Here is a 58,515-nt window from a genome sequence, read left to right as displayed (position 1 = left end):
TGAAAATATGATATTGTATTATGTTATATTTTACCGCTTCATCGATAAATTAACAGCCAAGTGGAATATTATCGTCTAATTTCTGTAATTAAGTTTCTCTTTATCTACTTTTTAGGACTTCTGATGATGTTTTTTTTTGGTCGTATTTCACGCAGAAATATCGGAAACTTCTCAAGGATTCGCAAAACTTTCACGCTGCGTTCGAACGCTGCCAGTTAAAGGAAACGTTGCTCGTTCGTTTTAAACGGCCGACGTTTCGACCGCGTTCCCGTACGGGAGAGATACGTGTCCGACTCTTCCCTCCTTTCTGCCCGTCAGGTATCGAATGTACAGGAAAAGTCAGACGACGGGCTTCCCTTCTTTAATCACCATCTTCTCTGCTCCCAACTACCTGGACGTGTACAATAACAAAGGTAAGAGAAGGGAAGGCAAGGGTGGAAACCATGGCAACAGGTTGGAAGCCTTGAGTCCTTGGCAACAGGAGACAAAAAAAAAAGAAGCTCTTCACGAAGTACAGATGTTGATGTATGTGTGTGTGTGTGTGTGTGTGTGTGTGTGTGTGTGTGTGTCCGTCTCTCTCTCTCTCTCTCTCTCTCTCTCTCTCTCTCGTCCTCAGCCGCGGTGCTGAAATATGAGAATAACGTGATGAACATCCGGCAGTTTAACTGCTCCCCTCACCCCTACTGGCTGCCCAACTTCATGGACGTCTTCACCTGGTCGCTGCCCTTCGTTGGAGAGAAAGGTCAGACGTGTGTGTGTGTGTGTGTGTGTGCGCGTACAAACACGCCTCTACTGGAGCTTACAGCATGTAACTGTCAAAATAATGTAACTGCTGCACGACCAGAGCCGCCGGATCCGAGTTTACTGCTAAAGTCGCGTGTCTTGAGTTTGTGTCACATGACCCGATACCCGCTGCTCTGCACACGTGTTTCCATAGTGACGGAGATGCTGGTGAACGTGTTGAACATCTGCTCCGACGACGAGCTGATGTCCGAAGGGGACGACACGTGTGAGGGTAGGAGGGTCTCTCATTACTACCTCATTTTCTTTCGCGGGTGTGTTTGCAACTCTCACTCTAAATGTCAGACTGTTCCTGAACACATCGCTGAGAGTTTCAGAGACCGCCCCCCCCCCCTGCTGATAGTGATAATCCTTCTGTAATGAAATGAATGGAAATCAATCCTCCGGATAGACACGCCCCCTAACTACTGTCAGTCAAACACAGACGCGCACACCCCAAACTCCTGTCAAACAGGTAGACACGCCCCCAAACTACTATCAGTCAAACACAGATAGACACGCCCCCAAACTAATATCAGTCAAACACATAGACACGCCCCCAAACTAATATCAGTCAAACACAGATAGACACGCCCCCAAACTACTATCAGTCAAACAGATAGACACGCCCCCAAACTACTATCAGTTAAACACAGATAGACACGCCCCCAAACTACTATCAGTCAAACACAGATAGACACGCCCCCAAACTACTATCAGTCAAACACATAGACACGCCCCCAAACTACGATCAGTCAAACACAGGTAGACACGCCCCCAAACTACTGTCGATCAAACACAGGTAGGCACCCCCTCCCTCCCCTGCCCTCCTACCCTGCCCACTCGCTGTCAGACATGGATAGAAACGCCCTTCTAGCTGCTGTCAGTCAAACACAGACACACCCCCAAAACAACTGTCAGTCAAACACAGATAGACACGCCCCCTGGCTGCTGTCAAACAGATAGACACCCCCCCCCACACACACACACACTTGCTGTCAAACACAGATCGACACGCATTATGTCCTTTCAATAATACAAAAAAAAAATGTTTTAAACACATCATGTTGGCATAATCTTTGACTTTAAGAAGTGAAGACTACACTTTTAAAAGTTAAACCTGTGTCTCAGTTATGTCGTTTTATTCTGAATAAACCAGCCGCTCGCTGTAGTCTCCATCACACGTCCCAGAAAGATGTGTTTCTGGACAGATGTTCGTCCAAATACCTCCAACACTCAGTCAAAGAAAGAAAAAAAAAGGAAAAACCACAAACGAAGAATGACGTGTTGCCATGGTGACCTGCAGTGGGTGTTCAACACTGTGTGTGTGTGTGTGTGTGTGTGTTAGTAACAGCCTCACGAAAACGCCTTCTCACCCGCTGTTCGTTCTGGTCGTTAAATTGAAGCAGATGATCGGTTCAATGATTCGGAGGCAGTCGGGTGAAAACACCTCTGAAGCTCTCAGATCGGAGACTCAAACACACAACTGATTTGTTTTGAGCCGTCCAGCTCGTGATTCTGCCGAGCTAGCGGATTTAATTCGGACAATAATCTGCACTCGTGCGCCGACGGACCTTTTTAACGTCCGTTTTGAAAGCGCGTCAAAGACTGCCACAACATGTTTGTGATATTGGCCAAGAGGAGGGCAGGTACTGTAACCGTGGCGACGGCAAAGCTAAGCTACAGGACAAGACGACCCCCGGCTGTCCTCTCGGTGCGACCGCCGTCTCTTTGTGTTTTGACAGACGATATCAGACGAGGTTGTTTTGTTTAAGTTTTTGTTTCTGGAGGTCGACCTTGGCTCCTCCCACCTGATGACATCACACTGGGCGTAAAAGACCGCTATAACGTATCGGGGCCACATTAGGACAAAAATAAAAAAAACAATTTTTGCTCTCAAAAATGAAGTTTAAAATTATATTTCCAGATTAGAGTCGGAAATTGCATTTGTGTCCCAAATTACTAAAACACAAATTAATCACATCTGTCCTGTTAATTTTTTTTTATAATTTCATTCTTAGGCACAAATCACTGACATGTTGGCATTTATTGATGTTTTACTCCATTTGTTTGTGCAGATTTATTAATTTAGATCCACAATTTCTCTTTCTATTTGTCTGCTTGTTACTCATTTGTGCACATTATTGATTCGTGTCCCACAGTGAAGACATTTTTACACACAAAACATGAATTTGTTTGCAAAAGTTGATCATTTCCTGAGCTCCAATGTCCCATTTATACGTGGAAATTAGGATGAAATGTACCAGACGTGCTCATTTGTAATGCACGCGTAGCTAAATGGCATCCAGAGGTTATTTGTTTTGTAACTTCAGATGTGTGAAACGGAGCGAGAGCCTCCGCTGACGTCGATGAACCGAACAGCTGTTCTTCACTTCCCGTCTTTTTGTTTTTGCTCCTGAGGTGGAACTCCAGCTGTCAGAAAGGAGGTGATCCGGAATAAGATCCGAGCCATTGGAAAGATGGCGCGCGTCTTCTCCGTGCTCAGGTGGGTTTTCTTTTTTTTTTTATGTCTCCCGACGCTCTGGTTTTAAACCGTTTGGTTCCTTCAGGTTTGCGGAACGATTCATAATCGTACTAAAACACGCGTCGAATAAACGAGGTTATCGGCGTGTTTCAGACGCTTCCATCCTTCTTTTTTTTTCCAGCCTTTGCTCCACTTTGGTTTAAGGCTAATGACTTTTTTTTTTTTTTTTTTGTCTTGATTTACATGTCCTCCTTTTAATCGTGTGGAAGTGTGTCAGAAGAATTTGTCCCAAAATGCTGAATGTTCCCTTTCACAAAACCGTCTTTGAGTTACTTTTAAGGCCCAGAAAAGCATCACGTTAATCCGCAGTCATTTACACCTTCACAAACGCGTCGCTTCTTTTACCTTTATAGCTTTTATTTTGAAGGGCGATCCTAGCCTGAAACGGGGGGAAGCAGCAGCAGCGCACATCCAGGATGAAAGATGAAACAAAAAACACAGACGTGCGTTCAGGATCTAATTATCAGCCTGACGACACGCGCGCGTTTTCAGAATCGGCTTCAGTCAAACATCAGAAATGTTTTTTTTAAGAGATTTAAAAAAAAAAAAAAAAAAAAAAAGTTCTCCAACCGTGACGCTGCTTCTTTTTTAAAATTTTTTTTTAAGGAACACCAGCAGTGTTTTTTTTTTTTTCTTTTGTCCTCCGTTGTTGGGGGCGTCAACACCTGTAACCGGAGTACACCTGCTTATTACATCACCACAAGGGAAGCGGCGTTTTCTTTTCGTCGTTTCTTCTTCTTCCTGCAGATTTAGTTCTAGGAAACGATTAAACGCAGCACAGGTCCCACGCCGAGACAACATTTTTAGGTTTGAAACTGTCTCGAGGTCTTTTTCGAAAAGCTCTCTTTTAATTTGAATCCGGACTGACGGCTAAAAACCGAGAGAAAACGGTGTTGTTGTTTTTTTTACATACATAAACATGTTCTTTTTTTTCTTTTCTTTTTCCTGCAACTTATACAGTCAAATTCAAAAAAAAAATTTCCAACCGTTTTTTTCTTCTTTCTTTTTTCTTCAATTTTTACAGCTGTATAGATATATTCATAGACAATTCAACAAAATATAATTAAAGCAAACGGAAAACGAAATTTCTCTCCACCTTCAATATTGGTACTTGGAATAGAAAAAAGATCAAACTCAGAGAACGATTACAAACGAGAATCCAAATGTAAAACAAACAACAACAAAACAAAAGAGGGGAAATATGACCCCCCCCCCCCACCACCACTCCATCCCCTCCCGAGTGTGAGAGTTCAGAAGACAGTGATGCGGGTATAATTCACACATCTCCGTTGTGTTTGTATAAAAGTGGCAGGGCTCCATCTTTTATTAAATATTTCTTTTTGTTGGATTCTTCAGGAAAAGTGTTATTTGTTCCATCTGGTGAATTTCCAAACTTTTTTTTTTTTTTTTTTTTTTTTTTTTTTAAATCCCTCTGATTGGTTCGGGTGTGTGTGTGTGTGTGTGTGTGTGTGTGTGTGTGTGTGTGTGTGTGTGTGTGTGTGTGTGTGTGTGTGTTGACAGAGAGGAGAACGAGAGCGTGCTGCAGCTGAAGGGTCTGACCCCGACCGGGACGCTGCCCGTGGGAGTTTTGTCCGGAGGTCGGCGAACTCTGCAAAGCGGTGAGTGTGTAAAATCCCAACCCACCAGAGTCCAGCTAAAAAAAACGGGGGAAAAAACAACACACACACACACACTAACCGTTCCACTCAAATCTGGACCCGTTCCCGGGATCTTACCGTACGTGCTGAAATACTTTCTCCAGACCTCACCGACGCTGTCGCAACAGCTTTTATGTCCGCCGTTTACGGGACAGATTCTTATTGTTTTTTGGGTTTTTTTTTTGTTGGAAGTTGGAGGAAAGACTCGCAACGGAACGCATTTTTATTTATGGCGCTACGGTAAATTCCGAAACGGAAAACCGAATCGGAAAGCGAGTTTTGCAATAATTTCCAATCTCCTAATAAACACATCTGGATTTTTTTTTTTTTTTTTTTTTTTTTGTAAATTTGTGCCGCGAGCTATTTTCCTGCGAACAAAGTCCTTCCAGGTTTACAAGCGTGTTTGAGTAAAACCGGGTCGGGTCGTTAATAAGCGGGCGTTTTAAAACCGTTGGTTGGTGTATATTTTTCTGCTTCCAGTCTTTATGCTACACTTCCTGCGGGAGCCTTTGTGGCAGTTCCTGCGGGAGTTCCTCTTGGAGTACTCGCAGGAATTCCTACCAGACTTCTTTCAGGAGTTCCTGCAGGAGTTCACGTGGGAGTTCCTGCAGAGATTTCAAACGAGTCCTTGCGGGAATTTTTGCGGGAATTCCTGCGGTTGTTTTTACCGGAATTTTTGTGAGAGTTCCTGCAACGACAAAAAAAACAAAAACAAAAAAATCCTCCCAGAGTTCTTGCGGGAGTTCCCGTCGCCGCTCCTGTTTTGAGTTGCTCTCGACGGCCCCTCGTTATTCCCGATGACGATTATAGCTGTGACCTCGGACTCTGATGTCAGGGTGGAGGGTGGGAGGGGAATGTATGTGGGAGGGCGGGGTAGGGGGGGGGGGTGTTGTATGATGATTGCCTTCATGTTAACAGGACTGACTGATTGCAGAGATAACGTGACTGACTGAATGCGTTGATATATAACGTTCCCACTCTCTCTCCATTGGTTTTGGGCATGGCACTTCTACTCACGCTTACACAGCCACCGTAGAGGCAGAAGAGGCACGAGGTACGCAACCGTTCCTATCTCATCTCCGTCTGTCTGTCTGTCTGTCTGTCTGTCTGTCTGTCTGTCTGTCTGTCTGTCTCTGTGTGTGAGTATGCGTGTGCGTGCGCGTGTGTGTGTGTGTGTCTGGAAGCTTCTCTGTGCACGTTGAAACTGAGGCCGTGATGGTTAAAGGACAGTTTCAGGTCCTCCAGAGTCTGAATAATTATTATTTTTTATATTTTTTTCATATCAATATTTCCATCATTCCCATGTTATGTTTTGTATTTCTAGTCTGGGGTGCAACAGTTACGGTCGGTTCGTCTTCAGTGCAGCACAGTCGGCTAAAGATGTGCATTAAACATTTGTTTTGGTCTTTTATTTTGAAAAAAAAAAAAAAAAAAAAAATTAATGTTTAGAATTCTGCTTCCTGTCGGTTAAAAACTCTCGGACATGGTAAAGTCCAGCAGAGCGGTTAAGAGCTGCACAGAGTACCGCTGCCCGTCTGTCTGCATCGCTTTTTATGTTTGTAATATTTAAAAAAAAAAAAAAAATGTTTGACAGTGATAACAGTGAAATGCCCCTTTAATGAAAGTCTGTTTCCTTGTCTTCATGCCGTCCTTGTCCTGTTTGCAAGTAAGTTTTCTCTCCCAAGTTCTCCTCCTGCTGATTTCTGTCTTTAACGGGATCAGAACTTTACTTTTTTTTTTTTTTTTTTTAAATGTTTGTGCCTTAAACTTTAAGGAATACATCAGAAATAAGATCAGACAGGAGTTTAAGGTTCAGGAGCAGTTCTTTAAGTCCGGTGTAAAATAGACACGGTTTGTTGTGACGGTGATTATTTCTGGATTAGGAACCAGAGCAGAGCAGGAAATATCAAAACCGCCTGATCCTGTAGATCAAAGTCCCGTCGAGAAGCACCTGTTCATAGAACTGTATCTGTCAGGTCTCTCAGGTGTTTCAGATGTTTCAGATGTTTCAGGTGTTTCAGATGTTTCAGGTGTTTCAGCTCTCTCAGGTGTTTCAGGTCTCTCAGGTGTTTCAGGTCTCTCAGGTGTTTCAGATGTTTCAGGTGTTTCAGCTCTCTCGGGTGTTTCAGGTCTCTCAGGTGTTTCAGGTCTCTCAGGTGTTTCAGGTCTCTCAGGTGTTTCAGATGTTTCAGGTGTTTCAGCTCTCTCGGGTGTTTCAGGTCTCTCAGGTGTTTCAGCTCTCTCAGGTGTTTCAGGTCTCTCAGGTGTTTCGGGTCTCAGGTGTTTCAGATGTTTCAGGTGTTTCAGCTCTCTCGGGTGTTTCAGGTCTCTCAGGTGTTTCAGGTCTCAGGTGTTTCAGATGTTTCAGGTGTTTCAGCTCTCTCGGGTGTTTCAGGTCTCAGGTGTTTCCGATGTTTCAGGTGTTTCAGCTCTCTCGGGTGTTTCAGGTCTCTCAGGTGTTTCAGGTCTCGGGTGTTTCAGGTCTCTCAGGTGTTTCAGGTGTTCTCTCGGGTGATCTTTTTTTGTTGTTGTTGTTGTTGTTGTTTTTTCTTCTGCTCTGTAACAATCTGTCTCCCCCCCCCCCTCCCCCTACGCCCCTCCCGCAGCCATTCAAGGCTTCAACCCGCAGCACAAGATCCAGAGCTTCGAGGAGGCGCGAGGTCTGGACCGCATCAACGAGAGGATGCCCCCCCGCCGCGACAGCAAGCAGCAGGAGGCCGCCCCCTCCCTCAACAACCTGCCAGCCAGCACCGGACCGCCCGACAAGAACGGCACCAACGCTCAGGCCTAGACAACCCCGCTCCCTTCCCTCTCCCTCCCCCCTTAGTCCTCCTTTTAAGAGCAGGAGGTCGAGGCAGTTCAGTCCGAGCGACTCTCACCGCGCTTAATTTATTTTATCATCTATTAAATATCATAGTTTCAGACTGAACGGGAGAAAATCTCACGCGACCCGCGACTCTGACTCGGCCGACGAGTCGAGTCAAGTCGGGTTTTTTTGTTTTTTTTCGTTTGTTTTTTTGTTTGTTTTTTTTTTTCCCAAGAGAGGAGGCTGCCGGTACTCGAGACCACACCGTTGTGTCAGCGTTATTTCTTTTTTGTTTGTTTGTTTTTTGTTTTTTTCTTGTTGTTTTGGTCGCGGGAGGAAGTGACGCTCATTCAAACGCTGTGTTCGTGCCCACACACACACACACGCACACTCGCACACACATGCCCCAACACACGCATACACACACACACACACACACACACACACACACACACACACACACACACACACACACACACACACACACACACACACACACAGAGAAATCAAGACATCCATCCTTTCTTATGCCAACGATAGTGTGAGTGAGCTCCGCGGAGCGAGTATTGACATTTATATTATATATGTATATTTTAATTGTTCCCTCTTTTCAATGTGATGTTTATTTTGGTTTTTGGTTTTTTTTTTTTCCCGTTTTTTTACAACACATAGACTTTAGGCTTAAGTATCTGGGTTGGGGGTGGTGGGTGGGGCGGTGGGGCTGCAGAGACAGGAACATTAAAGGGTTATTCTGCTTTATTCAGCTTCAAATCTTTGACGCGGAACATTATTATAGTTATCATTTAAAAATGAAAAAAAAAAAAAAAAAAAAAAAACATAACTCAAGGTCCACTTGCGTGTTTTCTTTTTCTCTCTACGTTCAGCAACTCGGTGGTTGAAAGCTCCTGAAAAGTCCCATTAAGTGGCGCTTTTAAATCAAGATTTTATTATGAATCTTCTTCTCACCAAATTGTTTTCTTTATCGGTTCAATAGGGCAAAAACGGCGAGTCGAGACTGGAAACAAACCGACAAACATCTGCACCCCGACGGTCACGCGACGGCGGCGGGTTTTTGTTCGCAGAGTTTCAGTTAAAGATTCTCGACGGCCGGCGTGTCGCAAAGTGTGAGTCTCTTCCCCCGAATATATTTAATAAATATAATACTATTCAGAGAAAGTCATAATATTAGTTTAATAAATCTTAATATTTGTTAGTAATTAGAAGTGGTGAATTAGTTCAGATGCGCCGTTTTTTTTTTTTTGTCAAATAAATGTTTATTACAACCCTGCAGCTCCAACCTGAAAATAAGATGAGCAGCAAAAGATATTAAAACGTGTAAATGAAGTGTCCAAAAATATGCCTGAAAAATATCTGAAGAAAATCCTAAATTAAATGTTCAAATAAAATTTTTTTAAAAATCGCTGGTAAATTTATCAAATAAATTATATTTACATAGTAGTTGATTGAAAGCTTAAGAAGGAAAATTCACTTTAAAAGTTAGAGGACGAGGCTGCGACAGTTTGAAGCTGCCGGAGAAAAAGTAGGAGCTCGTTTCAGCTTTAATTATTTCACGGGTAAAATCAGCGACCGCATTAAAATGATCACACGACCTCTCGCGGGGGGCCTCGACCTGCACGTTGGGAACCGGCAGTCGACGTCTTATTAGCGTCGCTGATTAAAAACCAACGGAACTGAAACCAAAGTTAAAATAAAGTGGAATAATCCTTTAAATATATATAAAAAATATGTGTGGCGGGAGAGCAGGTGTGTTTCGGGTGTGTTTCAGGTGTGATGAGGACCTGGGTGGGTTTGATTTGCTGGTCTGTTGATTTATTTCGGTGGGGGGGCGGGTGGAGTGCGCTTGGGCCTCATTTCTCAGAACATATCTCAGAATGTACAGAGAAGGTTTAAAAGAGAAAAAAATCGAAACCTTTTTTTTTTTTCTTTACAGCTGAATTTGAAAAAAAAAAAAAAAAAAAAAAAGAAATACAACTTTTGTGGAGTTCATGTATTGCGAGGCCTCTCATTTATGTAGATGTTTCACTCCATTCAAATAAAAAACAGAAAAGATCGGCTGCCTTGTGTGTCTGTTTGAATGCTGCTGCTTTTCAAGGACGCCGAGCGGCTGCCAATCAGAGGCCGGCGTGGGAGCCGCCGCTTTTGTGCGAGCGGCATTGAAACGTCGCTTTTCAATGCGGAGGCCCGCGGCGTCTCCTAGCAACGGAGCCCTCCGCATTATTACCTGCGGCTCACTCGGGATGAAGTAGCTCCGCGTCTCCACGCAGAAAAGGTCAACGATGATTAAAAAGAAATGTGGAGCTTGCGAGGGCGTTCGAACGCAAAGCGAGCGGAAAACAACCGGCACGGAGGCGACGAGACGAGCCGGAGCGACTCGCGGTGAGCCGAGAGTTCCACGTCTTCTTTCGACATCTGAAGAGTTTCTTCTGCAGAGCTCTTCAGGAAAAAAAAAAAAATAAATAAAAACCTAAGAAATCAAGCTCTCTGATTGGCTGAGAGTTGGGCAGTCTGTCGCTCAATCGATATCCTAATATCTCTTATCAGACGAGTTTGATCTCGAGGTTATATCAGATTTCAGAGGGAAGGGAAACTGAAAGCCGTTTTGAAAAATGTGTTTGTTTCGGTCAAAGACGACTGAAGAATAATGAGATTCAAAGAGAGATAACGAAGAGGATAAAGATGAGATGGAGCTATAAAGGGGTAGAAAAGGAGAAGCTGCGTCAGGATACAGCAGGAGAGAGACGAGAAAGAATGAAACGGATGAAGGCAACGATGGAGAGAAGTCGATAAGAGGCAGACAAACGGAAAGAGATGGAGGAGGATGGAGATGTAGCCATGGAGATGGAGAAAAGAAACGGGTGGCGGTAAAACACTGGAAAAAAATTAATAAACAAGGTAACGATATCATGATTGACTTAAGAAAAAAATAAAAAAATTTGGAGACTGGGAGTAAAAATGACAACAAAAGAGAGTAAAGAAGATCTTTACGGTTGTTTTGTGTTTTTGCAGTTGTTTGGTTTCATGTCTGCGCTTGTTTTGTTTTGTGTCTTTTTGTGCTTGTTTTGTTTTGTGTCTTTTTGCGCTTGTTTTGCTTTGTGTCTTTTTGCGCTTGTTTTGTTTTGTGTCTTTTTGCGCTTGTTTTGCTTTGTGTCTTTTTGCATTTATTTTGGTTTGTCTTTGTGCTTGTTTTGTTTTGTGTCTTTTTGCATTTGTTTTGCTGTGTCTTTTTGCGTTTGTTTTGCTTTGTGTCTTTTTGCGTTTGTTTTGTTTTGTGTCTTTTTGTGCTTGTTTTGTTTTGTGTCTTTTTGCGCTTGTTTTGCTTTGTGTCTTTTTGCGCTTGTTTTGTTTTGTGTCTTTTTGCGCTTGTTTTGCTTTGTGTCTTTTTGCATTTATTTTGGTTTGTCTTTGTGCTTGTTTTGTTTTGTGTCTTTTTGCATTTGTTTTGCTGTGTCTTTTTGCGTTTGTTTTGCTTTGTGTCTTTTTGCGTTTGTTTTGCTTTGTGTCTTTTTGCGCTTGTTTTGCTTTGTGTCCTTTTGCGCTTGTTTTGCTTTGTCTCTTTGCGCTTGTTTTGCTTTGTGTCCTTTTGCGCTTGTTTTGCTTTGTGTCCTTTTGCGCTTGTTTTGCTTTGTCTCTTTGCGCTTGTTTTGCTTTGTGTCCTTTTGCGCTTGTTTTGCTTTGTGTCCTTTTGCGCTTGTTTTGCTTTGTGTCCTTTTGCGCTTGTTTTGCTTTGTGTCCTTTTGCGCTTGTTTTGCTTTGTGTCCTTTTGCGCTTGTTTTGTTTTGTGTCTTTTTGCACTTGTTTTGCTTTGTGTCTTTTTGCATTTATTTTGGTTTGTCTTTGTGCTTGTTTTGTTTTGTGTCTTTTTGCATTTGTTTTGCTTTGTGTCTTTTTGCGTTTGTTTTGCTTTGTGTCTTTTTGCGCTTGTTTTGCTTTGTGTCCTTTTGCGCTTGTTTTGCTTTGTCTCTTTGCGCTTGTTTTGCTTTGTGTCCTTTTGCGCTTGTTTTGCTTTGTGTCCTTTTGCGCTTGTTTTGCTTTGTGTCTCTTTGCGCTTGTTTTGCTTTGTGTCTCTTTGCGCTTGTTTTGTTTTGTGTCCTTTTGCGCTTGTTTTGCTTTGAGTCCCTTTGTGTTGGTTTCATGTCTCCGATCGTCCTCTCTGGCTCCTCGGCCATCATGACCGTGAATGCTTCAGCTCTCCGTATGAAGTCTGACTCCGTGTCCTCTGCGCGATCCATACGTGTATTCGACGTGTTAAATGATGCAACAGACAACGGGGCGTTTTTCTGCCATTTATTTGCCTCCTTTACATCGTACAATAGAAACACTGGGAGGGTGAGACAGAGGACGGCATGAAGATGGGACAGACAGCGGAGACAGCTTCTACCCCCACGTCCAGTACAGGTGCTACCATGGTGATCAGTACGAGCTGCATCTATTGAAAACTTCAGGTATGTGGTCGAAACTCTGAGAGCGGTGACGGCGAGTTAAAGCGAGGAAGAATCGTCATGGGTGCTCGTAAATAAAAAAAAAATAAAAAATACAACAAATGATTTCCAAATGAAACATTTCACAGAAGCAAACGAGTGCAGTAAGAACACGATCATCCAATAAATATAAAGCTCCACTTAATAAATATTACAATCAGCTATGACTGACAGCCGTCATTCAAGTTAAGAGTCGAAACGCGTCGGAGAACCGAACCAGGAAGAGAAGAGTCCATCTTCATCCTGACGACTGGTGTTCAACTCTGTGAAACTAAAAGTCACACGTGGTGGTGACGACGATGATGATGATGATGATGATGATGAGTGGACACGTGACGCTGAATTGCAAGCAGTAGTGATTATAAGTGCAGCACAGGTTTTTAATGCATGAGTGTCGATGCATCTGTTAAGGTTAGTCAGAGTAAAAGGTTAACAGGACCAGCCGTCATTAAACTCTCTAGTCTGATCCACGGGGGGAGGTGGGTGGGTGGGTGGGTGGTGGGTGGCTGGGCGCCGCGTATCCTGCAACGTGATTGGTTAGTTAGGCGGACGGCACGTTCGACTACCGAGGTGAATCGCTCTTGAGTGTTTTCCTGATTGGATATCGGTTGTTATGGCCCGTTTTATTTCTCCTTTCCTTTCAAAGGAGGTGCTTCATCAAGTATTATTTGGGTGGGTCTGGGGGACGGAGAGGGGGAGGGGGAGGGCAGGATGAGGTCACTTCCTGTTAGAAAAGTGAGGCCTTCTTCTTCAGTTCATTTCGTCTCCACAGCGACATGCGGTCGAACTCGGCTATCGGCATACCGAAGATCTGCTCGAACACCTCCGGGGACAAATGCCTCTGTGAGGAAGAAGAGGAAGAAGACGAAGATCCAGATCAGTTATTTATCAAACGTGCTTATAGAGTTTAGCTGGGACTCAAACCGGTCCAACCTGGGACTGAAATGAGTCCAAACTGGGATTAAAACCAGTTCCACCTCAGAGAAAGATAAACTGGGACTAAAACTAGTCCAAACTGGGACTAAACCAGTCCGAAGGAGAAAGTTACACTGTGACTAACATAATTTAGGTTTAATTTAGGGCCAATACGGTAAATATCAATAAATGCCACCAGTGCCATTGATAAACATTTGATTGACATTAACGTAAGGTTTCTGTGACACGGGGTTCCTCCTTCCTGCAGATTGTCTCTCGGGTCTGGATTCCTCTGAAACATCAGCTCGGACTCACAGGAGTCATTTTCTCAAAATGTTCCGTCTCCCGCTTCACTTCACCGGCCCGTTTCGACGTGATCCGACACACGGCTTCACTTCCTGTGACACTCACCTCCAGCCGAGTGCGGTCGACTCCTGGAGGCAGCTTACTGCGCCCTCTGTGGGTCACAATCAGCGCTTCATACGGAAAGACCTGAGGACACAAACAGGACACGTCAGTAACTAACTCGGTTCACTGCAGTAAAAGTACTGAAACCGCACAGGACAAGTACTCGGATACAAGTGTCAGAAGTATCCGAGTATGCACATTAGTATATTTTTATTATTATTTAATTCATATTTCCGATGATGTCATGCATCAATCGGATTATTAATTTCTTGATCAAATGGCTGATTGTTGTCGTCACGGTTACACAAAGTGACGCAATGTTGTTGTTTTTTTTTTTTGTTTGTTTTTTTAAATCAAACTGAAACAATCGATTCATATAATTAAGAGGGAAAAGCAACAAATCCTCACATTTGAGGAGCTGGTGATGCAAAATATTCCGTATTTTTGCAACAACATAGTTTGTAAATGATTTTCTGTCAGTTCTTCTACGTCCTGTGGAGTTTAACTAAGATCATTAGTGTCAGTGTTAGACAGGAGTGATCAATAAGTTCTCCAATTCTGAGAACTTTGTATTTGTTTTTATGCAGAAAGTTTTGACGCGGTAACTAAAACCCGTGGATCTCAAACAGCTTTCAGTTTGGACCTAAAGTCTGAACCCACATGAAACTGATCTGAACCTCCTCCTCCTGCACGGAGAGGAAGAGTTCAAGCTGAAGTTCGAGTTGGTTGAACGAGTCTCACCTTCTGCTCCAGGATACTCGGCAGAGAGTTTCCTCGGTCCATGCGGTCCCTCCGAGCCTCTCCGTTCTACGCAAGCACATTGAAAACGAATTTTGTTCTGCTAAAACACATTTAAATACACACTTTGTTCCACGCAAACACATCGAAAACACGCCGAGCACGAAGCCGAGGCACCGAAGGTGATTTATGAAGCTGTGAAGATGCAGAATTACTGACTTCAGAGTCCTTAAAGGATCATTCCGCTTTTATTCCCTCCGGCTGCGTTTCCAACACAGAAATGAGACATTTTACTGACTGTTATCGATCTAAATCAGAGGATTGTTCATCCGCCGGTTTGGGGAATACACCAGAATGACCCTTTAACCTCTGCAGCCTGTGAATCTCTTATTGGAAATGATGACATGAACATGCACGCAAACACAGCGTGCTGCCTGCGGATTGGTCTCCCACCATTAACTCACGGTTTAAAGCGCTAAATGTGTTATTGACGAGATTAGAAGAATATACAGTTCAATCTTCAGGACTTTTGCGGAGTTATTTTTGTGTCTTTTTAATGCAAAAAAAACAAATAAAAGAAGAAACTCTTTCTGTTCAACTCGCAACCAAAGAGTTCTGATTGACAATTAAAAAGTTTCTGCGACGCGTTAAAGAGGCTTCGTGAGCAAAACTTTAAACCAACAAAACATTTAAGTAAAATTTTGTTTGTAATCCACGTTATTTTATTGTCAGTTCCAAATGTTTTTACTTACAAATTCGATTTTTGATTTCAGGGCCAGAAATTTACTCTTCAAACTGTTTCGTGTTTTTGCATTAAAAAGTCACGAATCTCCGTCTCTTGAACGAAGCATGTGGAAAAAAAGGTTTCGATAAGCGATTCACAGGAAAAGTCAGTGCAGCCGGTCAGACGGCAGGTTAAAGTGGTCGCCGACTCACCTGAGCTGCTGCACGAGGGGAAGATCAGGCGGAGAAGTTCAGTTCAGAGGAGGCGAGTTAACGTCAGAGAAAACAGGTCAGTACACGTCTGGTTCAAATGTAGTGACAGTAGACCGTGTTAATCTGAGCGTAAATAATCCATAAATAATAAATATTACAAATAATCATTTACTTACCTTTGAATGAAAAAAAAACAAATCATTTTCAACAGCAGAAGTTATTGTGATTATTGTGCAGTTTTTTCTGCTGAGAATTAAATTTCAAATTGTTTTTCTGTCTGGCAGAATTTAAAGGCAGAAAAAAAAAAAAGCACATTAATTCATTAAAATCTGCAGTATCCACCACATTTCTTGTTAAAGTTATGAGTCGATCACCTTCACAGAGATAAAACAAAATCAAACTTGGAGCTCTTCATGAGAGGAGCTGAATTCGCCTGCAGTAAGCCCTCCTGCGTCCAGGAGGGCGCAGCAGAGAGACTGTTTATAAACATGAAGTGAAGCCCAAACGTCTCCATCGCCCCCTGGTGGCTTTTTGCAGTACAGGTTATAAGCCCCGCCCCTTCATGCGATCAAAGTTAACCTTAATTTTTTTTTTTGAAGTTCTTCTGATCACGCTGATGTCTCCTCATGTTTGTGATCAGTTTGTTATTGATCAGTTTTTTGATGCTATGTGAAGTTAAAGGGGGTGTGGCCTCGTATGTGGGCGGGGTATCTATATGAAGCTCCTCCCACTGTCACTACCGCGCACGCTCTGGTTGTAAATGACGTCACCAGAGCAAGCTGGCAAGTGGGCTGAGTGACATTCAAAGGGGGTTTGGCCTTGAACACATTTCAACTGCAGATAAACACAGTGTAAAGCCGCAGGAAGTCGGCCATGTTTTTTTCTTTGTAAAGAAAAGACTCGTACCTGGTTGTCCTTTATCTACATCTGTGGAGAACTCAGCTGACTGCATCTGAAACACAACAACACATCATTTCAAGGTTAGTTGTTGTTTTTTTTATACCAAAATCCAGATTTAACCGTTTTAATTTTTGACTGTTAAAGATGGTGTTTTTTTTTTGTTTTTTTTTTTATTCATAAGAGTTTCTGCTGCAGATAAAAGAGACAACAAACGCGAGTCCACGTGAACAGAACAGCTGACGAGACGTCGGAGTTGTTCACGACTTACTCTGGTCAGGCCCGAGCGGGACGGAGACTTGGACGCGCTCGCTGACAAACCTGAGAAAAGAGAAAAGAGGGAAAGCTGCATGAGGAAGAGACTCGACCCGAAAGCGGAGACGACACTCGGACTCGTGTCTTACTGCCGTGCATGTGCGTTCTGTCGGGCAGCGACTGCGTCTTCCTCCGGAATTGAACGGCCTTCTCCTTCTCCTCCTTCAGGATCAGACGGCCCAGGTTGGACTTGATCTGCAGCGACGACAAACAAACAAATGAACAAACAAACAAACAAACAAACAAACAAGCAGGAACCTCAGAGCTGCTGGTGGTGCCGCTGTTTGGACCCGGGTGAACCCGACGGACCGCAACATGAACGCTGACGGGGCGTGTCTGTCGGACGCCGTCTGTCCTCTGCTGGAAGTGTCGCACCGAGAGGACTGTCGTTCAGCCCGTCTTCACCGTCGTCGTGGATACAGTCTCCGAGAGAGAGAGAGAGAGTAAAACATTCTGACCGGGACGTCCTGATATCACGTAGTCTGAACCTCGGCGTGAGCTAAACTGAACTCTTTAAGTGTCCGAGATCTATTTAATGTAACTTCCAGCAGTCGGTCATTGAAAGTCTTTTATCTTTCTCCGTTATTGGCTCTTAAAATCTGCTGTTGATTTTTTTTTTTTTTCCCTTCCTGCAGCTCCGTCTGACAGATATTTAAAGATCAATTTATTCCGCGCAGTGTTTAAAATGTCATGGTCGATTACCTGAATCTAAAGGAAAAAAAAAAGAAAAGTGGATGTTAAAGGTGTTCTAATGTCTGGTTTTGTCGGACCAACAGTACTATCGTAATTTTTTTTTGGATGAGGCTGGATTAAGTACATTTTTGCTCCACAAATTATAAATCAATTAACAAACTAATCACTTTATCGGTTTCACTTCTAGCGTCGGTTCCTCGGAGCCGGCGGGAATAACGACACGTCCGCGACACATTTCTGTGGCCCCGCCCCCCCCAGCAGTTTGGCCCCGCCCCGCTTTAGTCACGAACCTTCTCCAGCTCCTGCTCCTGCAGCGTCTTCGCTTCCTCCGTCAGGTCTTCAAACTCGTCTTCCTCCTGCAGCTTCTTCTTATTCCACTCGATTTCTGCCAGAGTTCAGACCCGCAGTTAGTGTGTTTAATGTGCGTTTCGTGTGTGTGTGTGTGTGTGTGTTAGTGTTACCCATGCTGGCCAGCGAGGGGGGGCAGGGCCAGTACTCGGTCTCGATCTTGGAGGGCTGGTTGGGGTCCGGCGGCTGAGCTGCGGGAAACTTTGCCGACTCAACGACTCCTCTTCCCTCCACGTGTTTGTTCACATCTGGAGAGACAGCGAGCGTCAGAGCGCGAAGCTGCTTTCGGAGGGGGAAAAAAAACAAAACACGGAGAAACGGCGGCGACAGAACGACAGCTCACCCTGTTTGTAGATGGGAGGCTTGCTGTAGATGTTGGTCCCGTTGTCTGGGAAAAAATACAGTTGATGTTTGTTCATTTTCGCTTTTATTCACGTCTGACTTCAGAGAATAAGTTTCAGCTACCTGTTTTCAGTATGGTGTGTGTGTGTGTGTGTGTGTGTGTGTGTGTGTGTGTGTGTGTGTGTGTGTGTGTGTGTGTCTGTCTGTCTGTCTTACCTGGCCGGTGGAAGTGCTGCAGGCTGGTGCTGATCTTGCGCTCAGCCTGCAGTTGCAGCGTGGATCCTCCGGGGGAGCCACTCTCACTCTCTGCTCTGCGGGCCTTCACCTGCAGAGAGTCACGTTAACCCGTTAACCTGCGGTGACCTGACTGGATAGGTCCAAAAACAGACTGTGAGGTCTTTATTGGTCAGCTGATCCATCACTTTAGTCAAGACTGAAATATCTGACCACTCCTGAGACTCAAATATGTTTCAGACTTTCATGTTCCTCCAAGGATGCACTGTAATCCCTCTGGTGATCCTCTGACTGTTCCCACAGCTGAATAATGTGGTTGCCACTGCTTCGCGAATGTTAGCCCGCTAAACATACGTACTTACTTAATAGCAGTGTTAGCATTTAGCTGAAGGGGTCACAGAGCTGATAGCATGGCTGAAGACACTTGTGTATGATCATTCAATTTTAGACTTGATTTAAGGTCGAGGATAACATCATTATTACTATTATTATCATTATTGAATATCATTATATCAAAGTGTGAACTGTAATACGAAGCTAGAAACTGCAGTTCCTCCAGTGGCCCCTAGAGGCACCAGCAGTGAGTCGGTCCCCACATGTTAAAATTTTATAGCAGCAATAAACAAGTTTACTGTAGAAATAAACACGTTTACAGCAAAAATAAACATGTTTACAGCCTGGTGAAAAAAAACAACTTCTGTAGCTAAATTTCCCTGTTAACGACAACTGTACAAATTTTTGGAGAAGTCTCCGTTCAAATTATGTTGAGCTTTAAAGTTCTGTAGAATTAGGGGGCGGGGCTTCTTTTAGTGACAGGTGGGTATGTTTATTCAGCCCTCCGTTTCCTGTATGATTTGGCCTCATCGTTATGAGTTGTACGTTTACAGATCTGTCTTTCGCTCACTTCCTTCGTAGCTCAGATTATCGCTGCTGGTTACGATATGAGTTCTGTGCACGCGTTCAGGTCTGCAGCATTAATTCAAAAGAAAACAACTGGAAACTCTGCATTGTGTTTTTAACTTCTGGACTCTTGTTTGGCAGGTCAGAGATGAGATCCAGGATATCAGCGGGATTTACACTTATTCGTAAAGTTTACTGTACCTGTAACTGCATTTTTTTTATTTTTTTTATAACAACTTTTTAATAAATAACATATCAAATGAAATGAAATATTCACAGCTGACTTCGCCCCCGCTGCAGACGTTCTTTTGATAAAACTTAAACTGGTGTTTTAGCATCTTCCTGTCTTGTACATTTCAGCCACCACAGCAGTGAAGTGAAGTACACGCTGTACTGATGCGAAACTCTTTCGGTCAACGCCACAGAGACTCTCTCTGTTTCGCCGAGGCTGCAGGCGAACATCAGCCATCAAATGCCACATGTTGAACACTGCGGGGAACAAAGCAGCGATTGAAGCCGAAGAACTACACGAGAATATAAAGACATCAGTCAAACCGATGTTTTTTTCAAAATGTTGAAGTCGTGACCCGCCGGAGACGCGTGGGAGATGTCTTGACGGGTCAGCGGTGGTTCATGTGCTGTGGGGGAACTGACCACTGATTTAAACGTTCCTTTTACTGTCAATTCATCAGGATTATGTATAATGAATATATAAATATATATATATTCAGTTAAATACAATTTGTAAAAGCACAATTTAAACCACGGGAAGAAAAATGTGAGATTTTTGAGAATGAATTTCAATTCATAGAAGACAAAACTTAGTTTGCGTTGCACTGTGTGAATCTTCACACTAATTAAATTAGGGACGCAGCTTATTATTTTCATCATGCTGATTATTTTTCAATCTTTTTGCTATAAAAGATTCAGAAAATAATAAATAGTTTCCATGACAGTCTTAAATACTAAAGATATTTAATTTACTTTGTAGACGACAAATAATACCGACAAACATTAAAAACTGAAGCCAGAACTGAAAAATAAAGCCAGCAAATTTTGACATTTTTTTGTAGGAATTTTTTTTTTTATATCATTTTCCAAATTATAATTTAATTTTACATCTTTTTTTTTTTTTCTTGTAATCCTCTGCATTCATTCTAGAAAATACAAGTTTAATTTGACAACACTGCAATCACGTTCTTAAAAAATTAAATCACTTATTGCTAACGGTGGCCCAATAATTACTGTTGTAATAAAAGGTGTAAATAAAAAGACCCTCAGAGTTGGTTGTGAGGGAAACAGTCGTTTACAAAAAAAAAAAATATGTGAAAAAGTTAAGAACCGCCAAATGAATAGGAGCAAAAAGATTAAAAAAATGCTAACATTATAACAAATATTTTCTTTTTTTTTTACTCCTTAATTGTTAATTGTTGTACAGAATAAGTGAAGCAGTTTGTAATTTTGAAGGTCTTACCTCAGGAGACATGGTGGGAGATGTGGCGGGAGGAGACAACGAGCGCTGCAGAGAAACACAGTTATTAACTCAAAATCATGAAATTAGTCCGCAGTAAAAAAAAGAGGCTGTGATGCTGTAACTTTAGATCATTTAGGCTTATTATATGACCATTTATTAATTATCTGTTTCGCCAGCATAAAAATACAGACGGTGCACTCTAAAGTTGTGTAATCAATTCAGTTTTTTGGGTCTTTTTTTTTAGGTAGTTTGGTTGAGAAAGTAAACTTTATTTTGATCATTCACAGTACACAGTTTAATTTGCATATGTAGTAATATAATCTCCATTCTGCTGTCTAAATTAATTTACAATTTAATACGTTATACGAGTTAGACGTAACCTCATTAAATCCCACCAAGTCCATTGTGCTAACTGCTGGTTACGTTAGCTTTCAGCAGCGCCAGTTTAGCTGTTTTGTTTTTGTTTTTCCGCCGTCATAACTAGATTTAGATAATACTTAAGTTAGTCGTGTGAAAACTAAATTACAAAGACGTTGGTTCCTTAAAAATTGGAAAAAAACACAAAAGGTCAGCAACAAATAAGAAAACGCGTCTACGTAAGAGAGGGAGTCCCCAATAACAAGAAGCAAGTCAATACCTGAAATTAAAAAGAAAATTACAGATATTGAATCATATTTCTAATTATAAACAACAGCTGGGGGAAAAACAAAATCAACGAGTAAATCTAGACTTGGCGTAACTGAAGCTAGCCGTAGCCGCTTCACTGGCTTGTGTAAACTGTGTGGACAGTATAAGTTCTTAAAGAACATGTTGGGGAAAAAAAAAAAGTAATGTCTCTAAAATGCGATCGTATTTAAGACAAATATTCAGAGGAACATTCTCTTGACGAGCAACTTTTGGCTTATTTTTCTACAGCGACGCAATTATTTCAACATATATGGAGGGTTGAAATAATATTTATTTATTCGTAACTGTGCTTCATTTGTACATTAAAACAAATTGTGATGTTTTATTGATTTGTGGGTATCCTGGTCAACACTCAACTAACGAGTAGCCTGCCTGATTTATTTTTCAATACATCACCAGCCCCAAAAATTCCTGTTCCACCTTTTTTTTTTTTTTGGGTCCCTTTTTTTGCATAAATATGTAAATATGTACGGTGATCGGGCGACCCGGAGGTCGTAGTGCGTTGGTGTACCTCTCTGCGCGGCAGGTCGAGCGGGGAGAAGGTCAAGTGGGGTTGGTAGGTCATCAGGTCGGGTCTCTCCACCTGCAGGATGGCTTTGTCTTTCGGCAGCGCCGCCAGGTCTCTGTAGCCCACCACCTGGTCGTTCACTCGGGCCTGAGGACCACCACACGTACACGGCGCCTCAGAAAGTATCCTTTACTTAAGTAAAAGTACTGTAAAAAAAAAATACTCCCGCATTGAAATATTACTGCGAAGTATGGAAGTAAAAGCCATGAAAATCGTACTTTAAGAATTTTTAAACAGTCGATGCAAAAATTCTCCCTCTCGGATATCGTGAGCTATTAAATATTATTCCTCGAGTATTAAAATGGAAGCAGGACTTGAGTGTTTGGTGCGAGTTCAATTTTTGCTATAGAACTGTAATTTTTTTTTTTTGGGGGGGGGGGGGGGGGGGTTTAATCGATTGATTTATTTGGTTTGTAAAGACTGGCTGGAGCTCAAAGCGACACCCCGACAGTGTTTGTTTTGTCCTACAATTAGTCGAAAACGTATTGAAATTAAGATAAATCGTTAAAATATTTAAAGGGGAAAGTAAAAAAAAACACATCATATTTGAAAAGTTAGAATCACAAAATATTTCTGCATCTTGACTTGAATAATTATGAAATAGTTCATCGTTTGTTAGTCAGTTAACCGACTGATCATTTCAGCCTCTACGTTCATTAAACTGTTGCCCTTCGTATGTTTTTGGTTTCCAAAAAGCGGTCAGAAAAATGCGGTGAAGTTAAAAATGGAAGTAAATTGTCGGTGAAGTAAAAGTACAATAACGGCAACGGCAGCGCGGGTTTACCGTGATGCCGGTGGCAGGAGACCCCGGGGTGCTGGGGACCCTGGAAGAAGGCAGGTTGATCGGGGTTACCCGTCCCTCCACCTGAAACACCCAAAACATTAGGAAGGTGAAATCCTTTCTAGTTTATTTACGACAAGCTGAAGTTAGCTCCGCAGCTATTTTTTTTGGAGGGGGGGGGGGGGGGTGTATAATTTAAAAGATTTTCCTCCAACTGTCATCCCATGAAGCTCAAACAGTGATTGATTACCTTTTGCATGTCTGGAAGAGAAACCGTACTCCTGTCGGGTGTTCAACCGGCTGCAGAGAAGAGAGAGTCGATCAGTTAATGCATCTCGGAGATTTTACTGCGAGTGAGTTGGAGGATGACTCATCTGGAGTCTGAGGAAAAAGCAGACGAGGGAAATCTGATTCCTGCTGGGCGATTAAAAAAAAAGATGAGATCACCGCAGATCGGTACATTCGTTGGGGACTATTTTTGGTGATTAATCCATATTTGACGGTTGATTAAATACAAACTTGTGCTTTTAACTTTTCCACAGCAGGAAAAGCTACAGAAAGCTGAAAGACAATTTTTTTTTATTGCTGTTTTTAAGTTTGCAATTAATTTGGTTTGCATTTTTTTTTGATTGTGATAAAAGTGTTTAGGTAGTTTTTCTTTTTCTGTGGTTTCCATTTCTTATTTTTTAGCTTTTATATATATATATATATATATATATATATAATATATATATATATATTTATAATATAAGCTAAAAAATTTTAAAAACAGATTCGAAAACAGAGGCTTCAAATTTCAATTATAATTTAAAAGGCAGAACTTGCTCATTTTTAAATGTTGAGCTCAAAACATCTTCTAAATATTCTGTGAAGGATCCAGTATATTTGAGGTTCCTCTTAACTCTTAATGCTTTCAGCTTCTATGAAAGCGGTGAGTTTCCATCTTAAAATAGAGTTCATGTCAATATTTACGTTGTAATTCTGACTTTAAGGCTGTGATTTTTCTATATTTAATTATATATTTAAAAAAAAAAAAAAAAAAAAAAAAATATATATATATATATATATATATATATATATATATATATATTATTTTTTTTTTTTTTTTTTTTTTTTTTTTTTTTAAGTGTCTTTCAAATGTTTGTTTCCGATTCCCATTTCTTTTCCTTTGCACCTTTCAACTTTTTTGATCGTAAAGTGAATGGACGAATGTTTCAGGTTTCCCCTTTATTTTCTATCGGTCCGATAAACTGCCAGTCGCATCCTGCGAGGACCTCCGGGAAGTGACCTCGGTTTTCGTCGCAAATTCGTGAATCCGTCCCGTCTTGGATTTTTGATAAAAAACCCGTTTTAGTGTCGACGACCTTTTTGAGCTTTGTGTAGCTGTAGTGAGCGAGCGCTGCGAGCGCTAACCCCGTCCGTGGAAGACAGTAACGAGATCCAATCAAAAACGTGCTTTACGGATATTAAACTCTCTGTTTGGTGCACAAGTCGGGAATTTGGAGCTATAAAAATAAAAACGGAATTGAATCGGGAGTGATTGTTTCGACTTCCTGTCGGTTTACAAACCGCGTTTGTCCTTTTAAGGGGAGGAAACGGAAGCGGATCAAAACGAAGCTCCTGAGTTGACGTCGTGACGCCTTGGACACCGATACGGCAGCTTTGACCGTTCCATTTGTTTCAATTGGCTCTCTCTCGCGGGACAAATATTTGACAGATTACAGTAACTCCGAAACGCTTACATTTTTTTTTTTTAAAGAAAGAGTACATTAATTTTGATAAATGTGATAATCGCAGCTTTCTAAACGCTTCTTTATGATTCTGAGCTGCTTTCGGAAACAAACGATCCTGTTTCAGACACGGGCGCTTGCTCGTCCCTCAGGTGTTGGAGGCTGGAGGTAAAACAACCCGGAGAGTCGGTTTCAGGCCCGGCTGTTATCAGAGCCTCCTCCGGGGACCGTGTGCGTGTGGTGGTGGGGGGGGAGGGTGTGTGTGCGTGTGTGTGTGTGTGTGTGTGTGTGTGTGTGTGTGTGTGTGGAGGGGGGGGGGGGGCAGTGGGGGCGACCGTAGTCCTAACAGGAAGCATGCCGTGTTCCTAAACAGCATGAGAGCTAACACTGCTGAGAGGATATCCTCCACTGAAACTTCCTGTGCCCCCCCCTCCCTCCCCCCCATCACACTCTCCCCCCCCCCCCCCCCCCCCCCCCCGCTACCCCCCCCCCCCCCTTCCTCCTCCCCTACTCTGCTGTTTATCAGCTCGCCCAGCCAGGCCAACGCCCAGCCGGCTCTCAGCGGTTATTGCTGTGGTTACACTCCTCCCATCCAGAGAATCAGACGAACGCAGCCTCACCGCCTCCTCCCCGCCCTCCCCCTCCCCCCCCCCCTCCCCGTCCTCCTCCCTCCATCACTTCCAGCTCAAACACGCCGACTCCAGAACAGCGAGACGGGACCTGAGTGCCGCCCGTCCTGAGACGAACTGCATCTGACTGCCGTCATCAGAAAATTGCTTCCTGTTCAATTAACATTATGAATTTCGAGCCCCGGCATTTCAAACCACTCGGCAAAGGAATAATTCCACACTGCGACGCGTCCGCTCCTCTGAACGTGCCACCCCCCGTTTCCGAAAAAGAAAAGTCGGGACGTTGTGCAAAATGTAAATAGAAACAGAAAATAGACCAAAGACAACACGTCGAACGTTGAAAGCCGCTCCGCGCTCCGTGGTCTCTTTTGTCGTATTTTTTTGTTTCGCGATGCTCCAAATGTTGTAAGTGGGTCACAGGTCTGCACTGCAGGTAGTCTACCGCTGCCATGCTCTTGTAATCCGTGCAGAACGTGGTTTGGCTTCGTTCTGCTGAAATAAGCGAGGCCTTCGGTGAGAGAGACGTCGTCCGGCTGGCGGCATATGTTGCTCCAAAACCTGTAAGTACCGTTCAGCTTTAACGGTTCCTTCCCAGATGTGCAAGCCAATGCGCACCAATGGACCCTCGTACCATCACGGACGCTGGTTTTTGAACCGAGTGCTGATAACGAGCTGGACGGTCCCTTTCCTCTTTAACCCGGAGGATGCAGCGTCCATGATTTCCCAAAAGAATCTCAGATCGTGATTCGTCAGACCACAGGACAGTTTTCCACTTCGCCTCGGCCCGTCTCGAATGAGCTCGGGTCCAGAGAAGGCGGCGGCGTTTCTGGATCACGTTTATATCTGGTTTCTTCTTTGGAGAGTTTTAACCTGCGTTTGTGGATGCAGCCACGGACCGTGTTCACAGACGACGATTTCCAGAAGTGTTCCTGAGCCCGTGCAGTGATTTCCACTACAGATTTGTGTCTGTTTTTAATGCAGTGCCGCCTGAGGGCCCGAAGAGCACGACCATCCGATCTGGGTTTTGGTCATCGTCCCTCGCGCACAAAGATTTCTCCAGATGCTCTGAATCTTTTAATGATGTTATGAACCGTAGATGATGAAATCCACAAATTCTTTGTAATTTTCTGTTGAGAAATGTTATTTTTAGATTGTTGCATTATTTTCCCACTCGGTCTTTCACAGAGTGATGACCCTCTCCTTATTTTCAGTGCTGAGAGACTCTGCCTCTCTGAAATGATCTTTTTTTATACTCAATCATTTCACTGATCTGTTGCCAGGTAACCAAATTAGTTGAGATAGGTGTTTTTTTTTTTTAGTGTTACACAACTTTTCCAGTCTTTTGTTGACCCTCTCCCCAATTTTTTTGAAACGTGTCGCTGCCGTCAAATTCAAAACGAGCAAATATTTGTCATATTTGATTCAACATTTGATATGTTGTCTTTGGTCTATCTTCAATGAAATATGGGTTTACATGATGTGTAAATCCCCACGTTCTGTTTTGTATTTACATTCTACGTGATTTTTTTTTTTTTTTTTTGGAAAACAGGGTTGTAAATGTGAAGCTACAGCCAGCGGATTGGTTAGCTTAGCTTAGCATAAAGACTGTAAACGAAGGGGAACGGCTAGCGCGTAAAAGTCACTTTTGCGTTCAGGCTGTGCGAGTCTCCGAGGACTGACAGCGATCGTCCATCTGAGCGGCTGCAGACTGAGTGCTGCGTGTCCGATAGTCTTATCTCGGAGAGCTTTTAGCTGCCAGACAGCCATCGACGGAGCTCTGTGTGTGTGTGTGTGTGTGTGTGTGTGTGTGTGTGTGTGTGTGTGTGTGTGTGTGTGTGTGTGTGTACACGAGAGATCGGCTGAATGTCAGACAGGAGGCCTGTTTTCCTCCAACAACCGATAATATCCGAACCAGTAAATTTTTAGAGCTGCAACAAACAATTATATTTATTAATCATGAATCTGTACATTATTTACATTAATGGTTATTAATGTCTATAAAATGTCACAAAATCCCCCAGAAAATCTGAAATGTGACGACTTGTTTTGTCCAAAAAAAAACCCCAGAAAGATTCAGTTTCACGTTTCAGAGGCTCCAACCAGCTCGTGTTTTTTTTGTTGTTGTTTTTTTGTATTTTTACCGAGAAATAACTCGGATAACTCATCGATTCATCAAAACCGAGCACCGACACGTTGCTTCGGCTGCCGTTGGTGTCGAGTGCTGTTTATGATTCACCACGTCCACCGGTGTGACGTCTTTACGCGTCTCGTTTTGTTTGAAAGCAAAAGTTGCAAAACGACAAAAATGTTCCGTTTTCTGTCTCATCTGAGAGAAAAAGCATCAAATGTTCACACGAAGGAGCTGGAAACAGAAAATATTCATCATTACTGTTTAAAAAAAAAAAAAAAAGAGAATAAAACTATAAGTAATGCAGTTGTTCTGAAGATAAACCCTGGGAGACCTGTTAATAGGTAAATATGAAGGATTATTAACGTATTTCACGTGATTAAGTCTTTAGAAAGGAAGATTTTGAAGGTGATGTGGCTACTGCAGCTTTTTTATGATAATTTAAGATTGATTACTTTGTTTCTTTAAGCAAAAATATTCAAATTTAACTAAAAAGTCGACGCGGTTCTTTCTCTCAGTTCGGACAGTGTCTGAGTACCTTTAGGTTTTTCACACTGTTAGCGGGTCAAAGGTTCTCGGCGGATTGATCACAAAGATCGAGAAAATATTCAGCAGATTAATCAGATTAATTACAGATTGTAAGAAGAGCTGTCGGCTCTAAGATACCAAACGTGAGCTTGTTAAACCGTCCGAAAGATGAAGATTAGCTGTTTTCTCTCCATTTTAACATCAGGACTGGATATTTTTGTGTTTTTAAAATGTTCGTCGCCCAGGAAGTCCAACTGTGACAGACGGTTTTCACTGTTTCCATGGAAACATGAGTCCGATCAACCAACAAACTGCTTAATGAGAAAGTAATCAGCATGAAAATGACTCCAGCCTTTAAAATATGAAATATTTGATGCTTTCACCTTCTGAAATGTGAATATCTCATGGTTATTTAGTAAAGTTATGATTAAACTGAATATAATTTAGTTCTTGAGTGTTGGTTTATAAAAAAAAAAATAATAAATTTTTAATGTTATTTTTCATTATTTTCTGATATTTTATGGATTTAATCAATAATAAAAAAAATAACCAAGTTGCAGCCGTTAAAAAAAAAAAAAAAAAAACACAACACCACTTGCAGCTAATCTTTCATTATGTTTTGGATTTGGTCCACCAAAATAAAATAAATAAATATATGAATAAAAGATGAAGGACCTCACCCTGACTTCCGGGAACCGTAACGGACATTTTCACGATTTTTCTCTCATCAAAAGATCAAACAATCGATCAGTAAAGTGTCTCCGGAATGAAAGCGGCTCTTTGATGAAGAGCGTCCGATCTGTTTGCGCCTTCACAGTAAAAACTGGTCGTCCTGCGAAAGCAGCAGCGGTCTGCTGGGCTTATTGTGATCTGATGATGAGGACGATGAAGAGGATGGAGAGCAGGTCCCTTCGACGCTCCGGCAGCATCCGGAGGCGCCGCTGCGGGTCATGTGGCCTACAGGATCCGCGCTTCAGTACGCGGAGGAAGAGGAGGACGAGGAGGACGAGGAGACAAGTGCGTCCTGCGGCGACACGATTAAAAAAAAAAAAAAAAAACACAAAAAAAAACAAACAAACAAAAAAAAACAACAACAACAACAACGACAGCAGGGCAGAACACCGCGCGCGACGCTCACCGGGGAGGTTCAGCGGGAGGAAAAAGGAGCTCGTTCTTACCTCCAGACCTCGCGGGATGCACGAGACGCAGCTCAGGGTGAACGCATCAGCCGGGGGCGCTCCTTCCTCACCGCGCCGAGGAGGAGGAGGAGGAGGAGGAGGAGGAGTAGGAGGAAGAGGAGGAGGAGGAGGAGGGCGGCCGCTGCCTGATATTAAAGCCCGGGCTGGGGGCTGCTGTGACCCCAGGAGGAGGAGGAGGAGGAGGAGGAAGCTGTTTCCCTGTTGCTCCAGCGGACCGCTCCACTCTGATGTGCGGAGGGGCGCAAAAAACAGTCTGCGCTGCGTTGTTATGACGCTGCGTCACGTCTTCCAAGGAGGCGGGAACCGCGTCCTCCTGCCGCTGGAGCCAAAACCGAACACACCTCCGGCCGATGGAGGCTGCTGCTCCCGGTGGTTTCTGACATCGCTGGGTCTTTTAATGTGGGAAAAATAAAAAAAATGTATTAACCATAAGTCAGCAATTGGATATGACTATGCAAAACAAAGCATTTATAGGCATATAAATCAAGCTTTGTTTTGATTTTATATTTCCCTGCGCTGCCTCTAAATCTATGTCGTGTCTACATCAATTTGAGACGTGGTTTCAATAAATTAGGAATGATGGATTACAGGGGTGGCAGCTCGAACCGGCCCGGGTGAAAACACATGATGAGTGGATGAATTGACAACAGTAAAAGCTTTGACACCGCCAAGGTGATAAAAGGCGATACAAGTACTGGCCATTTGATATCTGCGGCTATATATGTTAGAATTATAATAATATTAATGCAAATAAGTGAAAATGAAAGGCAACTAGATCAGTTTGTTGTAGTCAGTTTAGTAGAAATGGTGTAGAATTAAAAAGCTGGTAGAATAGTCCAATCAGAGAGCGGGTTAGACTGGACCAATCAGAGAGCTTCAGAGAATCCGAGAATTTTTTTTTTTCGCTACAGCAGCATACAGGAAGCAATAGATAATAATAGAATAATAGAAAGCAATAAAATAGCAGTAAAAATATGAAATATAAAATATAAAATATAAAATGCACAGTATATACAGTACAGTATATATATATATATATACTATATACAACAACCAAGAACACAGACAACAGTGTTATTGTTGTGATGGATTTTGCCAGAGGTGAGTTATTGTACAGTCTTATTGCGGTCGGCAGGAATGATCTCCTGTACCTGTCCTTGTGATGATAAAAAAGTCATATTATAGCATGTCGTCCAAAATATGAAAAAAGTCATACTATATTATGTCGTCTGAAATATGATTAAAAAAAAGTCATATTATAGCATGTCGCGTAATATGTGACAAAAAAAAGTCGAATAAAAAGTTCCATAGTGTACATAGAAAAATAACTAAATACACCTTGGGGTGAAAAAAATGTGAGGTTCTATGACATACAGTGTATAAGTGTATAAGTGGTGTTAAACAGTCTGCAGCGCTCCTTCCTGCACTGTCAGTCTTCCGCTAAAGGAGCTGCTTAAAGCTCCGACAGCGTCCTCTAGGGGGGGGGGGTGAAAGGTGTTGTCCATGATTGATGCCAGCATCCTCCTCTCACCCACCTCCTCTCACCCACCTCCTCTATGGAGTCCGGAGGACTGTCCAGGACGGAGCTAACGCTTCTGGCCAGCTTGTTCAATAATATCAAAATATCATAGTATGTTGTTTGAAGAGAGGAGAAACACAGACTGTTAATAATTCATAATATTCATTTTAATTAATTAATTAATTTCATTAATAATGAAAAAAAACAAAAAAAAACTGTTTTATTGAATACAATGAATCACTGGAGTTTTCTTTTTTTTTTCTTTTTTTCCAGAGTCCAGGTTGAGGCCAGTGGTTACGCCCATGACTAAAATCTTTTTTTTTTAATTTTTTTTTTTAAGAGGTTTAAACATGTTTTTACACACTAATATTAGTCGTTTTTTTCTGTCAAACATGAGCTGTGTTCATATTTGTACTGTGTTTCCTCAACTTTACAGTTTTAAAGACCACAACGAATTTGTGTCAGTTAATCCTGCAGAAGAAATGACGCAGATTGGTACAATATCTTCACCTCATATCAATAAGATTAATGTATCGGTAATAATTTATTACTTACGTCTTTGGCAGATAAAACGGGGGCGACAAGCGCGCATGCGTACAGTTGCAGCCCCCCCCCCCCCTCTCCCTCCCTCCCCTCCCTCCTCCGTCATAGTGGCACATCTCCGCACGGAGACGATCTTTGTTTGGGGGACATGGCGTCGGATGATGGACTGGCCGCTCTGGTAGGATTTGAAGCCGAACCAGCGTGTTTACGCGCGCTGCTTGTCGGGCTTCTTCTGTTCGTCATCTGCGTCAGAAGAGAAAGTCCGAAACGAGTCTCGAGACACGAGCAAACCCGAAACTGACCGAATCAACCGGAGGCCCGCGTGACAGTTAGCAAAACAGAGCTAACGCTAGCTAGCCAAGGATGGAAACACGTGCGGAAACGAGCGGTGTCGGAAAAAAATAAAAAATAAAAAAAAACAACTCCCGACATGTCGCCGCGTTTGTACTGGTGGCACGTGGCACATCGTGTGACGTCACGATGTCAGGACACGATTGCCGCGATCGAACACGTGCCTTGTCGGGGTCTCGCCAGCGCGTTCGGTCACGTGGTCGGAGTCGTTTTTTATTTCGAGTCTTTGATGCAAAATGTTTCCCCGCAGCTGGAGGCCGATGACGTCACGTCATCGGCGGTCAACTGACCAGTAAGTTCATCGGCCCAGTGACGTCATCGGAACCTGAAATTAACAAATTAGTTAAATCGGGTTTAAATTGGTTTGTTCTTCGTCACTCGGGTCCACGATCACGTAACTTTTACCTTGACGATTAATTGTCATGCAAATAATTGCTATTAAAGATTCAAATGTTTCTTCTCGATCGTTTTATGCCACTGATGCTGTACGAATCTAATTATTGCTGAATAATACACCCGATTAAAACCGTGGATCCGTTCGTCAGCTGCAGTATTCAGTTTCAAAACTAAATAATAAGACGCCAATTCCACCGCTCATGTGCCGTTAAAACCACAGAAGAAGGGAGCAAAAAACAAGATGACGTCGCAATCGAGCGACGACGTCATGCTTCGCGACGGGCCGAATCGACGATCCATTTTTTTTTAAAAAGTTGGTTTCTACGGCGACGGTGCAGATGTGCGATGGATCCGCGGAAGTGTGTTTTAAAAAGTGTGTTTGGTTCCCAGGGCGTGGAGGGAGCCTCAGCGGCTGCACGCGCTCTGTCGCTGCCGGCCGACGCTTACGGAAACGACGTAAGTTCTCCTGTCTCCATCATCATCTTCATCTTCATCATCATCATCTTCATCAGTCAGTTCACCGTGTGCTCATCGAGTTTTTAAACCACTCATTAAAAATAAAAACAAAACAGCCTCATAAAAAAAAAAAAAAAAAAAAAAAAAAAAAAATATATTCAAATGCAAATTAAAAATTATTATAATTTTTTGTTATTATATAAAAATTAAAAATAAGTTTTTCAGTTCGGTGACGTTTACTTTTGTTTTGCCGACGTTTAGAAGCAGAATCGTTTTTTTGGGTTTTTTTTTTCAGATTCACGTCCCAATAAACCAAAATATTTAAACTATTTTTTTTTTTAGATATTGTCTAATTTCATATTTATTAAAAGTATTGTTCCATAACTTTATTTTTCCAGCTATCACCATTTGTCAAATGTAAATAAGATTTCAAAAATGCATTGCATAACTTTCAGCTGTTTGTCATTATTAGATAAACATTTACTCATGTAAGATATTGTTTTTAGCAATTTTTTTTGTTTTTGCTTTAACTATTACAACCATTGATTCAATTACAATTAACCAATAGTTACTTTCAGCGAACCATTTTTTTCTTTAGCTATTTATAACTTTGAACTATTTTCAGCTATTTGGTGCTTCTAACTTACTATTTAATTTGATCGAACCATTGAGTCCATTACTGTTATCCATTAATTACTTTTAGCTTATTATTTATTATTTTGTAGTTTAAAAGCTAAACTGAACTTTTTGAGGTTTTGAATTGAAGAAAAACAGATCTTCTTAAATTAATGTCTTATTTTAAAAACATTTTTAACATCCTTGTGTGTGTGTCTTTTATATTTCGACCTATTTATGTTCACTCTGCATCGTCTTTATGGACGAGTGTCCCGCCTTCATATTCATTTCGCGGAGAGACATTCACATTCAAACTTCCTCGCATCCCCGAAGTAAAGAATTGAAAGCGTCCCTTAAAAAGTCCGAATATTCCCGCAGAAAGTTTTTGTTGCCGACGGTCTGATTGTTTTTTTTCTTCCCCCGTGTAAATGTATTGATTCGTTTTGATGAATAAATCGTAACCTTTGTGCTCTTTCAGCCCCGACTTGAAGTCATGTGGGCGATGAAGGCCTACAACCACGCCGAGGTTTACTTCAACGTAAGACGTCGTCGTTTCGAGTCATTCGCAATCGCGCGCGAACATCATCTGCACATTTGAGACGTATTGGTGAAAGCGTGAACTCGTGAGCGCTGAACCCGGTGTTCCGTCTTTAGCTCATCTCGTCCGTCGACCCGAAGTTCCTGAAGCTGACGAAGCTGGACGACGACATCTACGCGACCTTCAGGGAAACCTTCAAAGAGCTCGACATAAAGCTGCTGAAACCCGACGACCTGAAATCCGACGAGTCCAAAGAGGTTCGTTTCCCCCCCCCCCCCCCTCTTGTTCTGTATTCCCATCTAACCGTTTTCCTCGATGTCGGCGAACTCTGAACTCTCCCGGATAACCCAACCGGTCAGATCCAATCAGACGGTCACATCAGAAAATTCTTTAAAGAAAAAAAAACGTATCATTACAGCATCTGAATCCGGTCAGAACGGACCCGGGATTTAAAATAACGATGTCCCAACGCCGTCGTATTATCCCGAGTTACGAGTCGAGTCGGAAATGTCCCGAGTCGACGCGTTCCGCGACGTTTCTCACCGCGAGAAACTCGTCTTTTTTTTTTGTTTGGTTTTTTTTTTAACGACGTTTGCGACGTCAAAAATCCGACAAACGGGAAGATAAACGCCGACAAAGCGAGCCGAGTCCCGGGGAACGTTTCGCGGTTCAGATGGTTTCTCCCGTCTCGAACGCCGGCGTCAGCGAGTCACGGGACCCGAGTTCAGGCTCCGCGATCGGACGTTTCTTGGGGGTCGAAGGTAACTCCGTCACAAAATTTCACTTTTTTTTTTTTTTTTTTTTGGTCGAGAGAATCGGAAACCCGTACGGCGGTCGTTGACTCTCGTGTAGCTCCAGCTGGTCTTTTTGAGTTAAACGAGCGGGACAAAGGGAAGTCCTCGGTGTTTTAGTGACGCTGTCGACTCCGTGTGCAGAGGTGGCGTCCGTATTGCAACCAGTTCGATGGACTCATCGAGGACTTCAACTACGGCACTCTGCTGCGTCTGGACTGCGAGAAGGACTACACGGAGGAGAACACCATATTTGGTGAGTTTCATACTAGGAGACACATTATTATAAATCAAAAAACAACAACAACAACCACGAGACAGAAGTGATGAACCTCTTCTCCGTTTTCAGCCACCAGGGTCCAGTTCTTCGCCGTCGAGATCGCCCGCAACAGAGAAGGCCACAACGACGCCGTGTTCACGTCCAAATCGTCGAAGAGTTAACCGGTCGTGAAACCGGGAAGACTCTCTCCGTCGCCGGCGGAGTCCGCAGACCAAACTTTGGACCGCCGCGTCTCCCGAGGAATCGCTCTTCATCGTCCGTGAAACGCTCACGTTCGTCGTTTCCCCCCCCCTCCCCCCCCCGTAAGCCTCCATCCGTGTTCATTTCCCGTCTCCGTTACTAGATTCTGGTCCCAGAACCGTCTCCGGACTCTACGAAGCCTTCTCAATATTTTTGTATTCGCTGTAAAATTTTAATCGTGCCAATCATCAACGGTTCTTTGTTTTGTAACATCTGCGAAGTTTCACTTGTTTGTCTGTAACGAGGAAACGAATAAAAAAAAATAAAAAGTCAGCTGCATGTGAGCGTGTTCGACTGAACTTTCCCCCCCCACCCCCGAGACTAAAATCTTTCGAGTTAAACACCCAAACAAGTTAAGAAGGTCGTATCGCCGTACCTTGTCCAGTGGTTGTGTACTGGGGTACTATTTATTTTTTTTAGCATTTGACGAGGCGCAATCAGAAAGTTCCAAGACTGAGTCTATAACAACCAAAAGAACAACTCGTACCCGATTAAAATCTGACCCTCAAATCCACTTCAACGTCGTTTCCTTGTGGAGTGATGCACCACTCGGAAAGCTCCCTGGATGTCCCGTTGATGCCGGCTCCCCTTCGGCTTCGGAGAATCCTGTTGCCATGGCGCCACGGTTCAGGTGTTTTTTTTTTTTTTTAATGTTCTCTGGGTTTCAAAAGACGCAGTAACGGACCGGAAACTGAAACAAACTGACAAAGAGGGAAGACGAAGAGCACAGACTAAATACAGCAGGGAGGGAAGGACAACGAAGGACAGGTGAAACTAATCAGGGGGCGGGGGCCAACAATCATACGAAAGGACAGGAAGAGAAACAAGACACAAGAGGTCAAAACGCACAAAACCCAGACTGACCTGAAGACTACGAAGCAGAAAAGAAGTCCGAACCAGAACAGACGCCTCAGAAGGTCCCGGTGGAACTCGGTGTTGACAGTCTGACCCTGGGGGGGGTGGTGAATCCACGGTGACACAACCACCACCGGCGTCAAAGAAAACCCACCCGGCGTCTCCTTCGGTCTTGGACGGTGAAGCTCCACCTCCTCTTGAAACGTTGAACGTCTCTCAGAACACCTCGCCCGGCTCTCTTGACGTTTCTCTGCTTTAATTTCGGTTCCTCCGAAACGTCCAGACTTTTCCGTTGGAAGGACTTTTTTAAAAAGGACCCGCAGATCCCGAAATAAACAAAACGGGAGAGCGTGAAGCGGCGCCGTAAAAATCAATGAGGTTTATTTGCAGTCACAATGCTTACACTATATGTAGCAGACATCCAAACAACTCAAACAGCTATTCACTCTATGGACCCAACACATTCACATCAGGGACACAAACCAAAAAAAAAAAAAAAAAAAAGAAAAAAAAAATAATAATACAAAAAAATAATAATTAGGAACTCAATAAACATCCGTGAGTGCTGACATGGTTAGAGATGAGCTAGTTGTCACAAACAGTTAGCAGCAACATCGTAGAGAGTAACACAAGTTGCTAATAGACTCCACTCCTGCTCCTCTTTTTTTTTTTTTTTTACACTGTTCTGACTCTACCACGGTTCATTCGTCTCCTTCTTCAGATATTTAAAACTAAACTGGATTCCTTCAAAAAAAACAAAAACAAAAACAAAACAAAAAAACCCAAAGGAGCTCTGGTGTCTCGACAGCCGCGATCCACGCCGGTCTCCTCTCGGCGTCATGATTCGGTATTCGGGGGGGGGGGGGACAAACGGGTGGGGTGGGGCGGGCGGGGGAGGGCGGGGTCGCAGACCTCGGCTGTTTCGAGCTCCGTCGCGTGGGGAAAGGTTCGAGCCGTCGCAGCACCAAGAGACGCCACGTACGCACCAAGGCGACAAGAGAGCCACTCCACGCAAACACACACGCGCACACACACACACACATGCGCACGCACACACACACACACACACACACACCGAAAGGACTTCCGCTGCAGGACCTAAAAGGGGGGCAGGGGCGGTGGAGGGGGTGGGGGGTCGGGGGGGCAGCCCCGAAACCTGGTCCGAGGGATCCCGAGTGTAAACAAAATGGTGGAAACTGCACCCAGCCTACCAGAGGGGGGGGGGGGGGGTGGCGGAGCCGTGACCATGTCGCAACAAGCAGCAGGCGTGTCGCTTCGCTTCGAGGAGAAAAAAAAAAAAAAAAAAAAAAAAAAAAAAAGGCGGAGCCGGAGGCAAGACCGGACGCGGCGCTTTTAAAAAAGGGATGTTCGGCGGGGTTTCGAGGCTTTTTTTTTTTTTTTTTTTTTTTTAAACGACGGGGAGTCGGTTTCCGACTTGTCGGGTCGGCGGGACGAAACCGCGCGAGCCTCCGGAAGTTTCTACAGGAAGCTTTTGACTTCGCTCAAATCAGCTGCAAAAAAAATTCAGCAAATACAGCAGCTTCGCCAGGAGGGGGAGCCGTTCCTTCATTCCTTTTTTAACTGAGCGAAGAAGAAAAAAAAAGAATCTCGCAATACTGCAAAAATAATTTCACCGTCATTCATAAGTGAAATAGATGGAAACAGACTGTGAATAAATGATTGACGGCAGAAACGATCGGAGAGGAAAGGAAGGATTATACGTTTCCATCGTTCGGTGAATTAACTAAATTAAAGTGAATGATATTTTAATTGATACATTTTCTCCAGATTCAATTTGAATTTGTGCATTTGATTAATAATTATCTAACTGCTGCAGCTCTGATAATAATAAACTGAGACTTCTTTTGATTAATCTGCAAGATTGTTATCTTAACTTTTTGTTTCGTCAACAAAATAGCAGAAATCTGAAAATGCAGTTTATAATTCGGTTTGATCAATAAAAAAAAGATTGAGTTTATTATTTGACAAAGAAATCGGAGGCCCTGGAAACAGGAAATAATACATTTTTGCCTAAAACTGCATAAAATGCCAGACGATCTCTATTTATTATTATTTATGGTTGTTGTTGTTATTATTATTATCATCACAACATGGAAAGCTTCAGGAGGCTCCCGCTTCTTCACACCGACGACGAGTGTTTCGACGTCGTCCGAATCTCTTCAAAATAAAAGCTTTTTCTTCAGAATAAAAGCGAAACCGCGCGAACTGTCCCTTTAAAAGGCGGCGGCGGCGGCCTGCAGGACTATTTACATCACGTCGAGCAGAGGCCGAGACAAAATGTACAAACGTGGACGCTCCGACTTCCTGTTTAGTGTATGTGTGCGTGTTAGCCTCTGCTTCCTGTGCACAGCTCTGCAGCCGGAGTGCTCCCCCTCCCCCCCCAACACCCCCCCTCAACCAACCCATCCCTCCCCCCTCCCCCCCACGCAGACAGACAGTTGCACTAACTCACTACACTGTAAAAAGCTCAATCACACGTGTTTGTTTTTTTGTTGTTTTTTTTTTTTTCATTTTCCTCGTTTGTTTGTTTTTTCCTCAACTCACCATCTGTGTTTTTTTTTTTTTTTTGTTTTGTTTAAATTCGATCATCGTTATAAACATTGTTCAAAATGTTACGAAAAGAAATGTACACTTGGTTTTCTGTGTGGTTTTTCTATACAAGGCAGGCAGAAGCGGATAACTACGTTCACGCCCCCCCCACCCCAACCCCGACCTACTGTTTCGGCCGCTGCACTCCCTCCTCCCTCCGTCACTGATTCGGAGTGCTTAGGACATGCGACCCCCCCCCCCTCCCCTTTCCACCTCCCCTATTACCTCCTCCCCCCTCCTCTGTTAGAGCAACCGGACCAACGCAGACCGGCTTTTTAAAATAGATCTGTATATATTTATATATGCTTATATCAAAAAGGAGGAGGGGAGCTGAACCAGCGTCGTGTCGGGGAGGAGGAGGAGGAGGCGGAGGAGGAGGAGACGATCCCCCAGGCATCCGGGCCCGGGGGGGTGAGGGGGGAGGCGGATGCAGAGAGGGGCGGCGGAGGGGGGAGGCGGGGAGGGCCGTGGAGGAGTGAGGGCGGGGCCGGGCGGGGGGCGGGGGGGCTCCGTCTGCAGCCGGGCGAGACTCTGCCGAGTGGAATGTCAGCTCATCATGTCGTTGCTGTTGACGCCGTACGTCGAGTTCTTCATGCTGTCGTTGACCTCCCGCCGGAACACCGACAAGTTCTGAGTGAACCTGCACACCCAGAGAGAGAGAGAGACTTCATCAAGATATCTCTCCGTTTAACTGGATTGACTAAACCTAACGAGCGCGAAGCAGTCGCACGGAAGCCGCTTCACAACTCGGGGTTTCTCAATCCGGCTTCATTCAACCTAAAAAAAAAAAAAAAAGAGGGGGGGGCGGGGCGGGGCTTGCAGCGTCTGACCAAATCACAAACATCGGACAAGTGCGCTGGCAAAAAAAGAACGACGTATTCGACAAAAAGAAATTTGACGTCAAACTATTTACTCGCGCAAGGGCGGCTGTGGCCCGACGTGCGACCAACGTGTGTCGACGCAGTTCACCGAGAATAAAATCCAGTGTTTCCCCTTCGACTGGGACCCGTCTGCCGCTCCTTAAAAAAAAAAAAAAAAAAAGGGACACGCGTGTAAAAGACCCGGTCCGTGTCCGGACGCTGTGTGAAACTGGAGCGCTTTTGATTTGAAAAAGTCGCGGCGTTCGGCTGTGTCAAGCAGGTTAGCTCTGCGGCGTCCGTTACCGCGGCGACTCGTCCCGGTAAGAGGTGGACCCGCTCCGCGGTCCTGAAAAAAACCTGGAGTTAAAAACCTGAGGTTACCACGGTAGCCACAGATAAGCGAGTCTGAACATCAGACTCCTCGGAGGAGCGGTCGCCTTCATGTCGATCTGACGGCAGTTGAAGTCGGACTTTTCGCTCACTGAAAATAAAACCGAATAAGTAAGTCAATAAATAAAAGCGTGACCCACCTGTCGCGGTTCTTCGTTAGTAGATTTCTCTCGATTCCCTCCATCAGGTTCTCGAAACATAAGTGCATGGCCTGCTGCTTCTCCGGAGGCTGACTGTTGACGATGCTGTTCCTCAGGTCGGCGAAATACTGCAGGACAGCACGCACACGTTAATACACACACACACGCGCGCGCACGCACACACACACACACACACACGCGCACACACACACACACACACACACACACACGTGTCCGAGGCGAGGTGTGACCTTTTACCTTCTCGTTGAGCAGGATGAGGCCGAGCAGCGGCCGCGACATCGACCACTGGTTCCTGCAGTCCTCGAAGATGATGATGTTCAGAACGGTGGACAACATCTGCACGACAAGCACAGCTGTCAGCTCTCGACGGTGTGTATGTGTGTGTGAGAGAGACAACATGTCTCAGGTGTGTGTGTGTGTGTGTGTGTGTGTGTGTGTGTGTGTGTGTGTGTGTGACCTCTGACCTGCTGGATCATCTCCGGGTGCTGCTGCATGATGTGCAGGAAGCGGTCGTCCGTTGCCATGGGCGTCGGGCGTTTCTTAGTGGAGCGCGACAGCTGCTTGAACAGGTAGGTCACAATGTGGTCCAGACTGGAGCAGCAGCCGGTGCACACCATCGTATCTGCAACACACACACACACACACACACACACACACACACACACACACACACACACACACACACACGTGTAGCAACCACTGCGACACAATACGCACACGCCTGAGATTCTAAGCCGTTGGGGGCGGAGTCTTACCGAGCGCCGTGAGCCCCTCCGATATGGAGGACAGGATGTACATGACGACGTGCGGCTCCAGGCTGGCGATGAAGTTCATGTGGTCCTGAGTCAGCACCTCCAGCAGCGAGTAGAAGGACTGGCTGAGCTTCGGGTAGTCCTGCGGGGAACCAGAACATCAGAGGCTCGTCCTCAACACGGCAGCATGAGGAAAACCGGGAACCGAACGGAGTCACGGACACAGGACGAGATATGAAGTAACAACTTTTTTTTCTTTTCTTTGTTTTTTAAACACCTGTGTTGAAACACGACCTCCCTGTGCAGCAGCGCCCCCTGCTGTTTGGACAGCTTCCAGTTACTCAAGAACCAAAGCGTGGGTCCAAACAAATATGTGAAGTCGTTGTAATACGTTTTAATAAGTTCCGATTAAGATCAGGAACGTCAATCAACCAATCAGCTCCTCTTCTCAACATAAACAGGGCTTCACAGGCTAATGCTAATGCTCATGTATCTGCTGTGGCATTTGACCCAGTAACACCCGCAACATGTAAAACAGTCGTATTAATTATTTTGGAGCAGAATCTACAGGCGAGAATCTGCTGAGAAGGACGCTTCTGAGCACGCTCAGAACTGCAGAAGCATGTAGATAATCCGTGTAAGACGGAGGAAGTTTGGAAAATGTTTTGAATTATTTTTTCTATTTATTCCATTCACATTTGAATCTTATTCTACCTTTCTTTTAGTAACTTACCAACTCCCAACTATTCCTCTTATTTATTCTATCTAATCTTTTATCCTAACGCCTATTAAGATTGTTATTCATTTGTATTATTAGTTTTTATCATTTCACTGTCTTCACTTGCCATTTCACTACTCTTACTATTATTTTAGCTGTTATATCTTTTACATTTCCATCATCTCCATCTTCTTGCATCTGTTTTAATTAATTAATTAATTTTTTTTAAGTCGACGCCTGTCCGTCTTCTTTTTGGCCTTTTTAAAGTGTTTTTTTTTTTTAATTTTTTTTTAAATTGCACTAACATATACGAAAAGTGATATATAAATAATGTTTGATTAATTGTTATTATTTATCTATTCTAAACATGGTTTAATAAAACATCTTATGAAGAAGAGGAGTCCCTGATTGGCTGTTTGGCTTTCCAACAGGGGCTCATTGAAATGCAGTCGGTGAAATAATAGAAATTAAACAGTAGGTGGCGACAATGATCCACTCGTGTGGCATTTAACCACAGAAGAAGAAAAAGAAGAGGGGGGGGAGATGGGGGGAGGGCAACAAGGTCACATCGTAAAAAGAGTAAAATCTTACTCTTGTGATGTTTTTGAGCAGCTGGTTTCAGACAGATCAATAAACAACTCTCACGATGATAAAGCAAGGGAGCAGCTGTAACCATGGTAACCCTTCACAACAACGATTGTGACAAGAGTCTAAAACTGAACTAAACTTTTGAAAAGCCCCCCCCCCCCCGCAGCCTGCAGACCCTTAAATAAGTCTTCGATGAAAACGTGACTCGGCGTCTCGAGCTGCAGCAGCGGCAGGAAGTGAAGCAGCGTCTGAACGTACCAGCAGGTCGCTGTGAGGGATGGACAGCAGCAGTTTGATGAAGGTCTGCAGGGCGTTGTCCAGGGCGTCGTCGCCGTAGAGACGGAAGACGCCGAAGTTGACGTAGTTGCCGCTGAGCACCGCCTTCAGCATGGCGAAGCAGACGCTGACGCCCTTCAGCTTCACGCCGTACACCTGGTCCTTCGGGACCTCGCCCAGCGTCAGGATGCGATTCCCTGAAAGCAGAAGAGGGCGGAGCTTCAGCGGTCACAGCCCGACCGGGACTCCCACCGATTCTACTGGACTACAGACTATTTCTGCTCGTCCATCGGGACGCCTCGAGCGCTTTAAAAAGGAGGCGTCGGGAGGTTTCTGGTCCGAGTACCGTAAGTCGTGATCATCTTGCTGGTTTCTCTGAACAGCAGGATGCCGTTGGGCGACGACACGTCGAACTGAAGCCGCTGGGATCTGACAGAAAAAAAACAACAACAACAGGGAGGTTAAATATCATCACGAAGTCGCCACGGAAACAGAAACCGTTTCTTCTTTGGGCCAACGTTCACCTGTTGTGAACGAGCTCCGCCATGAGCTTGAGGACGGGCGTGGTGCATGCTGGGTCGTGGTACCAGAGCTCGATGGCTCGCTGTAAGATGGGCATGTAGGCCGGATATCTGCGGAGCGCGTTAAGGACCGTAAACGATGAATACAAATTCAAAAAAAACAACAACAAACAAACAAAACAAAAAAAGTTCTCTCGGCTGAGTTTCAACGATCGGCGGGTCGAACCCGCTCGGCTCTGAGGATACATCCAGTCGAACAGCATCATGAAGCTCGTCTTGGCGTTGAAGGCGAACGCGATGCCTCGCAGGTCTCGGACCAAACCCACCAGAGTCCTCTGCAGGAAACCGCAGGAGGAGGAGCGTGAGCACCGAGGTTGTTATTAAGGTTACGGTAAAGAGCAGGGGGATGCATTGTGTTAACAAGTGCCTTCAGAACGATAGAAAAACGTGCGTGTGTGTGTGTGTGTGTGTGTGTGTGTGTGTGTGTGTCACCTTGGCTTCCTGCTCGTTGAAGGTGTTTGTACTCAACATCTGAGCGACCGTTTCAAAGGCAGCCGTCAAAGGCAACATGAACTGTTCGAACTGGTCCTCGTCCTCTCCTGCGGGCGGACGGGCGGGGACACACACACACACACACACACACACACACACACACACACACAGAAAGACAGACACACACAAAACAATAGCACAAAAAATATGATCAGCAAACAAAGCTGCTGCATGATTTTATTTTGAAAAACCATAAACTGAAAGGTCAGACTTTAGCCAGCGTGTGTGTGTGTGTGTGTGTGTGTGTGTGTGTTCACCTAGATCCACCATCAGCAGGCGTCCCAGAGCCGTGTAGAAGGTGGTCCGACATCTCATGTCGCTCAGGTTGGACTGGTTGTTCACTCCCAGGAAGGAGAAGTGTTCGCTCTACCACAGAAGAAGAACAACAGGAAGCACGTTCAGAACGTTTCACAGGACACAAAATATAAAGACGACAAAAGTAAACAACAACAACAGCAAAAAGCCCCAAATTTAAAAAAAAAAAAAAATAACCAGGTGATGAATTGATGATGAAAATGTTTGTTAGTTTCAGCCTCAAAAGGGTTTTATTAACATTTGATCTCGTGCACTTCCTGTTTCGTTGAAATAATTAATAAATATAAAACTCACTGTGTGGTTGTTCAACATGAACTGCACAGCGCTGAGCTTCACCAGTTTCCTCACACTGCTGTACGTGGATAGAGGAAGTCAAGGAGAACACGCACTGATCCAGGACCTGATTTGAGACCACGTTCACTGTCAGACCTGAAACCGTGTCGTTCTGCAGCCCGGTTCGTTATTTTATTAAAATTAAAGTCTTCTGGTCTGGTTTTCATCAGCGACATTGAAACTGTGTTCTCCACGGTAACCCGACAGGAAACAGGACTTTAATCATCTTCTGAAGGAGCTGCTGCTAGCTGCTAATGCTAATGCCAGGTGAGCAGAGACGACAAAGATGGGAGACTGCTGTAACCATGGCAACCGTACACAGATATGGAGATAGCTGTAACCTGGGTAACAATACACAGAGATGGAGACAGTGGTAACCATGGTAACAGTACACAAGGATGGAGCCAGCTGTCACCGTGGTAGCCATACACAAAGATGGAGACAGCTGATGCCATGGTAACAATACAAAGGATGGAGACAACTGTAACCATGGTAACGGTACACAATGATGGAGCCAGCTGTAACCATGGTAACCAATACACAAGGATGAAGCCACCTGTCAACATAGTAACCGTACACAAAGATGGAGACAGCTGTAACCATGGTAACGGTACACAAGGATAGAGCCAGCTGTAACCATGGTAAATGTACACAGAAATGGAGGCAGCTCAGGTTGTAACAGGGAAAATCAACTGAAATATTTTTGACTAAAACATATTTTCAGACCAAAAGGAGCCAAAACGAACACAGATGTGTACTCTGAACACCAAATACATACACACACACACACACACGCACGCACGCACACACACACACACACACCTACACACCTACACACACACACACACGTCAAGGATATCCTAAGGAGAGGTCGTTGAGCAGCTGGAGTGTCTTGGATGTGATGGGCTCACACTGACCCCAGTACTTCAAGTTTGTGATGCTGAAACAGAAAAACACATTCATGAAGACGACACATGGGGGCGCTCTCATGCAGCAATAAGAGCGTTATTATATTACAAAGAAATCTCATCCATCTACACGTGGTAATAAAAGACGTTTTTCTGTCAAGATTTCAAATCAACTTTCATTTCAGAATATCAATGTGACATTTTAAAGTTTTCTTAATAGTAAATAAAAGTACATTTTCCAGTTTAGTTTGGACTCTAATGAGCTTCTGTATTTTTCTGTTTGAAGCTGTTATTTATTAAAAAATAAAATATTTATAAAACAAAATTTCATGTGATGGGAGACAAGTCAGAAGTTATTTTTATTTACTCACATTTTCCCTATAAAGACACTGAGGACCATCGTCTCGTCATTCAACCCCAGAACTTCTGATAGTCGTCGATAAAGCTGAAACACACACACACACACACACACACACACACACACACACACACACACACACACACACACACACACACACAGGTAAAAAAAACACGAAGGGTCACATGACTCTGTAGACTAACAAACAGGCTGTCTGATCAGCTGTCCATCAGTTTGTCAGTTCTGGAGCAAGTCTCACATCTCGGAGAATGATTGTGTGTTCATGTCTTCATCATTCAAGACGTAATTACATATCTTTTCCAACTAAATAAAGATAAACGGTTCAAAACAACTTCCTCAGAAGTTGGTGTCAGTTTGTAAATGAGCCGCTGGCATCGACCTGAAGCTCTGTTGTGGTTCCATAAAACTTTCGGCTCGTGTTTTGTGAATGTGTGAGGTTCAACGTGACGGAAACTTCATTCATTCATGTGTTCATTCGGTTGAGGGGGCCCCCGCAGGGAGGAGACGGATCTGTGCTGATAACGAGCTCGGGGAGAGGGTGGGGGGACGGCCTCGCTCTTGGGAGGGGAACAAAGGGTTAATCTGGCAGGAAGTGGGGGGGCCCCCCGTCCCCGACGTGAAACCAACTTCGCAGTGAAACGTGTCCGACGTTAACTCCACTAAAGCTCCTCATTGTGGTTCGCTGAAGCCTCCGGAGACCCCCCCCCCCCCAAATAACTTTTTTTTTAATGTAATATTATCAGGTGTGTTTTAGGACATGCTCGACAAACGGAACCTCGTTAACGGGGATGTTGATTGATTCTACTTCTACAAACCGCCACGTGCTGCAGTCACACACTTGACTGACACTCTGGAGGACGGACGGCGGGGCGGGGGGGAACTGGGGTCGGGGGGGTGGGAGGTGTGTGTGTGTGTGGGGGGGTGGTGGGGGTGGTGGGGGTCTAACACCAACGACACAGACTCTACTTTGCGCCACTTATCTGCGACGTTCACATTTTGCAGTTTCTGCCCCGGACAAAGAGAACACACATCAGTGAGCATGCAGAGGAGCAGCGCAGAACAAACAGCGGCGGCAGCAGCAGGACAAAAAGAGCTGCGAGCGGGTGAGGCCGGGGGTGGAGGGGTGAGGGTGGGGGTCACGGCACCCGCGAGCATCGTCAAGTGTGACGGCGGCGCTCACCTTCGACGATTTCTGCACCTGGTCGCCGATGTAGATCTTCCTGAACTGCTCGAAGAAGCTGAGCATGGCCAGCTCCAGCCGCTCGTTCCCGGCCTGAGCGAGCCGGGAGTCGGTCAGATTCATCAGCTGGAGCACCCTGAGGCAACAACACAGACAACGACAGCAGAGCGCAGGAGTCAGGCTTCAATCGCGGCGCAACTTCCAGACGCGTAGAATCGCGTGTTTGTTTTTTTTTTCTTCAGTTTTCGTCCAATAAAAAAAACAAAAACAAACCATACACAAAATGTTCAATAAACCAAACCGGCTCGGGGCTCCGTTGAAACTCGCAAGCGTGTCAGAATTCCGTTTCTCGGATCGGATCCTTGCGTCATCACGGACGCCGCCCGGATACGACGGCGAAAACCGATCCGAGGGTTTCGCTCTCCGGGTGTCTGATGGGTCCTTACCGACAGACTAACTCTCCGTCCATGGCGTCCTGCTCGTCCGTACTCGCAAACGACACCCGTCCTCCGATCACCGCCCCGATGATGTAAACCAGCCACGTCAGCCGACCTGCACGGAAACAGAGGGAGCCGTTAAGACCTTTCCCGACGCCAGCCGATTAAAAAAAACAACAACAACAAAAACAAAAAAGGGGAACGTACCCTCCTGCACCGTGATGTCGGCGGCGCTCGAGTTGGTGGACTGCAGCAGCTCCTGGTAGGACTGCGCCGCCTGGTCGAAGAGCTGCACGAGCAGAGCGCACGTCTTCTCGTACTCGCACCTGCCGATGGTGGACAGCTGGTCGAGCTGCTGCTGGACGAGGCCGGCGTCGTCCAGAGGGTCCTCCAGCCCGTCCCTGCGGAAGCCGGAGACGCTCGGGTTTCCGATCACTTGAAACCTTCCCCCCTTTTTTGCTGACATTTATTTATTTCCCCGCGTGCTCGGTAAAGACCCGAGTAAATCGCTGTGGACAGACACGGTCACGTATACGCCGCTGAAAATAGTCCCAGCGGATGTAAAAAAAAAAAAAAAAAAAAATTAAATCGACAGTGAGCGGCTGTGGGAGGAAACCACGGAGCCTTGACGAAATATATGCTAGATATCTGCGAGCAGGTCGATGATGCGGCAAATATATCATGTAATCTGATCCCGTCGGGAGACAGCACAGGACCGGAGGGCAGATTTTTACTCGGAACAAAATTTGAGATTCTTCAGTCCGGTTATAATATATATATATATATATATATATATAAAATAAAAAAAAAATAAAAAAAAAAGAACTTGGGCGAGCACATATCCGAACATCGTTTTAACCGGCAGCGTTAACGTGACGCTCCAGCAGGACTCACCGGAGGATGACGTGGACCGACTCCAGCCGCGACGTGATGTAAGCCTTGGTGACCTCGGGAGTGTAGGTCTCCAGCAGGTGAGGCTCGGTGGCTTTGACGTAAGGCACCGACGCCGCCAGGCGCTGCCATAGACTCAGCAGGTAGTGGACGCTGTTGGGGGCGAACTCCCAGTGCTGAAACACGGGAGGGGAAACAGGTCGGCGTGTTTATTTATTTCCATTTATTTATTTTCTGACCTCCTGAGGATCTACGGGACTATTTTTTTTTATTTTATTTCCCCGAGTCCTGAGAAAAACTAATATTTAAGGCTTTCCGGTCAGGAATTATACCTGATCCGCAACACAGAAACTCAGGTTACACTGCCAAAAAAAACAAAAAAACAAAAACTAACAAACAAACAAGTGAATTTCAGGAGATAGATAGAAGATATCACCAGTGAAGTGATCTGCCCGAGCACAGCATTTCATTCCAAACACCCACCTGCAGACTGGTGACGGTGAAGTTGGCGATGAGTCGAATGACCTCCGGGTAGTTTTCTACTTTGACCAGCTCGCCCAGCTGGTAGTTACTCTTCAGCCGCGCCAGCAGCCGGCAGAACTCGTGGTAGTTGTTGGGATCCGGCAAACACTGCACGGTACAACAACAACACAAAAGCAGAAACGTCTCGGGCTCGAGGACGGAAACCGGAAGTGGAGGAAGGTGAGGCGAGAGAGGGCGGGCGAGGGCCGTTTACCTGAGGGTTCGCCAGTATCCTCTTCACCCCGTCCACCAGGTGGGACAGGAACTTTGCTCGCTCGGCGTTGTTGAAGAGAGACCTCCTGACGGAGGCGATCTGAACTAGACATGACAACACCTGCACACACGCGCACAAAAAACGCACGTCAAGACTCCGGCTCGGCTCCGCTCTGGACGCTTCGATCGCGCGACGCTCGAAAACACTTACCAACGGGGAGAGGGACGGCGGGATGGAATGATATAAATTGAAAAACAGCTGCAGGGTGGAGGAATCGAGAAACGCTGCAGGAGAGAGAGAGCGAGAGCGAGAGCGAGAGAGAGAGAGAGAGAGAGAGATCAAACAGTCGCAACGAGTCTCGTGGGTCAATGTTCACTTCAAAGAAACAATCTTAAGTAAGACAGAAATTCAATGAGTGATTTAGGAAACGTGAATCTTTTTTTTTTTTTTTTTTTTTTTAATTTTTTTTGCTCAACCGGCCAATCAGGCGGCAGCAGCAGGCGACGCTGCCGATGCAAAACGGGTCCGGGGGGGGGGGCCACACAACTTGCACGATGTTGGAAAAGTGTGAAAGACGATCGACTGGGATGGTGAGGGGTCAAAGGTCGGCAACAACATCGGTTCGGATTTTCTAAAAGAGCAGAGCGAGACCTGCAAGCCGTGACGAAACAACAAGTTACCGCCGCAGATATGCCGACTATGCAGAACTGACCAATGACTAACCTTTTCGTAAGCAGGCGTCTTTCGGCCGTTAACCCGAGTTGTTTGTAGAAAGCTCTCCGTATTACGCAGATCAACATGTATGTGTGTGTATATATATCCTTTTTGGACAACCACGGCAGCCGTTTTGTTCTTGGGAGTCCTGAGGCGTTTCCCGTTTGAAATCCGCTAATACAGTTTTTTTTCCCCACGACAACTGCAGCTAACGATTGTTGTTACGATCGATTAACCCGTCAATTCTTTTCTCGATTAATCGTCTCGCTGTTCGGTCTCGTATTCTGAAATAAATACTGAAGCTGCAGCTGTCAAACGTCTCGTTTCGTCGCACCAACGGTTTATTAACTTTTAAAAAAAATTTACGAGGAAAAAAAAAAAAAGATAAAAAGAAGCCTCAAAATAAGAATCAAGGTATCGATCCGAAGAAGAAGACAAGACGCCCCGCTGCCTACCTGATCTCCATGACGTGGGGATCTGTACGGTGCAGAGGTCGTCCGACGACTCGTCTGTGGAAGTTCCTATAAAGTCGTAGTTGAGGCAATTGTAGCTGAGTTTGAGGAGCTGCATCAGGAGGCCGTGCTGCGACTCATCGTTCAGGTTCAGGTTCTTCCCCGACGCCTGAAAGCAAAGCAAACGCGCACGCACGCACGTTTAAAAAGCGAAAACTAAAAGCAGCTCAGGTTGATCGGCGGGTCACGTGATCAGTCGGTCGGTGTGAGGGAGGTCGTTAAAACGGACGTCGAGACCGAGTCTTTCTTCTTTAGTTGGACTCTGAATCCCGCAGTTTCGTCGAATCTCCACTCGAGCGCCCAACGTCGCAGCAGCCGTTAATCGGCTGGCTCGCGTTGCTCGACGGCGGCTGGCAGACAGCTTTCGGGGCGAATGACCGCCGCCTTCTGGCGGGAGTAAGTCGTTACAACCAGGCGGCGGTAAAAAAAATAATAATATGGGAAATGAGAAAGAAGTATAGTCGTATGTACGCTGACCGATTTTATTGACTATTTAAATGACTCTGGCAGAAATAGACATGTTTACCGCGAAGGTGATTTTGTGTCTTTTTTTTTTTTTTTTTTTTTTTTGCAGCGTAGTAATCCGCTTCGAGAGCAAATTTCTCGCACTGCAATCAGAAATCGAGTTTGTAAGTAAAAACACGTGAACTCAGAATAATGTCATGTGGACTGCGAACAAATCGTCCCGAACATCCCGACTCATGAAGCCTCTTTACCGCGTCACAAAAAGTTTTGACCTCTTTGGTTGCGAGTCAAAAACTCCTCCCCCCCGCGCGTTGAGTCGGCCGCAGTGGGCGGAGCCTACGCTGACGACGCCTCCCGACCTTCGGTGAAACGAACCTGTTTGAGGAGGTTGCAGGAGAGCGTGAAGATGTCGAAGAGCGAGGAGTCTCTGAACGATGAAGCGATCTTCCTATGTTTGGTCAGAGGATGCGTCGTGTCCGCCTGACGAAGAAGAAGAAGAAGAAGAAGAAGACGAAGAAGAACATATTTAGGAGAGTTTTCATGGCAGGTTAGATTTCTGACAGGTAGGGAGGTGCAGGTAAAGGTGGAGGTGAGGGGGACGTCTTACCTGATTGATCTCATTGGTCAGCTGGGACAGAATGGTGACCCCTATAATGCAGTGTTCAACGCTGTCCTGCAAACGCGACGGTTAAAGCATCAGCGGCAGCTCGGGGACAAAATGTTCAGACACAAACCTGGTTTAACTGATCCAGGATTACATAATCCTGATGACTCCAGGTTTAATTTAACCAGGATTAAATAATCGTGATGACTCCAGGTTTAATTTAACCAGGATTAAATAATCCTGATGACTCCAGGTTTAATTTAACCAGGATTACATAATCCTGATGACTCCAGGTTTAATTTAACCAGGATTAAATAATCGTGATGACTCCAGGTTTAATTTAACCAGGATTAAATAATCGTGATGACTCCAGGTTTAATTTAACCAGGATTAAATAATCCTGATGACTCTGGGTTTAATTTAACCACGATTAAACCTGATCGCTGCCTTCCCAGCATACATCGGGGCAACGGAATAATGAGGATATATACTTATTTGTGTTCCCGCTCTTATGTTGTTGGAGTTTCATAATGTCTCCACACTGTCGCCAGTGAATGTGCTGAACACACTGTGAGCTTCTGTCCAATCAAACCTTTCTGAAAGTGCATTAAAGTAATTTTAAAATGTTCCAGAACTCCAGACTTTGGGTTTTAACTTGGTGAAATTGTCCTTTAAAAGACGGGCCGGGACACCGACCTGGAGGAAGCGCGTCACGTCGGCGATGACGTTCCTGAAGACGTAGTCGTCTTTCTGACAGTCGAACCAGCCCAGCTTGGTGATCCTGGCGTACAGCTGGATCAGAGCCTGCGTCACAAACGCCGCTAACTTCGGCCGCGTCGCCAGATAATTCAGCACATAGTTCCCTAAAGGCAAAAGAAGAAATGACGTCGTGAGACTCGAACAGACGCCGTAAGAAAACACGTCTGCGGTTGTAAAATGAGATAATCCGATATTGTTTGTGCATTTTTTTTTGTAGGAGCTGGAAAAAAAAGTTGCCGTTGATGAAAAACCAAACAGAAACAAATGCCGAAAAGATGTTCGAGTCGTCACTCGAGCTTGCTGGTGACGAGACGAAGACTTTTTCCCGAACTCTGCGTTTGCCGTTTGAACTTCTGAGAGACTCACGGATGTCGATGCGTTGCTCGAGAGGCAGAGGGTTGCTGGTCCGAGACACCAGTTTAGATAAACACGTAGCGGCGAGCAGCTGCGAGTACGAAGACTGTGACGGGAGCAGAAAACAGGAAGTTAGCAGGATTATCATCTTCAGCGGGGGTCATTTGTTTTTCCCTGAAAAATTCAAAACTAAAAACTTCATCCTCAAAGAAATGTTGGCGCCGAAGAGGCTCTGTGTGTTTTAAGTGTTGCGTATTCAGCAGCAGGAGGTGTCGACTGATGATTAAAGTTCGTCTCCCGTTATGGAATGAAACAAACTTCAGTCTTTTCATTAAAATTACAGAATTAGATATTTATTCCAAGAAAAAAAATTAAAAAAAATAAATCCACTGATGCTTTAAAGCGGCTCGGATGTAAAACTCGACACCTTTACCGTAGTTTGTTCCTGTGCAACTATGAACTGTGCAAATAGGCCCCGCCTCTAGCTCCACCCACCCATTTGGGAAATAGACAATAGTTATAATACGCAAGACAATAGTTCCTGAGCCCATGCAGTGATTTCCACTACACATTCGTCTGTTGTTTTTTTTAATGCAGTCCCGTCTGAGGGCTCGAAGAGCACGACCATCCAATTATGTTTTTTTTTTTTTTAGCCTTGTCCCTTGCGTACAGATATTTTGACAGATTCTCTTTATTTCATGATATTATGAACCGCAGATTTTGAAATCCACAAATTCTTTGCAATTTTACGTCGAGGGTCATTATTCTTAAGATTGTTGCACTATTTTCCCCAACAGTTTGTCCCCGAGTGTTCACTGCGGAGAGACTTTGTATACCCGATCATGTTACTGATCCGTTGCCAGCTAACCTAATTAGTTGCGAGATGTTTCGCAATGTATTTTTCTTTTAGCGTTTCACAGCTTTTTCAGTCTTTTGTTGACATTTTTTTTTTTTTTTTTTTTTTTAACATGTTACTGCCATCAAATTCAAAATGAGCATTTCTTTTTCACGAAGCAAAAACATTTCTCAGACTTAACATTTAGTATGTTGTCTTTGGTCTATTTTCAATTAAAATTGGGTTTACGTGTTTTGAAAAAAAAAAAGTGTATTTTACATTTAACACAGTGGCCGAACTTTTTTTTTTTTTTTTTTTTGTGGAAACAGGGTCATGGCTTCGTGACTTTTTTTTCGGGGAATTCGGCTCTACCGTATCCGTGGACACGAACTGACCGGGCTGCGCAGGGTTAACTTGAATGAGAGGTGTGTGCGTGCATCGTCCAGAGGGTGGTGGGTGTTTTCTACTCACGCTGCCTCGCTCCAGCAGCAGCTGACATTTGCTGAGACAGTCGGGGCTGTTGGTGAACTCCACCAGAGCTTTCTCTGCCTGGTGTCGGACGGCGGTGTCGGTGGTCTCGTACAGCTGCTTACACAGGATCTCCAGCTGGGCAAGGCCCTGGACACGGAGACGGACACAGAGACGAAAGAGGGACACGGGGGGTGGGGGACGGGAGGGGCGGGGGCTTATCAGCAACCTGCAGACACGTCCCGACGATTTTTTTTTTCCGCGACGAGAACAGAGAGAGCGTCCGTGTTCTCAACTCAAAACACACAACACAACACAGTACTACAGTCAGACCCGATCAGCCAATCAGAATCGTGCACGCGCGCGCGCGCACACACACACACACACACACACACACACGAGTTTCTTGCTCGACTTTCGGAGGAGTCCTGACTGCGAAGTGAAGGAGACGGATTAAAAAGGTTGCCCATCACCGGGGACAAACGCGCGCACTTTTGGCAGCAGGTGGGCCCCGACGCCTGCCTGACCTCGCAGGACTCCCCGTACGCTCGAATCGTATCGAGTTGCAGTCATGTGGCAGGCGGGAAAAGTGCCGAGTCACGCACAGTCACAGCGAGATGCCTGTCGCTGATAAAAGCTTGAGGGGAGGGGGAGAGAGAGGGGGGGGGGAGGTTTGTCGGGACTCGGCGGTGCGTTCGCGGGCCTCCTCCTGTGTAAGGACGTTGTTGTTTTTTTTCTCTCTCGAGGCGAGCGGGCAGGTCGCGAACGGAGGGTCGCGTCGCATCGTGCGTCATCGAGCTTCAGCACCGAAGCCCGCCGCACCGCATCAACTCCCACCGTTCATTTACACTCGTCAACTCGCATATCAGTACGCGTCGGGGGGGGGGGGGGGCGGGTAATATTGTGCGTTGTTGACCCCGAGCCGTTCGGTGATCGAAAACCACTTCCCGTCGGGAGCAGGCGGCAGCTTCGTCCTGAAGCTCAAACTGATCTGCCGGATGGAAGAGGTTACCACGACGACGACGACGACGTAGTAAACCCAATTCTTCTTTTTTACCGTTTCACCTCATTTTTGATCAGTCGGCAAAAACGTTTGGAGACGTCACGGTGAACTACGGGAAGTTTTTCGATCAAATAACAAACAAATTAAAAAAAAAATAATAATAATAATAATAATCGACAATAACAATAAAGATTATGCAAAGAAATTGACGTCTTTGGTTGTTTATTCGGTGTTCAGATCAGAGGGGCCCAAATTATTTCCTATGAAAAATGAATATTTTTTTTGTTACGTGAAATTACATTCAAAGAAAAATGAAATATACTTTACAGACAATTAACATTCCGAAGCGGAAATAAAAATGTCGGAATGATTAAAACTCTTTAATCTACTTCATAGTAATTTTATTACTTGCAGACATTATTGTTAAAACCACGGCGTATCCATCCGGTTATTGTTTGGGAGAATAAGCACGAGCTTTGACAATTGGGCTTAAACAAAAAAAAACAAAAAAGAAAGTTCGGGCCAAACTCGGTTCGGAGGAAAGTCGGAGCTCAAACGAAGAAGGATCCATCGGCCAGTCGATCGATTTGCCGCTTCGTCGGCTTTCGGGCCGTCGGTCGGGTTAAATGAGACGCTTGAAAGACGTCCCGCTGGTTTTTAGAGCTTTTCTGTAAACCGAACTCTTTTCTGCTTCTTCAGGTAAAACGTTCAAAGACGTCGCTTCAGACTTTTGACGGTTTGCAGACCGAACGATTGACCGGTCGTCGTAGAGACGACTCGGTACAGTTCGACTGGTTTTTTGTTTTTCAGAAAAGCTGCTCCCGAACACCATCGACACTCAGCTCACCCGCCTGCGCTCAACACGATGCTGGTTTAGCGTCAGACAGTAAGTTTAACCGGACAGACTTCATGCTGCGTCAGTTCCTCGACACGACTGCTGCGCTCGGACCGCAATCTATATTTCATGACCGCACAACCCTCGCCTTATTTATTAAATGTGTCTTTAATGGATTCAATTTTCAACAGCAATTAAGTCGATTGAAGATGGATCATTTACACAGCTGATCACGACAACGACAATACTTTACATCTCTTGCTTATAACGGCCAATAATAACAACAACGAAACGAGTCGGCGCTACATTGAGCGTCGCCGATTTGGAATCGGTGAATTTGCCGACTTCACCGCCCGAGTGGTTAATGGCCGAGTGCATTTCCTGCAAAATCAAAAGCGAGCAATTAAAACCCAGGAAGCAGAACACACCTGCACACGCTGCTAAATACAAATAGAAAATTCGATTTAAAGTTCAGAAAAGCCGGAAGCGTCCGTCGGCCGGCGGAGAAGTGCAATCGGGACGCAGGCATCAGGGCGGAGTCGGCTCACGCAGCGTGAACACAACCCTGGACGGGATCCACCATCACCGTCGGTCCGGTTATTAGTTCATCCGTTCATGACTAAGTTGTTGACGTGATAGAAGTCCGGTGAAGCTGCTCGGTTTTATAATCGGGTGAAGACAGCAGGCGATCCGTACGAGGAAAGATCGGAGAGTTTGTGGGGATGTAAAAAGTTTCTGAAAGCAAAACCGTGGCGATTTTTTTTTTCTGATTAAAACTGTAAAACAACAACAACAACAACAAAAACCTAACATTTATAGTGTTTGTGAATCTGCGGCATCAAAGAAGCTGCACATTTTTTTAATTTTTTTTTTTAGATAAACTGAAACAACTAATGAAAACAGATGATTCTTTCAATCGAGTCACTGACTAATTTATTAACGAAGCCCCGAACGCTGCAGACGGTTATGGACTGTAACGGACGAAGTATTTACAGCCAGATGTTGACGGCAGCCGCAGCCCGGATACAGCTGTGTGCACATCACGTCTCGACAGCACACGTGGTCGCCGCGTGCAGCTAAAAAACAACAACCTGTAAACGTTCACGTTTCATCCGCTTACGGTCAAACTCAAGACGTCAACGCTGCTTTTTTTTTTATTTTGAAAGTGTTAAATTAAAGGCAGCTGATCGATTCGCAGCAGAATGATGTCACAGTTTATCGATTGTTTCGCCTGCAGCTCAGAAAACACGTTTTAATTCATGATTTTGGATTTCACGCGTCAAAGTTTTAACTTATCCTGAACTTTATTTCTACTTTTAAAAAGGCAGGAATGAGCTTCAGCAATAAACTGACTGGAAGCCTAGAGTTGTAATAAAACATTTTCTATGTTTTAAATCGAGTGTAAAAGTTGGATAAAATCGAAAAGAAAACAGACTCGGTGAATGAACGCTGACGTGCACGAAACGGGGGACTTAAATGTCACTTTGGAAAGTTGGCTGGCTAAAAAAAAAAGAAGAAAAGCAGACGTGTCTGTTAAGTTCTGACAGTTTAAAGACCAAAGGATCAATAAACTGACAGAGAAAATCAATGGAGGATTAATCGATTATTTAAAAAAAAGAAGTTAGTTGGAGCCGTAAACATGACGGGACAGTTTGTCTCATCCTACGACGGAAATTCAGTATTTTGAAAGAAAAGCGGAGATGAAAAGTTTAGTCAATTTAGTTGGTCAATCGATTCTAATGCAAACATATCACGTGCAATATAAGATGGACAACTTCTCCGAATGGAATTAAATCCCCTTTTTATCACCAGAGTCAATATTATTTAAAACCAGTCCAAAGCATGAAAGTACGACCAACGGGGCTGCAACAAACTACAATTATTTGTTATTGCAAATTACGTTATTTTTCAAGCAAAAAAACAAAAAACGTGCTGATTCGAAGATTTCATTCTGCCGTTTATCAACAAAAAAACCCAACAGAAAACCTCTGAGGTATGATTGTAAACAAAATAAAAGTGTATTTTATAAACCAAACACTCAATCAATTGATAGAGAGAATAAGTAGCGCAATAAAAAGGTCAAATAGGATCAGGAGATGCAGGTGTAAACATTACAGAACAGTTACAGAGATGCTTCATGGGATCAAAGTGAAAGCACAGTCGGTTCGTTTATTAACTTTAAAAACTTTGATAATTCACTTTTCAGGCAGAAGGAATGAACACAACTCGGTTCCGGCTTCTTAAAAGATGTTTTGTTGATTTGTTGTTGTTTTTTTTCTCTCTGAAACCTGAAAGTCATCCAAACCGTGACCTTATTTCAAGCACGAAATCTCCCAATCAGATCACGGCGCTTTTCCGTGGAGAACATGTGACCCGCCGGGACGACGCGAGCCCGGCTCGGATCAGCCTCAAAAACACTCGGGTCGGTGGTGCCGCCGCGGCGGCGGCGGCGGCTCCGGCTCCTTCCTCCGCGCGCTGCACAGCCGAGCGGCGGGACGCCGAGACGGGCTCGCGATCCCCCGAGTTGATCGGGACCTTCTCCGGGCGAGCTTCAAAACAAACCGCGGTGCGTTACGGTGGACCAGCGGAGACAAAAAAAACAACAAAAAAAACAACAACAACAACAAAAAACAACCCGAAAGCACCAGAAGCGGAGAGAGAGAGCGGCGGCTCTCCACCGAACATGTGTCCACACCTGACACCGCGGAGCGGAGCCCGGAGCTAGCTCACGGAAGGCTAAAACACAAACAGCGCTCGCTTGCCGGGCTGCGCACATCCAACACGGGCAGCACCGGTTTGCAAAACCTCCCTCTCCCCCCCCCCCCCCGGTGTCCTCACTACAATGTCGTCGTCGTCGTCCCCCCCACACACACACCCCCACTACCCCAACCCTCCCTCCCCCCCCACCCCCGGCAGCAGCAGGGCACGGAGCCCGGTTCACCGTCAAAACAGTTAAACACCAACCGGTCATGTTTTCAAACGGGCTCTCGGGCGGGAGAAGTTGACGTCTCGGCTGAAGCTAACGCTAGCCTAGCCCCCCCCCCCTCCCCCGCCACAGGGTCGGCTGTGTCTCTTCGGCGCAACGAGACCGCGAAATAAAAATAATAAATAAACAAAACGAAAAGCCCAAACGAACAAGCGCGGCGGCGGCGGAGGGGGAGTCCGCCCGTCTCCTCCCGTCTCCTCCCCGACCCCCTGAACGCGGAGCACGCTGGCGCCAAATGACAGCTCGCAGTCCGCGTTAGCTCCGCGGCTATCCGTCCGCGGCCACAGCCGTTTTGTTTTATTGTTTACTTCGCTAAAAACACGTCGAAGGAACCGGCCGCCGTCCCGGCGGCGACGCGCACCCGACCGGCACCGACACCGGGACCGCCCCGGCGCGGCACCCCGAGCCTCGCCGGCTTCTGTTTTCGCTCCGGAGCCCGAAACCTCGGGGTCGCGGCTAACGGGAGCTAACAGAGAGCACCGAGCCAAGGGGAGCAGTGACAGCAGGCCACAAGTCAACACAGGCGGCCACATCCTTTCTTTAACCGCCGACAGCCGCGACGCTCGCCCGGCCCGCGGGCCGGGGGCTCGCACGCCGGCTTCCGCGCCGCGAACACCGCTCCCCGATCCGCCTTCGGCCTCGCCGCCAACGCTCCGGGAGAAATTATCGGTCACAAAAACATGAAACCTCTGCTCACCTGCACATGATCCGCCATTTTTCTCCATTTCATGCACCTCTCACTCCCCCGCTTATGGCTATGGAGAGGGACAACAGCGCCCCCGGTGGCAGCTGCTCCACGCTGCTGCTCATTCATAGCACAACAAAAAAAAACAAACACAACGCTGTAATACGACGAACCTAAAACCACACAACTCGCACTACACGACCAAAACACAACGTAGAGGCCCAAGCGGCAGCTGACCGCTGCTGCTTTTTCATAACGCAGCACAACCAACACAACACAACTAATAACACGACACAGTAACACGACACAGTAACACAGCAGAACACAATAATACAACACAACTAATAACACAATACAATAGTACAA

General features: G+C 44.9%; 4 protein-coding genes across 9 annotated transcripts in view; 2 read left to right on the top strand and 2 right to left on the bottom strand.

The window, feature by feature from the left end:
* The window catches only part of ppp3ccb (protein phosphatase 3, catalytic subunit, gamma isozyme, b), a 22,580-nt gene extending 12,720 nt beyond the window's left edge, over positions 1 to 9,860 (top strand). Inside the window, exons 8-14 of one of the 4 annotated variants that reach the window (XM_069167138.1) lie at positions 319 to 413; positions 617 to 742; positions 938 to 1,015; positions 3,214 to 3,286; positions 4,847 to 4,944; positions 6,011 to 6,037; positions 7,590 to 9,860. In XM_069167138.1, coding sequence (XP_069023239.1) covers positions 319 to 413; positions 617 to 742; positions 938 to 1,015; positions 3,214 to 3,286; positions 4,847 to 4,944; positions 6,011 to 6,037; positions 7,590 to 7,774 — 682 coding nt within the window. In that variant the 3' untranslated portion in view covers positions 7,775 to 9,860. Of the gene's footprint in view, positions 1 to 318; positions 414 to 616; positions 743 to 937; positions 1,016 to 3,201; positions 3,287 to 4,846; positions 4,945 to 6,010; positions 6,038 to 7,589 lie in introns of all 4 variants that reach the window. The other 3 variants (XM_069167129.1, XM_069167120.1, XM_069167146.1) reach the window with 3 other exon arrangements.
* A 2,220-nt stretch (positions 9,861 to 12,080) lies between these two features.
* On the bottom strand, positions 12,081 to 29,048 carry dmtn (dematin actin binding protein). 3 transcript variants are annotated; one of them, XM_069167177.1, is made up of 16 exons: positions 28,718 to 29,045; positions 22,775 to 22,824; positions 22,528 to 22,608; positions 21,687 to 21,830; positions 20,489 to 20,533; positions 18,097 to 18,205; positions 17,882 to 17,926; positions 17,652 to 17,786; positions 17,481 to 17,575; positions 16,587 to 16,692; positions 16,454 to 16,503; positions 16,192 to 16,237; positions 15,286 to 15,293; positions 14,353 to 14,418; positions 13,615 to 13,695; positions 12,081 to 13,129 (listed from the first exon to the last, which is right to left on the bottom strand). In XM_069167177.1, the coding sequence occupies exons 2-16, from the start codon at positions 22,781 to 22,783 to the stop codon at positions 13,016 to 13,018; spliced, it is 1,134 nt and encodes a 377-aa protein (XP_069023278.1). In that variant the 5' UTR covers positions 22,784 to 22,824; positions 28,718 to 29,045; the 3' UTR covers positions 12,081 to 13,015. The 3 variants fall into 3 exon arrangements, with proteins under 3 accessions (XP_069023278.1, XP_069023268.1, XP_069023260.1); XM_069167167.1 differs by lacking the exons at positions 12,081 to 13,129; positions 15,286 to 15,293 and having other exon boundaries at positions 28,718 to 29,048; XM_069167159.1 differs by lacking the exons at positions 12,081 to 13,129; positions 13,615 to 13,695; positions 14,353 to 14,418; positions 15,286 to 15,293; positions 28,718 to 29,045 and adding an exon at positions 28,220 to 28,688 and having other exon boundaries at positions 16,088 to 16,237.
* Positions 29,049 to 30,878: 1,830 nt separating this feature from the next.
* pbdc1 (polysaccharide biosynthesis domain containing 1) lies at positions 30,879 to 34,746 on the top strand. The gene is made up of 6 exons (XM_069167191.1): positions 30,879 to 30,978; positions 31,938 to 32,003; positions 33,097 to 33,156; positions 33,273 to 33,413; positions 34,092 to 34,203; positions 34,297 to 34,746. Exons 1-6 carry the CDS (start codon positions 30,949 to 30,951, stop codon positions 34,386 to 34,388), a joined length of 501 nt encoding a protein of 166 aa, XP_069023292.1. The 5' UTR covers positions 30,879 to 30,948; the 3' UTR covers positions 34,389 to 34,746.
* A 940-nt stretch (positions 34,747 to 35,686) lies between these two features.
* xpo7 (exportin 7) lies at positions 35,687 to 58,224 on the bottom strand. The gene is made up of 28 exons (XM_069167107.1): positions 58,162 to 58,224; positions 52,644 to 52,790; positions 51,350 to 51,443; positions 50,921 to 51,087; positions 50,228 to 50,293; positions 49,996 to 50,100; positions 49,099 to 49,264; positions 48,140 to 48,213; positions 47,930 to 48,049; positions 47,677 to 47,823; positions 47,197 to 47,369; positions 46,510 to 46,703; positions 46,312 to 46,417; positions 45,866 to 46,001; positions 44,678 to 44,751; positions 44,258 to 44,338; positions 43,360 to 43,423; positions 43,008 to 43,116; positions 42,691 to 42,797; positions 42,445 to 42,533; positions 42,202 to 42,309; positions 42,024 to 42,106; positions 41,660 to 41,874; positions 40,099 to 40,237; positions 39,808 to 39,965; positions 39,581 to 39,679; positions 39,323 to 39,450; positions 35,687 to 38,572 (listed from the first exon to the last, which is right to left on the bottom strand). Exons 1-28 carry the CDS (start codon positions 58,192 to 58,194, stop codon positions 38,479 to 38,481), a joined length of 3,276 nt encoding a protein of 1,091 aa, XP_069023208.1. The 5' UTR covers positions 58,195 to 58,224; the 3' UTR covers positions 35,687 to 38,478.
* Positions 58,225 to 58,515: the final 291 nt, after the last annotated feature.

This window comes from Embiotoca jacksoni, unplaced genomic scaffold (genome assembly GCF_022577435.1).
Source record: "Embiotoca jacksoni isolate LCO1_2020_lvr unplaced genomic scaffold, fEmbJac1.0.p SCAF_10, whole genome shotgun sequence".
In the NCBI taxonomy this organism is placed as follows: Eukaryota; Metazoa; Chordata; class Actinopteri; family Embiotocidae; genus Embiotoca; species Embiotoca jacksoni.
This window is presented reverse-complemented; position numbering and strand designations above follow the sequence as displayed.

Excerpts from the sequence above, each read along its gene's own strand:
- dmtn (XM_069167177.1), bottom strand. Across the intron at positions 21,831-22,527 it reads CTCCTGCCACCGGCATCACG|GCCCGAGTGAACGACCAGGT; the intron begins GTAAACCCGCGC and ends GGTGGTCCTCAG. Across the intron at positions 17,576-17,651 it reads CCCCTCGCTGGCCAGCATGG|AAATCGAGTGGAATAAGAAG; the intron begins GTAACACTAACA and ends GAACTCTGGCAG.
- pbdc1 (XM_069167191.1), top strand. The coding sequence starts at position 30,949 with ATGGCGTCGGATGATGGACTGGCCGCTCTG. Across the intron at positions 30,979-31,937 it reads ATGATGGACTGGCCGCTCTG|GGCGTGGAGGGAGCCTCAGC; the intron begins GTAGGATTTGAA and ends TTTGGTTCCCAG. Across the intron at positions 32,004-33,096 it reads CCGACGCTTACGGAAACGAC|CCCCGACTTGAAGTCATGTG; the intron begins GTAAGTTCTCCT and ends GTGCTCTTTCAG.
- xpo7 (XM_069167107.1), bottom strand. The coding sequence starts at position 58,194 with ATGAAATGGAGAAAAATGGCGGATCATGTGCAG. Across the intron at positions 48,050-48,139 it reads CGCCGTCCCTCTCCCCGTTG|GTGTTGTCATGTCTAGTTCA; the intron begins GTAAGTGTTTTC and ends GCGTGTGTGCAG. Across the intron at positions 47,824-47,929 it reads GGATACTGGCGAACCCTCAG|TGTTTGCCGGATCCCAACAA; the intron begins GTAAACGGCCCT and ends TGTACCGTGCAG.